This window comes from Sphaerodactylus townsendi, linkage group LG08, assembly GCF_021028975.2.
Source record: "Sphaerodactylus townsendi isolate TG3544 linkage group LG08, MPM_Stown_v2.3, whole genome shotgun sequence".
Taxonomy (NCBI): domain Eukaryota; kingdom Metazoa; phylum Chordata; class Lepidosauria; order Squamata; family Sphaerodactylidae; genus Sphaerodactylus; species Sphaerodactylus townsendi.
The window spans coordinates 72,037,348-72,108,943 of NC_059432.1; the positions used below are offsets into that span (position 1 = coordinate 72,037,348).

A 71,596-nucleotide genomic window follows, 5' to 3' on the forward strand; every position below is an offset into this window, starting at 1 on the left:
CAGCAAAAGGGGAGGCAGTCAGGTCAGGTCCACAGCATGAAGGGAGGAACCAGAGGCTAGCAGAGGGTGAGTTGCAGAATTCCCAGAGATTTGACAGTGGTACCCTATGAGGGCAGAGTTTGGGGAAGGAAGAGAACTCAGCAGGGATGTGATGTTGTGGAGTCTGACCTCCAAAACTGTCATTTCCTCCAGGGGAATGGATCTCTGTAGTCTAGAGACCAGCTGTAATTCCAGACCTCCAGGCACCACCTTGATGTTGGTAATCATTAGGTGGGGGAGGGAGGAACGGATTCCCTGCAAGTCCTAGCAGGTCGTCTCCTCATTTCCTGATATTGTTGCAAACACTCCTCTTCTACTTGTCTCCAGACCTGAGAATCCTGTCTCGAGTTCTTCCACGCCTTTTCTCTACTGTGTCTCCTGCAGGTAGTGAAGAGATAACATTCTCAGAATGTTCTGCCACTGTGTCTCCAGTTCATACAGCAGATGCTGGCATAGGCTTGGCCCAAATTTATTCCTTGTTTGTTTAATTTCTGGGGGAAAAAATTGCTGGAATACTTTGAGTGCTTGAATGTCTGTTGAGCAATCTGCAATGACTGCGTATGTGGCCTCACCTTGTCTGGAAGGAAAATGAGCCTGCTCTTGGGTATTTCCACAGACACTGAGCCTCATCCTGAATAGTATGGTTTAGGAAGTCACACAAAGACAGGCATGCCTTATGAAGATACACAGTCATGACTTAACTACGCTCCTGTATGCAGCCATTGAAAGACTTCCCACCCTCCTGTTACCACCCTGTCTCCTACATGCCAACTCTTAGTCAACTTATGGGGATCCTGTAGGGTTTTCAAGGCAAGAGATTGTTTGTCATTGCCTACCTCAACAAAGCAACTCTGAACTTCTTTGGTGATCTCCCATCCAAACACTAACCAGGGCTGACTCGGCTTAGCTTTGGAGATCTGACTAGATCAGGCTAGCCTGGAATACCCAAGTCAGGGCAGCTTATAACAGGAGTATATGAAACAGCTCTTTGCTTGTGCCTGAGGGAGGAGGGGATGACCCAGAGGCGAGAGCTAGATTTACCGACCCTTTGCCCTTACTCAACTTAGAGCATACCTCTATTAAGAAATCATTGCCCATTAGGGGTGTGACATTACTTACACAGAAGGTCATCAAGTTCAGCAGATTCATTAATTCAATGTGTTTTTTGTTGTGTAACTAAGACACCCCATAAAAAGACTTGGGGAAGATGTCTGAGGTGTTCTTGTGACCTGAGACTAAATCAGTGATGGCGAACCTATGGCACAGGTGCCAGAGGTGGCACTTGGAGCCCTCTCTGTGGGCACGCACACACAGAGTTCGTCATGTGGGGGGTGGAAAATCACCTCCCCCCCCACACACACACACATCTAGGCTGGCCTGGGCCACTGAGCACGACGTGCACACATCGCAGTGAGCAGGGAGGACTTGGCTGGCGGGTCTGGTGCCTGTGTTCCGAGTGGCTGCTGCCCAAGGGGGGGTGGGGCGCAGAGGAGGCAGAGATGCTAGAGAGGCACTGAGCGGTGCGTGCGGGACTTGCTGGAGCAGGCTGGCCCCTGCTCGAGTGGGTGGGGCAGAGGAAGAGGGAGCCAACCGTTTTTTTCTAAACTAAAACCTCAGCATTCAGGTTAAATTGTGGGGTTGGCACTTTGCAATAAATAAGTGGGGTTGGGGTTGCAATTTGGACACTTGGTCTCAAAAAGGTTCGCCATCACTGGACTAGATACTTCGAAGAAGAAGAAGAAGAAGAAGAAGAAGAAGAAGAAGAAGAAGAAGAAGAAGAAGAAGAAGAAGAAGAAGAAGAAGAAGAAGAAGAAGAAGAAGAAGAACCCCTTTCTCTCCTGTAGGAGGTTCAAAGGGGCTTACAATCTCCTCACAACAAATACCCTGTGAGGTAGGTGGGGCTGAGAGAGCTCCGAGAAGCTGTGACTAGCCCAAGGTCACCCAGCTGGCGTGTGTGGGAGTGTACAGCTAATCTGAATTCCCCAGATAAGCCTCCGCAGCTCAGGCAGCAGAACAGAGAATCAAACCTGGTTCCTCCAGATTAGGTACACGAGCTCTTAACCTCCTACGCCACTGCTGGTCCTCATTATGTAATGAGGACCAGCTCAGTAGCAGGTGAATGTAGATCAGAATCACTTGTCTTTTGAGATAGGTCAATGAACTGGAGGGTAATATGACCGGCAGCCCAATCTGGGGTGGGAGGATGACTTACCGCAGGAGCTGGTGCAGCCTTGTGGCAGTGCCTACTCCACTGGCACAAGGGGAAAATGTGCCAGCAAAGGGACCTCTCAACCCCGCCACTGCAAAAGCCAGAAATCCTGGCTGCGGCAGAGCTGCACTAGCATCTGGAATGGATGCTGGGGATGGGCTGGCCAGGGAATTCCCAAGGGAAGAATTAAATACCGCTCTCTGCAGTACCATGGCTCACAGCAAACACAGAGCTGCACAAATGTTTCCGCTAGGGTTACCAACTCTGGCTTTAGAAACTGCTGGAGTTTTGGGGGCAGTGATTAGGGATTGTGGCATTTCAGGAGGAAGCTCAGTGGGGACAGGATCTCTGTGGTGCACCCAACAGGATCCACCATACTGAAGCAGCCTTTTCCTCCATGGGAACGGATCTCTCTTGTCTGGAGATGAGCTATAATTCTGGGACAACTCCAAACCCCAGCTAGTGTTTGGGAAGCCTGAAGTAACCACACAGTCTCTTTGCTCTCCAGCTGTAGTATGATTTCTACAGAACTTTGAGTTCCAGCACATTTAAATTTAGGGGGGAAAACACTGACAATAAGCTGGAAGAGTATTGATGACTGTCTGAGGACAGGGGTATGAATGCCTAAAGCATATAGGTACCAGTGGCGTGAAGGATGTGTGTGTAAATGGAGCCCAGGGCAAAATGGTGATGGGCCCTGGGCCCCATCCCCTGCCCCCCGCAGGCCTCCCACGGGGCGCCACGTCCCCTGCCACCCCCATTTTCCTTAGTTTAGCCAGCTGCAAAGAGCAGCCAGCTAAAAAGGCAGCCTGGCTGGGCCACCACCCAGCCTGGCCCCACAGCTCGGCCCCACCAGGCTGCTTTGGGCCACGGGGCCTGGCTGGTGGGGCAAGGCTGAGGAAGGGTGAGGAGTGGAGGGCAATTTTCCGCCCCCCACATGACCCCAAAGGTGCACGCGTGGGGCACAGCATCATCCCCTTTACCACCCCGTGGTAGCTACACGACTGATAGGTACTCATGTAATATACTTTCAGCTTCAGAAAGTCCATGATATTTACTTTAGCTTTTTCCCCATCAAAAACAAAGGCAGCTACAGTTTCTACTGCAGAAATTCAGATGAATGCACATTTTTAACTGCCATAGGAGCAGGGTGAACTTAAAGGGTTAACTATCCATAGGAGCAGGGTGAACTTGTTTTAAAATTCCATCACAACAGGCATCTCAGATTAAATATCCAACCTGCTTAAAATATGACAAGTTCAAATTTAGGACAAATTTGAAAGAGAGAACCAACAGCATTTGTGAGAAGAGATTTCACAATAAAAGCAAGAAGGGTTGTTTTTAAAGTAAAGTAAGTTTTGTATCCAGACTGCGATTTCCAACAGATCTTGGCTAATTCACTATCCAGTGGTAGATGAAATTATATTTTATAAAGCCTTATGCTAGGCAAAGTTGAAGGCAATAGGAAAAAAGTCCCAACATGAAATGGATCAACCCAATCAAGAGAGCCATAGGCCTCAGTTTGCAAGACCTGAGCAAAGATGTTAATAGGATGCTTTGGAGGGCATTAACTCAGGGTGGTGAAAAGTGCCACCAAGTCACAGCTTACAGGGTCTTCAAGGCAAGAGACATATTGTAGATATTTGCCATTGACTTCTTCCACAACATGACCCTGGTATTCCTTGAGGGTCTCCCATCCAAATACTAGCCAGAATGAGGGCTGAGATTGTGTAACTGGCCGAAGGTCCCTCGGCAAGCTTCCATGGCACGTGGAGGTTTAAACCTGAGTTTCCTAGGTCCTAGTCCAGTGATGGTGAACCTATGGCACAGGTGCCAGAGGTGGCACTCGGAGCCCTCTCTGTGGGCACGTGCACACAGAGTTCGTCGGGGGGGGGGGGCAGAAAATCACCTATGAACAAGAAATCTTGCTATGATGGACATTCGCCTCCTTGTGCCCCAGTGTCAGATTCCCCATTCAGACAATAATTCATTTGATTGGTTTAAGCCTTTTATTGCAGACATGACAGGAACCTAGAAAGAGAGTTCTGGCAGAAAACGCGCCAGACTCTTGATAATATGAGTATAAGATCCCCACGTGAGAAGCAGACAGTTCACATTGTTCAGCCTGCAGAACTCCAAAGCCACAGCTAGAAATGATAACACAGCACCTGCAAAAGCAAAAGCAAATTCACCCCCAACGACCCCATCATGACACCCAGACACCTTGTGCATAATCAACCACAACAATGATCTACCTGCTGCTATTTTCTTAAGTTCTGTGGTGGCTCAGGGGGCTAAAAAGAGCAATGATCCCTGACTCATGGCTCCCCCAGACTTTTATCATATCAGTGTGACAAGCCAGACATGTCCTAAAGGGCTTTCCAAACTCTCACAAGAATAATTCCTCTTGAAAGAATGTGGCCCTCCTTTTGGTGGCTCCAAACGTAAATCCCAACTGAAAGAGCAGGGGGCACATCCATGAGCCAATGCACCCTAAGTTGTTCCAAGCCCTGAATGTCAAGGTCTTTAAAGGTCTGAACGGTAGAAACTGTGCATCACTTGCTGCAATAGCTTCTATTTTGTGTTCGTGTGGCTTCTATTACAATCCCTCTGGGTGTCCTAAAAACTATGAGTGGTGAAAAAGCGTAATAATATCCTGGAGGAGAGCTGGCTGTTAGGGACATAAGTACAAATTTAAGATGCCGACTGTGGAAAGTGACACATCCCGAAGAATATATACCCACCCATGTTTTAATTGCCTCAACACACAATCTTTCCTGTGATTTTGCATAAAATACAGTATGAAGTAATGCTGTGTACTTCGTGGTATGGTTTTGAGGCAGTGTTAATGCCCAGTGCACACCACCCACCTGCGTACATGGAGGCATGGACACCACAACCATTTACCAAGCTGTGTCTTCTTTGATGGAAACTCTAATATTTTTTCCTTGAATAGCTGCTGGATGGCCTGGAGCTCTTGGCATTCCTTAGAGCCCATCCAAAGTTTAGAAGTGCATTACCATGGCAATAGAAATATTATTTTTTCCAGCTGTCAAAAAATGTTGAATCTGGGAAATAAAATAGAAACCAAGAAAGGAAATTCTGATAAAATGAAATAAGCTGGAAAAAACTGCAGGCGGGGTTTTAATTTCAGCTTGCTCTCCTGCCATAGTTCCCTTCCGCCTCCCACCTCAAAAAAGAACCTTCATAAGCCAAGGGAAGTGGGAGCCTTTTAATGGGGTCCACTAAAGACCTGAGTGTCCTATTTCCAATTCTCAATAAGTTTTGGTTATTCCTTGTTATGGTGAAGATCACCTGGCATATCCTCTGTCCCACCTTTCCATTCGACAGTTTTGGGGGCAGTAGGTCTCTCCTCTATACATATATATTTTTCTGCAAAATGAGAACACTCACACTGTCTCTGTAACTTATCTTAATCATAATGAGAGGGTTCTATAAGCAGAAACAGCATCCCAAGGCCTGTGCTTCTAACAACAACTTGTTCAATAGTTCACATGCTACAATCAACAAAGATTAGGACTGCCCTATAATGGCTAACAATCAGAAAGTGAATGGTGGGTTCCCCTCACATTTTGTATGTGTGGTGTTTGATTTGGATCAGGAACATGATGCACAGGGGAGAGGAGGAGGAGTTTGGATTTATACCTCAGCTTTCTCTTCTGTAAGGAAACTCAAGGCGGCTTACAAACCCCTTTCCCTTCCTCTCCGCACAACAGACACCTTGTGAGGTAAGTAGTGCTGAGAGTGTTCCAAAGAACTGTGACTAGCCCAAGGTCACCCAGCAGGAATGTAGGAGTGAGGAAACAAATCTGGTTCGTTCACTGGATAAGAGTTCACCGCTCTTTTAGAGGAGTGGCAAATATTTCCTGTAAGCTGTGTGGCCGCACAGACACTGTATTGGTGCCACGCAAATTGGGAGGACGCCCAGCAGGGGGAGCTCTCACAGGTGGCTGAGTTCCATGCAGAGATAGGGAACTTCTGCACAGAGGTACAAAATGGTTAGGGGAACTATTGGTGGGGAATCAAACCCAGGCCGTTTCCCCACTCACCTTTTGTTGCACGCTACTCACAATAAGTAGCGCAGGGTCCAGCTGCACTCCCCACTACAGCAGCGGCGACAATGCAGCTGCTCCGATTCTGCCGCTCTCCTACCCCCTCAGCGCGTGTCATTTCTGTTCCTGTTCGGAACAGCGCCTTTTGGAAAAACCCGCACGGAGCGCGGAGCAGTGGGGAAGCTCGGGGGGTTTCAATTTTCCTGCCGCTTAGTGACGTGGACCCTCCTGTCCAATCAGGCCATGGTGAGGTGTGTGCAATACACGCGCAGCTGGTTATTATTTTTTTTATTTTTAACACTAGAAATCCACGTCTGCACGTAGTTTTGAGCACACATGGGCATAGACGCATATTGTGTGTGCTTAAATAGATGTGGAGACGTTAATTTGTCCCTTTGAAAAAAATTCCCGCCCCAGCACAATGCAGCAGCCAATCAGGACACCCCCTGAACAGATCGTGGGGAGTCCTGCGTGGCTGCCACGTTCATTGGACCAAGGGGCAGAAGCTGCAGTGGGGAACATGACCCCGCGCTCAAAAGGTCCTGGAACAAACGAAACCGGTGTGTATCGACCGCCATCTTAGAAGTGGGGAAACAACCCCAGATCTCCACATTAAAATCTTAACCACTGTAATTTTCCCTCCTTAAAACGGTCCTGGGGGCCCTATTTGACATGTTAGACCAGCGGTTCTCAACCTTCCTAATGCCGCAACCCTTTAATACAATTCCTTGTGTTGTGGTAGTGACCCCCAACCCTAATATTTATCCATTTTACAGATGGAGAACACTGATGCAGAGTCTTAGGCGACCCCTGTGAAAGGGTCGTCTGATCCCCCAAAGGGGTCCTGACCCCCAGGTTGAGAACCACTGTGCTAGACCAATGTGAACAAATAACAAGAAAAACAGCAAAGAGTGATTATCACCTTACTGGGGTTGCCAGCTCTGGCATGGGAAATTCCTGGAGATATGAGGGTAAAGCCTGGGGATTGTGGGGTTTGGGGAAGGAAGGGACCTTGGCAGGATATGATGCCACAGAGTCCACCCCCAAAGCAGCAAAGACTGCACTGGAGATATGTTTGAGCCATGTTTGAGAAAGGACATACAGGGATGGGAAGTGGGTGATTAGAGGATGACATTGTGCGAATGTCCTAAAAACAAAAAACAACAAAAACAATGTTGCTGCACTTGTGAGAGATCGGACTGAACCTGCCCCTCACAAGAGTGCCATGGCTGTTACGGTGAATAGTAAGCTGATTGGAGAGCAAGGACACAGTTCTGTGTAGAATGGGTGCTTATTTGGGAAGCTGGCATCCATTGTGTGTGCCAAGGAATGTGTGTGTGTTGGGGGAAGAGGCTGGTCATCTGTACTTTTCCAATGGCTCGCGAGGTACGCAAACAGGTTACTCTCCTCTCACTCTGTCTTCAAAGTCTAATTTCCCCAACTAAAAGGGGAGACAGCCAACTTTGGGAAACACACACTTTGGGAAAGCAAAGGCAGAGGAAAACATTCTACGTGGACGTGGTGGCATAAGAGCAGCCCCACAGAGTTCTATCAATTTAATACTAGTTTCACTGTCATGGCTTTTGACCACTGAAACTTGCTGTAGGTGTTGAGAGAGATCTGTACCCACCACCAGTGCTACAGTTCCAAGGCTCTTCAGGGAGAGAATATCTATTAAACCACCTTTTAAGTCTTCAGTTAAGAAATGCCTGCATTGGCCACCCATTCAGGTGTTTTACTGTAAGTTCCTTTTTACTCTGTGTAGCATAAAATTTATTATTTGTTTCCTTTGGTTTGTATACTAAGGACATTAGGATGCCATGTTATATGTTAGTGACTCTTATTCCAGCAGCCAGAACAATAACACAACTATGACAAAACAGCTGCCGTTCTCAGTCAAAAGAGTTAACCTTTGCCTCATAGGGATGATCAGGTGAGAGGAATGAGGAACCTGTGAAAAGTATAGGGTGTGTCATCTGCAGCTGGAGCTGAGCCTGGGAAATGCAGGAATCATCCAAACGATTTGCTGTCTGATTTGCAGGGATCGGCCACACTAATAAGTGTGGGGAATTCCCTTTCTCTGGAGTTAATATTATTTCTGTCTCATGAACTCAGCTCCATGTCATTTACGATAGAAATGGCAAATCACATCAGAAATGTCAGAGAACTGAAATTATGGGGTGGTGGGGAGGGTAAGGAAATATACATTTTAACCAGTCTGTTAAAGACACTGCAATGGTTAGTGGACGGGGGTGCATTCAGAAAAAAAATGGTAATTTGAGTTAGAAAGAGCAAATCTCATGGTTATAAAGAGCTTCTTGTCCCATCGTCTATCCAAAAGCTGAACCAAACCCCTGCTAGTTGCTCTATAGAAGGTACCTGCCTTTTGCAGAAGCCCTTTCCATGCTAGTGGCCACATCATGCAATGCTGGGAATGAGCCATGAAAGAAGTCCAAAGCTAAGGCAGTACAGTTCTACAGTGCATCACAGTACTTATGCAACAAATCTGATGTATTAGCCTACTGAGGTCACAGCACAATATTCGAGAGGTGTTTAGTACAACTTCTGCTCTCTTATGATAGGCAAGTCTGTGGGTCTTTCGGTCCAGAACCTCAACAAACTGTGCTATCTTGGCCACTTCTGGCATCCATGGCATAGGTGTGTCAGCCATAATCATAAGACAGAATTCAAGGAAGATGAGTCCATTAAAGGTTATTTGCCATGTTAACTCAATGGAACCTCAGTGTTTGGGGGAAGTTTGTCTTTGAATACCAGCTGCTAGAAACAAACAACAGAGGGTGGCTTTCTGCTCGGAATCTGCTGCTTGTGAGTTTCTGGCTGGCCGCTGCAGGAAATATAACGCTGGATAGCTATTTAGCAATGTTTATATTTAACAATTGGGAAATTTGCAGTATGTACAAATGTACAGGAAAGAACAGACAACAAGAATGCAAATATGCAGTAAGCAATACCGTGAACCAAAATTGTACCAGATTCAACAGGAATATCCAGCAGTGCAGAAACAGCCCAAGTTGTGGGTCAAAATATTTTCAAATTACATAAATAATACTTGCCTGCTTTCCAAGGGGTGTGTTCAAGGGGTGGAGGAGTTATCTGGCATTTTTACTGGGCTGTGTAATGCTGATAAACCACTACTACAGGAAGTAAATCAATGAAACAGAGATAAGCTCTGGAAGTGGGATTTGAAGATGACCCGAGAAAGCACTTAGTATAAAGTTGAGAGGTAGCTTTCTCCGCCCCTGATGAAATTATTCCATACTTTTCACAGGATGGTTACCCCATATGGCCTAGGCTTGTATTCTGGAATGAAGGTCTGAAACGGAAAGATCTGAACTAAAGCTAAGATCTGCTGCACCAATCTAGTGATTCTGCAGAGTGCTTGTTGGAAGTTCAGAGAGGCATGGAAACACATTGATCCCTAATTCCCATTACTGGACTTATGTTAAAAGAAGTTCCAGTGCCCTCAAGCTTTTCCTCCCAATGTTACATTCCACGTAGTAGTAGCTGCTGTCACAATGGAGATTTTATGCAATGGTGAATAGGCGGAGGAGAGGTGGCTGGGAGACAGTTTCTCAGCATGCATAACCCACACTTGGAAAATGCTTAAGCATTCCAGATGTGGAGGAAGCATTCGGATAGCTGGCAGATAACCAACACTTGTCTGTAGCTGGACAAAAGGAGGGATCTCTGCCTGAAACTCAGAAGTATCCTTTCTGCCTCATCATTCATGCCCACCACTTTTGCAACCTATATTTCCCCTCCTACTTTGCATCTCCCACCATAGTGCAGAGAAGGTGAATGAACTCATGGGCCAGGAGTTTGAAGCGAACACTCTGTCCACATTCTTGAACATGGGACTGGAATGTCAGTGCCTGTCCTGATGCCAGAGGCCACATTCCTGCCAGATGTTGGTCCCAGAAATACTGGCCAAGATCCCCTTTAAGGAGAATGTGGAAATGTTACCTATTCCCCCATTTAAAACTTTCTAGGGGTCTGACAGCATAGATGTAGTATTGTGCTAAGAATGCTAAAGAATAATGGTATTTTTATGATGCTCGGTCAAGAGAGAATTGCTGGAATTCTTGCCTCCACTGTAGTTCGTCCACCCCTCTTTCTTTTACTTCCAAGCTATAAGGACATTTCATTCAAATTCTGGAATTCACCAATCAGTCTATCAGACATAGCCACATACTTCAAAATAAAACCAAGCAGTAAGAATAATTAATGGAAGGAAGATTGGCACATCTGGGTAGGAAAAAAAGAGCTTTCCTATATTAGATTATCAGTCCAGCTGGCAAAGTGTCTTCCTCTGAAAGTGGCTGACATCTTGTATGGATAGGTGGATTAATTCAAAGGGAATGGGAGAGAAAGATTTGCATGGGCTTTTTATAGGTCTTCTTAGTGATGCTTTACAGAAAGGAATATAAGAGATGTGTCAGAAATCCGAGAGTGAACCCTGCACACATTTATGCCAATGCGCCAGAACAACTGTGTGGGATGCTCCTATCCATATTTATTGCTTATTGTGAGTCCCTATAAGTGCCACTTCCGAATGAAAAACTCACAACAACCTGTGTTTTGCTGTGGATTATTAATTGGCATGTCTTTTATCAGTGATGTTGAGCTGTATATTTTTAGTTAGGCCAATGAACTTTCTTCTTCTGGCTCTTCGTTGATCTCTTGCTCTGAACGTTGAAGTAATTTGGCTCCTTAGTGTCAAAAGTTACTGGCCCCTTCTTCTGCATCTGTGTAAGGTATTAGAACTTTGAGGCCTTGCTGTTCACTTTTGTCTCCTGGAGAATTCCAAGGTCACTCACCAGTGACTGGGTGTATATCCTGATCTAGTCCACTTCAGAGACATTGATATATCTTGCCTTCCTTGTACTCTACTGTTGTAAATTGTCTCACCATGAAGATGAATTCTGAACTGTGGGAAAAATTAACTGCCTTAGTTATTTATATAGATAGGGAGAGAGTCTGAGGTGTGCTGTGAAAGGGAGAATTACTGAAAATTGCCCCTTCCTTGCAAACAAGAAAGTGATTGGCAGGATCCAATGGACCATCCTGTCCTTTCTACATGGTACCTGCAGCAACTTGCCAGTATAGTGCAAGCATCATAACCATTAAATACAAATCTGAAATCATTTCTAACAACAACAATAATATATCACTACATGATCAAGGAAGGAAAAGGAGTATTTAAGCAAAATATAGAGTTAGGGAAGAAAAGCAGATTTTGGAGATGTTAACTCTTTTTGTTTGTTGACAGTTTTTGTTGACTCTGTCAACAAAGAGAATTAACTTCCCTGAAATGTCCTTCTCTTCCCTAACTCCATATTCTGCTTTAATGCTCCTTTTCACTCCTTGATCATTATCTTGGACATATAATCTCATCTAAACTTTTATTATTATTATTTGGGTTTTATGTGAGTACATCTGAACAACTGAATCAACTACAGGCGACAAGAGATGAAGTTTTAGTACTAATTGATAAATTAAAGATTAACAAGTCAACAAGCATGGAAGGCATATACCCAAGAATTCTTAAAGAATTGCTGGTCTTGTTTTTTAAAAATGCCATTTTTCACTAAAAGCAGTCTCTTTAACAGAAGATTGGAATGTGGACAACATCACAACCCAGGACTGGAGGCCAAGGGTGGGGTGGGAGGAATAGATGTCGTTTAGCCTAATGCCTATTCTGGATACACATTCTACATTCTCCTTAAAGGGGATCTTGGCCAGTATTTCTACCTTTTTTATTTTATTTATTTATTATTAGTTTTATATACCGCCCTCCCCCTGAGGGCTCAGGGCGGTTCACAACAGGTTAAAACAACATTAAAACATAATTTAATATCAATTATATAAAACAGAACCCATTTTAAAATGTGGATGGTGTCTGACTACTCCCCTCCCTCCCTTGCTGAGAAATAATCAGAATGTTTCTGTAGAAGGAAGTCCTGCCTCACCAACCTTTGGAATTCCTTGAGAATGTTAACAAGCATATGCGGACAGAGATAATCTAGTAGACATGGCTTTTCAAAAGTCTCTTAATAAAGTCCCCTGCAAACACACCCACACATAACAAAGTTGTGACTAAGTTTGTCAGTCTCTATGTGTTCGGTGTTTGGTAACTGAAGACAGTGGATAGAAGTGAGCTGTTACAATGAAAGGAATTAAGCAGTGGGGTCATACAACAATCAATAGGGAACCAGTTCTATTTAACTAATGAATAAACTGTCATTTGGGGCGTGAATACTGATATGGCCAGCCAGGTTAGTCCATGTGAAGAAAAAATCCAAAATGTTGACAACACAAGGTCACCCAAAAATTTCAAAATGGTGAAAACACAAGAACCACCAAAGGATCAGGTTGTGCGAGTACACAGTAGAATGACAAATGTGTGGGGTCTGAACCAAGAGAGAAAGGTTGAATTTGGGGTGGATAGCTCAATGAACACACACAAGGTAACTATGAAAATGGCAAATTACACCTTTGGGGTTATTAGGAAAGTGACTGAAAATATTGCCAGCACCCAAATATGTTGGTTTTTTTTTTTTAAATTTAAAAATAAGCGCACCTGCGTTTTGAATATTTTATTGGAAAGGTTAATTATTGTTAAATATTGTTCATGAATAATTAGATCAAAATCTGTGTCTGTTATACTGAAGAGGCCACACCGTGCAGTAACAATGGCAATGAAAGCATTACCCAAATACCACATTTTCTGAAGTATAAAATGTTTCATCTTAAAAAAGGACAGTCATGAATTTACTATTCCCAAGTCTTATATCCTTTGAAAGATGAGTTTTATCAGAACAGTGTATCTCAGGGAATTTGCGAACCTCTTTCTGTGGAATCATTACATTTCCTGCATTATTTTCTAGGACAGTGGTGACGAACCTTTGGCACTCCAGATGTTATGAACTACAATTCCCATCAGCCCCCACCAGCATGGCCAAATGGCCATAAAATCTGGAGTGCCAAAGGTTCGCCACCACGGTTCTAGGAGGTGGGGTGGTGGTGGAAATTACTGGCAAGTTAATATGGGAAAATTTTAAGCTGCTGTCCATTGATTAAAACAAATAGAAAGGAAACTTCTTCTGCTGACTCCCAAGAAAGTATGTGAGGAGTTCAGTTTTTCAAAGAAAGACCTGAGCCAACACATCCATGTTCTGACTATGGAACGGTCAGTGCAGCTTGAGAAGTTGATGAAATATTATTTCAGAATAGTTAAATTAGGGCCTTAGGGAACACTGACACCTAGTGGCACAAAAGCATGCCTTGATCTTTTCATCATCAACATTTTGCTTCAGAGGCACTTTTCCCATTTTTCTTTTGCAGTCAGGTGACAGATTTTGCCCCACAGTGGCACCTATCATGTGAAGTTTGCACATTTTTGGCAAAGGAATCAGTGGAATTTTATACTTGCTCACCTGTATGTGGGCTCCAGAGACTACGCTGAAAATTGTTTTGAGACAGCTTCCCAAGAAGCCAAAATCTCTGTTAACTGTACACTTTTTATTTCCCAAGGGATTTTAAAGTTGTTAGATGGACTAAAGTTGGGTTCGCATTAATTTTTTAGACACATGTAAAATAATCCAGTGAATGCTGCCCTACATCACAATCCTGGGAGTTTTATGCCAGTCACTGTATATTTTCCAAAGACAAATGGCCATTTTGATTTGGGGAAACAATGCAAGGGAGAAATTTATGGTACAATCCTAAACAGAGTTATTCAGTCGAAGCCCATTGAATCTGATGGAGTTAGAAGGGTGTAATTCTGTTTAGGATGGCACTATTAAATTCTCTGTTCCCTTGTACCGCAATCCCAATCCACGGACATGTAATCTTTAAAAATGTTAAGAACTCTGTGCACACAACTCTAAGCTAATCATCTTATGGGACACTTGGTGGTGCTGAGATGACAAACATGATAAATGCATCTGTCTGTGTGAACTGGTATGAAAAGTTGGATAGTTACTTTTGGATTTTTATCTTAATAGATCACTAGCAATTTTTGTTTCTATCATTAAAAAACAGCAGGTGGCAGTATTGTAAAGCTCTGTATTTTTACATTTAAGCAAAGCTGTGGAAAATTGAAATGATATTTGAGCTGCAAACTTGTCCTGATTTGTTTCCTGCAATTTGAGTTCAACTGCCACCACATTTGTGGCTATCATATAAGTAGCCAGTGTGGTGTAATGGTTAAGAGTAGAGAGACTCCTCTACATGAGAGGCAGACTTTTATCTGGTGAACTGGATTTGTCTCCCCGCTCTTCCATATGAAGCCCGCTGGGTGACCTTGGGCTAGTCACAGTTCTCTCCATACTTTCTCAGCCCCACCCTTTCAGTCAATGGATTCAATACTGACCTTGATAGGCCAATAGCCCAACTCAGTATAAGGCTGCTTAATGTGTTCACAGATCTTCAATTTAACTAATCATAAAAATATTATGGAAGTATGAGAGGGTAGGGCTGCAAACTTAACTGGCTTAATTTATTGTCGAAGGCTTCCACGGCCGGATTCAACTGGTTCTGGTAAGTTTTCTGGGCTGTGTGGCCGTGGTCTGGTGGATCTTGTTCCTAACGTTTCGCCTGCATCTGTGGCTGGCATCTGTTGGTATATTCTTGTCAAGATTTTGCTGGACTCCATTTTTGTGGCTTGGTATAGCTTTATTGATATTGATATCCCATCTACTTCTGGTGATTTGTTTCTCCCAATGGCTCTCAGTGCAGCTCTCACTTCACTTCCAAAACTATAGGTTCTTCAAAAGGTTCTTCTTGGAAGAAATCTGTCAGCCTTTCATCTTTTCTGTACAATTCTTCAGTGTATTGTTCCCATCTTTTCTTTCTTTTGTCCTGTTCAGTTAAAGTATTTCCATGTTGATCTTTCAGCATGTCTAACCATACTTTAAATTTCCTTTTGATTTCTTGGATCTTGTGGAGCAGATCTCTCATTCTTCCTTTTTTAAAATTATCTTTTATTTTGTCAAACAGGTTCTCTTTGGCTCTGTGTGTGAGTTGCTGGAATGCAGCATTTAGACTTTTGACTATGTTTCTCATCTTTTACTTTTGCTTCTTGCCTGCTTTAGCAATTTTGAGAGTTTTATCAGTCATCCATCAAGGTTTTTTTTATTTCTTTCAGCTACAGGAATAGTTTTTGCACATTCTTCCTAGGTTAACATCTCTAGTTTCAACCCATAGATCTTCTGGTTAATATTCACTTGAACTTAGTAAAGCAAACCTGTTCTTTACATGGTATTTAAACTCTTCAGGAATGTTGCTTAGATTGTATTTTAACACTTTTACTGTTCTAGTGTTTTTCTTCAGCTTTAGTCTAATTTTTGATGTAAAGAATTCATGATCTGTGCCACAGATGGCTTCTGCTCTTGATTTAGCAAAGTAGAGCTTCTCTATTTTCTGCATCCAATTACGTAATCTATTTGATTTCTGTACTGGCCATCTAGTGATGTCCATGTATACAACTGTCTATTTGGTTGCGTGGAATACATGTTTGCAATGAACAAATTGTTGTCTTTACAACATTTTATGAGTTGCTTTGCTGCTTCATTTTGTGGTCCTAATCTGCCAACAATATTTGATTCTGTTCCTATTTTTGCATTCTAGGCACTTATGATTATCAGCACATCTTGTGTGATCAATTTCTTCCTGGACACTTGCATAAAAGCTTTCAATTTCTTCCTCGTCAGCATCTGTAGTTGAGGCATAAACTTGAATGATGGTGATGTTGATAGGCTTTCCCTGAAGTCTGATTGATATTATTTGGTCAGACTTTGCATTATAGCTCCTGGTAGCCTGTGCAAATCTCGCCTCACTATTGAAACAACTCTGTTTCTTTTGTGTTTGTACTCCGTAAGTAAAATACTTTGTAATTTTCTGAGTGAAAATGTCTTAATCCAGTCCAATTTAGTTCACTCATTCCCAGGATGGAAATGTTTAATCATTCCATTTCTCATTTTACAATTTTAAACTTACTTCTCGTGTTCCAAGTTCTCATGTTCTCATTTTACAACTTTAAACTTGCTTCTCGTGTTCCAAGTTCCTATTATATGCGTGGAACAGCTTTGGACTTTCCTTTTGCATCCATTCATGTTAACAACTGACTGTCCTTTTGGCTTTAATCCAGTTGTATCATTAAGCATAGTGCTGCTCACACTTGTCCTTCACCCTTCCCTGGTTGCTGAATTAGTGCCTTCCAATCAGGAGGTATCATCTTCAGCACTACATCTTTTATTTTCATTTTGGATTGTATCATCATAGGATTTTCAAGGTAAGGGTTGATCAGAGGTGGTTTACCATAGCCTTCTTTTGTGCAGAACTAACCAGGGTTAGCTGTAGTGGCATTGCTATTTCTATGAAAGATCCTTTGCCAGTGTCACCTTCCACTTCTGCTGCTGCCCACAGTAGCTAGCCTTTCAGGATTTTCCTGCCCTCATCACCATTGGAACTTTCGGTTCTCTTCTACTGATGTGGTCATTGATCCCACATATTAGTCTGGTCTCTCAACTGTAACCATTCAACCTTGAGTGACTCTCCTAGGAGTTTAGCCCCTTGAAAGAGTCTAGACCCCTTCTGGCATTGCTCCCACTGACATACACACATTCCCTCCCCATGTTAAGGTGTGGGTCCAAAAGGGAGTGTTAAATTGTAGTCATTTCTAAGTCCAAACACAGATGATTACTCAAATACATGTCTGACAAAATGAGAAACATTTCTGATTTTTTAAAAACCTTATTTAAGCAGAAATGGACTCATACAAAATTATGTTGGCCTTTCTCTAGAGAGCTGGTCATGCCACAAGATGTTGTGAGGGTGCAATGGAGAAATTTCCTGTGTGTGTCTGGTGGAGGTCAGAACACCAATTCTCCACTCAGAAAACAGCTGAGTCAGCATTCTGACCTCCTGCCAAACAGTTTGATGGACCATAATGGAGCCCTGCTACATCATGGAGTATCCCATCCACTTAGCTTCAGTGAAGATCTGCCATGGCCCACAGAACTGTTTGAATTGGGCATCCATGGTTTAAAGGAACAGAAGCATAAGGGAAAGTACACAGTTTGAATAGCATTTGGGGAGTTTGTTAGATTCTTGTTGCTGTTTTCAATTGGCTTGTCTTATTTAGATGAGATGTCCTGTGACTTTAGCAACAGGCAAAGTTTATCTCATAGCTTCATCCTCTTCATCCTGACAAAGAAATACCATTTGCTGTCGTGGGTACCTACATTAGCCTTATGTTCATCTGATAGCAGTACAGCCTCTATCTGCAGAAGAAATGGATGGTGAAATTCTCAAGAATGCAAGAAAAGCGCTAGCTGTTTTTATTCACAAGACATTTTTAATAGAATTTACAACGTATCTTTTCAGCTCCCAAGTGTGCCTTTTAGCTATCACAGTTGTGCAAACCCATGTGCAATGGTATGACAAATACCACGAAGGGATTGCTTGTATCTAACCCTTCTATGGTCCCTTTCTCACCTCACCCACCTTTGATTAAGCTCCAGCTGTAAACTGAATTGCCACAGATGCAGATATGCTTAGGGATGGGAGAGCGTGGAGAGAACAGAGGTGCATTCCCCTTCCTGTGTGCTTCATTCTCCTTGCCACATTGAGTATGTCCTGTGCTTCTGGATAAACTTGCTGTCTTTCTGGTAGAAGGGCTGCTGTGCCAAGTGACAGCTGAAAATACAGCAGAGGCAGATTTTCCATTTCTCTCTCTCTCTCTCTCTCTCCATGCTAAGAAAAGCTGTCCCTGCTTAATTTCTGCAATTTCTGAAGATGTCAAAACCCAAAGAACCCTGCCAGGGAAAAAGTAGCAATCTTATTGCTAGAATTGTCCCTATAGCTGATTCATACATTATGGATTATGCAGGTTGGGAAATAGTTTTATAACCTGTGTAATAATTAGACACAGGTAGTTGGTTCTCCTTAACCCCCCCCCCCCCACACACACACACACAGTGTACAATTTTGATAGAGGCTTCAGTGTCTCCCCCCACACCCCCATTAATTTCAACTTGCATGTGATGGAAGACCGGAACCCTTTTTCTCCTTATGCTGTGATCCCAATTGGGCATCACACAGGAACTGAGAAATTGTAACTCACATTTACATTAGGGACCCAACCTGTATAATCTGTAACATAACTGAAAGAGAATGAATTAGAGCAAACACAAAGATACACCGGATACAATTATAGTACATTTGCTATCTCTTTGGTAAGGCATAAGCAAGAAGTGCAACTCTATGACAAAAAGGGAGGCAGAATTACACACACACACACACGCTGACTGTATTTTGGGAAAGGAAGAGAAGTATCATCTTCACAGAATTATGCTCTAGTCTGCTAAACACAAAACAGAATCATGGGTAATTGGAAATATAATGCTCTGCTTGCAACCAGGACAAGTCATAGCTTTGTCATATATTTACCATGACAACCTTCCAGAAATGTAGTATAAATTAATATTCAGACTACACTGAAGTCTGGCCAAGATTCCAGACTCCTACAGTAATACAGAGAATGGCCAACTGTAAAATCCTGAAGAAAAATCATTTCATGCTTAACACCGTTGCCCCAAACACCACTCCCCTTATAAGGCAAACAAAAGAATGGTATGTAGGCTCCCAACCACAGGCTATAATAATGTGCAGATGCTCTGCTCTTTTCCAGCCTCAGTCCACATGTGTCTGCTTATTTCATTCAGTCATAGCTATAGTTAATTTCCTAGGCTAATGTTCCTAGAATGCTTTGTCTATGATCTGCTAGATGTTAACCATCCAAAATGTGTTTCAGCTCTTCTGCCCCACATCTTGGCTAAATCTGGGGGAATAAATTAGCTCATTGAACACAAAAGCACCCCTGCCCTGAAGCTCTCTGGCTCCTGAGCATTGGTATCTTCTAAACAAGACCTTCAGAGTTTTGCTCTGATGAGAAGGATCAAAAGAATTCACACAAATAGGAGTTGGACAGCCCAATCCCGCTGGGAGAACGGCCACAGGAGGCAGGGCAGGCTTGCACTGATGCATTAGTCCTCCCAGCCAGCATAAGTGCCATTTACACCAGCTGGGAGAGCAGACAGGGAGGCCAATGCCACCAAGGGCATTCCAGGGATGTTCCTGGAGGCAGAGACAACATTAGTCAGATCTCACTGGGCTTTGGCCCGGGAATGCCGATGGCAGGGAAGACAGATTTACACCACCCTTTTGGGTGGCATAACTCCATTCTCCCCTATGGAATGCTTTTGGATGATGGGGGAAGTTGTTTTTTTTCCTGCCTCTCTGCATTACTGAAAAGCCCTCTAGAGATTGGGGGGGGGGGGGCAGCATCATCATCCTCAGCCACCTCCTGTATTGGACTGTTAGTGCATTAGTCAATCACTTTCCACTGCAACCTGAGCATCAAACAGAATGTATGCAGCCAGTCCTGCAACAGTCTTTGATAACACAGCCACGTTCCAGAAGCTACTTCAGGTGACAAGTCCAGGGAACATTTGTGATGGTTTTCACCAGGCTGTCACAAATGGTAACAGCACAGTGAAATTGTCCGGAAGTACTAACAGCATGCTAAATAAAGGAGAACGTCTCCACAGATTTGATCTTTTAAGTTGCTACTGCAACAGCATTTGCATGTACAATTCACACCCACCATTTCATTCTTTTAAAAAAGCATGTTTGCAACACTACAAACCTTCTTTAGTCCACTGTGCTACATCCTAAACCAAATCATCTGCCCATTCAGGTGCTCTGAAATAAAACAAAATGGAAGACCCTGATCAGGGCTGTCCTCTTTTTTCCCTAAGGAAATTTAATACACACAGAGAGTGTGTTTGGTTAAGAGTGTTGGACTAGTATCTGAGAGACCCAGGTTCATGGAAGCTCACGGCAGACCATGGAAGCTCATGGCAGGGACCTTGGGCCAGTGACCATCACACTCATCCATCATTAATTCAAAGCAAATAGATTATTTTTTCAAATGTCTTCTGGATGCCAAGGTCTATCTAGACTCTGGAGTGGGGATGGATCGAATCCATACACCCTCATTTGAGATCATCTTCACCTTATGCCAGGACACAAAATCAGCTAAATCTGCAACAGGACTCTCAGCCTCGCCACTAGAGTGTTCCTTACCACCCTACATCTGAAGACAGACAAGACAAAGATGATGTTAAAAAGGGATTAAAGTTGGACATATCAAAACATCATAACCAAGAGTTTCATAGAATAGGTTATGAATTACCCACTCTGCTAAAGCTAAGGAAGTAGGGATTGAAGAGCAAGGTTCAAGTCCAGCAGCAGCTTAAAGACCAACAAAATTTCCTGAGTATAAGCTTTTGAGAGTCAAGCTGCCTACATCATGTATTTGATGAAGGAAAAATGGTCAGTCTTTCAGATGTTCCAAACTTGAATCTTGCTCTTCTCCTGTAGCCCAACATGGCTACCCATCTGAAACTAGGTATGCTTGGATACTATACCCCTTGGCAACCTAAGCATTCTGCCAAGTTCTATAATAGAAGAGCAAATGCAGCAGATGAAAACAGAGGTAGTTTGGGAGTAGTGTTTAAGAGTGATGGACTCTAATCCGGAGAACCGGGGTTGATTCCCCACTCCTCCAAATGAAGCCTGCTGCATGACCTTGGCCCACTCACTGTCCTTTCAGAACTTTATCAACCCCACCAATCCCACAGGGTGCCTGTGGGGAAGGGGGGCAAGGTAATTGTATACTGCTTTCACGCGATTGGTGTTTGGAATATGCTGCCTCAGGAGGTGGAGATGGCCGCTAACCTGGATAGCTTTAAAAGGGGCTTGGACAGATTTATGGAGGAGAAATCAATCTATGGCTACCAATCTTGATCCTCCTTGATCTGAGATTGCAAATCCCTTAGCAGACCAGGTGCTTGGAAGCAGCAGCAGCAGGAGGCCATTGCTTTCACATTCTGCATGTGAGCTCCCAATTAGGCATCTGGTGGGCCACTGTGAGTAGCAGAGTGCTGGCCTAGATGGACTCTGGTCTGATCCAGCAGGCTCTTTCTTATGTTCTTATGCTTTGAGACTCCTTGTGGTAGGGAAAAACAGGGTATAAAATCCAGCTCTTCTTGCTACTGCAAAATTTGCTACTGCAAAATTTGCAAAGAATGCCATTTGAGACTGAAGCTGTAATCCTAAATGCATCTTGCTAGGTATAAGCCCAACTGAATAAAACAGGATTTACTTCTGAGTAACTTGGTTGGGCTAGCTGACAGCTCCACCCCACACAGCATTACACCCCTTCTAATCCCAATGGGTTTAGAAAGGCACAGCTGCTTACATGTCACTGCATATTGTAGAGCAAACTTCAATGGTGTGCAACTCTTACTACAGCTGAAGATTTTGATTCTCTTCAGGCATTCCCCCAAAATTGCTATCTCGATGCACCCATACGTAACACATTGGTTCCTACAATCATTACCTTTTAACAAAATTTAACAAAAACAAACATTTTAACAAAATTATTAACTCTGTCCAATAGGCTGACTCTTGTATTCAGATACATCTCACTGACATCTTATACAGCAACAATTCTACTTGTTTTGCTTGAGATTTTAGCTTGGATCACATGGAGCAGAAACAAAGTCCCATTCTTTTGCAAACATTTCACACACGTTTTGTGGTCCCTGGAGGGGCATTATCAGTCAGGTTTCCTGTGTACCATGCCTTGCAAATCTGCAATGTTTGTTACAGAAATTTTTGTCATGCCTTCAAACAGACACAGCTAGCAATCCCCCAGAAGAAAATAATCTTTCAAAAGTAATTCCCAGCATCTGCCAGTGTCTTTCCATTATTTTGTAAGGCCCCTTTTAGCTTTTTTATTTACTTCTTAATTCACAGTCCTTGATTCATAAAAGCAGATTTTCAGAATTAGAAAATGAAATAAAAACAGAATAGTACATAATAACAACTACAATGTAAAAAACTGCTTCAGATTTTCAGAATGGCCGGCTGCAAAATGGGGTTGCCACATTACGAGCCACCCAAAATTAGAGAGAAAAGGCCACAGCCAAGGCCGGTTTAAGAAACGGTCGGGCCAACATGACCTCTCACAGCACCGAGGGAATCTGTCTGGCTTAGTAATACCAAGTTGCTGCTCGTTTCATCTGCGCAAGTGCAGGACAGGGAGAACGGATGCGCACGCGCGTTGGACGCGAAGGAGGCGGGGATTAGTTCCGACGGCGCGATTCGGCCTCACTCGCTTCTTGGCTGGAGGGGCGGGGGGGAGGAGTGCGCGTGCGCGCGCGGGGCCCGCTCCCTGATCCCGGCCCGAGTGGCGCGAGTGCGCGCGGCCGGAGCATGAGCAGCTGCTGAGGGCGAGGGAGGGCCGCGTCCCCTCCCCAGTGGGGGAGCCGGGGGCGAGCGATGGTGCCGGGCGACCGGGGGAGCGGAAGCCGCGATGCTGCTGCTGAGCCGCGGCTGTCCTGGCACGGTCGTCGCCGCCGCCGCCGCCTGCTCCTCGCGCTGCTCTCCGTACTGTGGCTGCCGCCTGCGGGCGCTGAAAGCCTGCGGGGTCCGAGCTCGGGTCCCTCCGGGGCACTTTTTCCCGCCGCCGGGCCGGGCCTGAGCGTCTACATCAGCCAGGAGGAGTTGCGGCGGCTCATCGGTGAGTGTTGGTGTTGCAGGGGGAGACGGGGACTGAATCTGCTACTCGCCGGAGACGGGCGATCGCGGGACGCCTTGCGGAGGGGGGGCTGCATCCTTGGGTCGGGGAGGGTGCTGGAGCTAATGTGCTCCAGCTGGGGGATCCCAGGCTCGGCCCTAGATTCAAAGTCCGGGGAGGGGGGTACTTGACCCCCAGGCCCCGCGGGCGCTGCACGGCCTGTTTTTGTTGTCCTCCTGCACAGTCCTCCTGCCTGGAGCACTTTGGATTGGATTTCAGATGGGAAACCATGCAGCTCCTGCGGGGGGGGTGCCTTTGCCTTTGTAGTCGTATTCCTTTCTTTAAATGGGCAAGTGGCTTGAGGGTCCGCTTTCCAGATCTGCCCTCTTAACGGCCTGGGGGAGGTTGTGACTCTAAGTGGGAAACCGAGACCCACAGAGTCATTTGCCCACCCAGCATGTTCATGGCGAAGGGGGCACAGAAGCCTGCCAGAGGCAAGGCCGACCGGCTGCACAAACACACTGGCTTTAGTGCTCAGTAAGATGGTTTTGTTTTGTCAACGGTTATTTTCTTGGTTGATGTAAAGCCAGCTTTCTTAACTGAATGTTGTTTAAAACTAATCTAATATGTATAATAGCTTCAAATTGCATTTTGTAAAACCAAGTCTTACTCGTTCATACTGCAGCAGAGGGATTTTTACAGTTGGATAACTTATTAGTTTGCGGCCCCAGGTGAATCAAAATATAGCTGCTTTTGCCTGTATGTTTAAGTGTTTGCAACATCAAAATTATTGTGTTACAATGAAGGGTACAATGTTATTCATTTTTCATTTGGAAATGTTCTGATGTGAGCAATACAGTTATGAAATGCACATTTCAAAACTCAGTTCTTATTTGCTTCAACACAAATTAATGCTTATTTTTGCAGAGTTGTAGCAGAAAAGAATAGTGCCATGTGGTTAGTCAACACCTATTTTTTAAAATTGCTGGTTATAAATTATTATGCATTCCATTATTACTACTTATTTGCATAGATAATTTAGGTATCAGCACATGTTTTGTTCAAGATCAAACACTTTTGTACATTGAGACAAATTACTAGCTTTCCAAAAATGTTTACTAGCCCCTCTGTATTTATATGATCTATCCATGTGTGGTATGTAGGTTTCTTAAACAAATCAGTCCCATCTTTGTTCAATTACTGAACACTTTATCTGATGAGCAGGTAAGTGCTATTTATTGGTCTGTGCCAAAATATGTCTGGGACACAGCAAACAAGAATTATAATTTAAGGGTTTGTAATTTACTAGAAGGAACTTGTGTGTTAGACCATTGTAAATGTCTGTTTGTAAAATTTTACAATGAAACATTGCTGCTTTCAGAAATATTTAGTTAAATGCCATGATTGTCTTGGGCATGGTAAAACATGGTCTGATGTTACCTTAAACTTAGTAAGCGTATTAGGTCACAGTGTATTTTCATTTCAGTATAGTTGCCATTCCACAGAAGAAGTTAGTGGTAAACCACTTACCAACTCTTACCTCAAAAATCCTATGGTGGGCCGTGGTGGCGAACCTATGGCACTCCAGATGTTCATGGACTACAATTGGCCATGCTGACAGGGGCTAATGGGAATTGTAGTTCATGAGCATCTGGAGTGCCATAGGTTCACCACCACTGTCATAGGGTCTGGAAGCAAGTTATTGGTATTTACTGCATGCCTGTACTTGACTAGATATATACGTTGAAAGTAGATCGGAACTGTAATGACTTGGAAATAGAAGTCTGAGGGCCAGTTGAAGAAGAGTTGGTTTTTATACCTTGCTTTCCTCTATTGTAAGGAATCTCAACACAGCTTACAATTTCCTTCCCTCCCCCCTCACAACAGGCAGCTTGTGGGGTAGTGGGGACTAAGAGAGTTTTGAGATAATTGTGACTATCTCAAAACTCTCTTAGTCCCCACCAACAGGCTTCATGTGGAGGTGTGGGGAATCAAACCCAGTTGTCCCAGATAGAGTCTACAACTCTTAACCATTACACATACTGACTCTCCACCAGAAGGAGAGATGAATATGTCAGAATGCAGAATCCATGTGATTTTTTTTCAGGTCATTAGGAGAAGGTAAATTGTGTCCTTACTCTTGCAGGACTTGAACATTAATCTGTTTAATAGGTTTGTGTGTAACTGATCCTCTTCAGATTAAGAATAGTGTGTATCTCAGTGGACTGCTTTGTGGGAAAATGTTCATAGGTGTGAATGCAGAAAGTAATCATAGAGTTGTTGTTATTATGTTCAGTGCCATTGTGGTTACAAGTGGCTACAATTGTTGATTGGTACATTGAGTTGTTGATGTTGTTCCTGCTGTGGGTAAGCATGGGAAGACACCTCACATTTGCTGCCCTAGCACTGTCCATTCGGACTGTATTAGGCATTTCCTTGGCATGCCCTGACTTGCTGCTGTCTTCCAGATCCCCTGGAGACTTCCCTCCTTTTTCGGGTGAGGGCTCGCTTTCCTGGTCCATGGCCTCTTCTTTCCTTTGCCTTCCATCTCCTGTCTTCCTTGCTCTCCAGGTCCTCCTTTTCTTTTTCCCTTTCTTGTTTTCTTTTCTCCCTCTTGGCTCTGCCTTTTCTCCTCCCCCTTTGACTTCTTTTCCTCTTTTATAGAAGAAGAGTTGGTTTTTATACCCCACTTTTTCTCTGCCATAAAGGAGTCTCAAAGCAGCTCACAATTGCCTTTCATTCCCCTCCACAGAACAAACACTTTATGAGGTAGGTGAGAGAGCTCAAAGAACCCAAGATGGTAGAGAGTTGTGACTAGCCCAAGGTCACCCAGCGGACTTCATGTTTAGCAGTTTTCCAGATTAGAGACCGCCACTCTTAACCACTACACTACACTGGCTTTGTAGTTCCTTCCTGAGATGTTTCCCAGCTGGGCTGAACCCACCTCCTCCCTTTCATTGCTTCCCTCACTCTGGCCCATCCTGTAAGACCTCTGGTCAGTTCTCTGTTGGTTCTGCCGGACACACAATTGGCTGCCTTCCTTCTCAGGCTGCCGCTTCCATGCCTTGCTGACCGAGCTTCTATCAGCTCCCTCCTGGGTTCCAGGGTCGACACCAGGCCTGTCATCATCAATGGGGTCAGCATCCATAGGGTCATTGCTGACAGTGATGTTTCAGGCTCTGGAGCTGGGAGGAGATCCAGGCCTGTTGGCTAAGGCATCCCCCATTGTCCTGTTGCCTGCAGGCTGGCCCTCTTCCTGGGTGAGTGCCTGGCTGAAGGTTGGGGTCATCCAGGTGTTACCGCGCTGCTCAGGGTAACACTTTCCTTGCTCTAGAGTATCCCGCTCTCGGCAGCGCCCAGGAACCCAAGCAAGACCCGACACGGCTTGGATAAAATAAAAGTGATTTATTGAGATGCTGACCTAAGTGTCAGCACCTCCGCTCCGCACAACAACTGCGCTGCCTAGCAGCCTTACAACACCTTAAGTACACTTTCTCCCGTCGGGAGCCCGGGAGCATCAAAGACAGCCCACCACCATTCATTAACAGAATTCAAAACAACCAATCATTCATTTGCAACATGCAGGAACCAATCAGAGTTCGATAAGCATTCCCTTCTTGAGTTTCGCGCCAGAGTAGGGCGAGGCGATGACGTGTCCACTGGCGGGAAAACACAAAAGGTTTCCCCAGGTGTCCGGGGTCAGGAAGCAGAGGGTGATGACGAGAGCTTCCTTATCTGCCTGCTGACGGGATTAGGCAGGGCGAGGCGCTCCGACTGAGGTCTTCCTTTGTCCGCGTGCATCAGGAACCTTTACACGTGAATAGGATGTGCCCAGGTGGAGCGGAGATGGCTCTCTGCCTTGGGCTAAGGAGGTTCCATACAGTCACAAATACAAAGAAACTTACAAATCTTATTTCACTATCTAATACAGGTAATTTCTAGCTAGCTAGCACAGAGGACAGGACAGGTTTTTAAACCTTAATTCAAACACAGTCCAGAAGTGGAGGAATTTCACTTCTGGCTCCGCTATCACAGGGAGTCCGGGTTAACTGATACTGGACAGAAGGGATCAATCATATGACTAGAACATGACCACTACAACAGCATGGAAATAAGTTGTTAATATACTGAGATGGAATATCTGCTTCTTCGATAATCATTTAAAGTCTGTAACATTCTCCTTTCACTTTTTCAACCAGATTCTTGTCAGGTTATCAAAACTTTTTACATAAGAAAACTAGTCCTTTCTAGATCCTTAAAAAGGGTTATGAGGACAAGCATGTTCACAGCGTCTCAGGAAATGTTTTTATAACAGCTACTGTCTCTTATTCCATATTTGTATTATTTGCATAAGCTGTTAATTGCCGTTTACTTTGGGGCTTGTTTTTGTTTAATGCTCTTTGTTCACCTAGCACTGAATGGCACAGTAGCTACATGGTAGTTTACACCTAAAACTGTGTAGTGTTGATTAGTCCAGTTCTTTCCTTCAGCTTAGTTCATTGAGTCTCCAGCTTTTGAATGCTTTAACTATTAAAATCATTTGGGGTGACAGCTGGAAGAGAATAAATTTTTTTAATGTACATCCTTCTCTAATATTGACTGCACTTACTTACAAAACAATATATCTGATAATTTACTCCATAATAACTTTCTTAGACTTTACTACTTTGGTCCTTAGAAGATGGTAAAGGAAAAGTTTATAATAATATTTCATTGAAAAAATGTTAATGTACACGTTTTCTTGGCAAGCTTGCTTCACTCCATGTTACAAAAAATGTTGAGAAGTAATTTTATTTCCTTAGTGTAGTCTTGGAAAGTCGATACAATTATGGTGGTGTCTGGTAGAGATGACACATCGCAGCAAAATAAATGCACTGGAAGCTGGCCACCAGCTTGCCCAGGAAAAAGAAACAAACAGCACAAGTCTCTTTTGCAAAAAAAAGGCTTTATCTTTTGGTACAGAAAAAAATATTTACAGTTCTGTATAGGAGGGAGGCTTACCTCTGTTAACAACTTGAAGGCACAGCATATTTAAGGAGTTCTATATTTGGCTCAGGACTATTAAAATACCTTTTGTGTTTGCTTGTAAGGTTTATTAATTTAAAACCATTTGTCCTCCTTGACTGAAGGCAGCTGGAAAGTTCAAATTTAAAGCATATAAGATAATAAAAACCTGCCACATTTTGAACCAGTTGCAGTTTTATGTTACCATGAAATACATTTCACACACTTAACTTGCTCAAATGAATCCCAATTTCAAGTTCGGTTCTGTCATACTAAGTCAAGGCCTCCTCTCATTGTGGTGGTGATGCCACATGTTTGTGAATTCAGTGATCAAGCTCAATAAACATATTACTTTGATATTTTGAAGATTTTCTCAGGTGCAGTGAATTAATGTATTGGACTAACTATAGTTGGTACATTAAACTTCCAGTGGGCAGCCAGATTAGTGGTGTTTGGAACTGACTGGTTGCTTTGACTTCTAGTGGCTAAAACTCTATAGGCACTGACTGCACAATCTTTGCAGTACATCAGCAGAGTTTTTAATGTACTCTACTAAATGCACAAAAGTGGCAAAGTCAGTATTTGTGACTCACCTAGATCATTTGAAATCCTATTTCCCGTATTTTGTTGTCTTGAATATGTTGCTTGTTGAGAACTGATACCAGGCTTTGTTCCATAAAATAAGACCGGGGGGGGGGGGGGGGGACCCCCATGCCTTGGTTCATGTTGACTACTTTGTGAGAAGGAAAGCGTGTAATCTCTCATTTACTACATCGCTGAAGGCAAAAGTTATAATTACAACAGGCCTTTTGCCCTAAACATATTCAGTCACTGACCTGTTTAGTTGGCGAGAGGTACCTTCTTCAGATGGTCCTAAGGGTGTCACATACATGGCTTCGCTCTGTTTGCTTGTGTGCGTGGTGGTGGAAAGTGCCATCATGTCATAGCTGACTTATAGCAACCCCGTAGGTTTTCAAGGCAAGATGGGCTCAGTGGTAGCTTGCCATTGTCTATCTCAGGGGTAGGGAACCTGCGGCTCTCCAGATGTTCAGGAACTACAATTCCCATCAGCCCCTACCAGCATGGCCAATTGGCCATGCTGACAGAGGCTGATGGGAATTGTAGTTCCTGAACATCTGGAGAGCCGCAGGTTCCCTACCCCTGGTCTATCTCCACATAGACTGAGAGAAGTGTGACTGACCCAAGGTCACCTAACAGGTTTCATGTGGAGGAGGAGTGGGGAATCGAATCCACTTCTCCAGATTAGAGTCTGATAACTCTTAACCACTACACCTCACTGGTTCTCACTTGTATGCATAGTAAAAAGTAAAATCATAGGAACAGTTTTAAATGTGTTATGTAAAATCAAGTTAACTTCAAGTATTCAGTATCTGGGTTTAAGCTGTTTTAATTCGCAATAAGCCACGGTATAGTTAAAGGCCTTATTTTGTTATGAGTCATCATATTTGAATGGCAATGACTGGTTGAGAACTATACAATTTGTTGTTGGCTTTGCTACAGAAACTCAGCAACAGCATGTTTATTTGTCTGTTAGAGGCTTGCATCTATAGTAGTCCAAGGCTTACAACATTTTTAAAACATGGTTTTCTTTTGAGTTGAATTTGTAGATGTTTTTGTGTCATGCCCTGTACACTTTGCAAATGAACATATCGTAGTTTTCTGTATTAAAGCTTAATTGGGATCTTCCGGCTGTAATATAGCCACCCCTCCTTCCTTCGCCATCAAGTCAAAGCCAACTTAGGCCACCTTGTAGAGCATTCAAGGTTTAAAGGTTGTTTGCCATCGCCTGCCTCTGGTGGTTTGCTGTTGCCTGTCTTCATATCAACCGTGGCTTTCCTTGGTGGTCTCTCATCCAAATACTTAGCAGGGCTGACTACTTTACATCCAAGATTTGAACAGATTGGGCTACCACTGCCTAAGTTAGGGTAGCAATTCCTACCCATTCAGTTTCCTTTCATGCAAAACAAGGTGACCTTGATTGGTTCATTCTGCAGTACGGTTTTGAAAGATTGAGCAGAAAGTATGGCTGAATAAAAGTGTAGAGACCTAATAGTCATTCTGCCATGTGGTCTGAGTTGGACCCATCATCCTTTGCCATTTTGTGACTTGTTTCAGCGGGCGTCATGATCATAATTTGAAAATATATTGCGGCATCCCATCACCCTTCTATATCTGTAGATGCAAGTTTTCTTGAGACTGAGCTCCCTTTCAGGTAATATGTGAGGGTTTGTAGATTTTCTGCTAAGCTCCAGGAATTCTAGAAAGGTGAAGAGAGTTTTTTTATCTAAAACAACCTCCACCTTCCTTTAAGGCTCTAGTGAATTGAGGCAAGTTTATCATGCAAAAGTAAAATTAATTGAACAAACAAGATGGAATTAGGAGGATAATTCAGTGACAGATCAGTGACAGGAATAAACTATAGATAATCTTTGGTTTCTGTCACAGGCATAGGATTTTATCAAGCGTTCTAAATTTCTTAGTTTCCTGGATATTATTACAAAGTTGCAGTTTTGTCTTGAGTTACTCTTAAATATTACTGACTTGTGGATTCAAAAAACTCGGGTTCTAACTGGCTGGCACCCTTTTGGTCAGTACACACAGCCTCCACTGTTAGACCCCCCCACTCTACTGAAAACTCCCTTGTGAGGTAACTTAAGCAGAACACTAATACAGCAGGCAGGGAATCCTCCTCCTGAGCCTTCTAATAGAAGCTTGGAAAAATCTTCTCCTTTCTACCCAGAAGACCTGTTCCTTTCTTTACCCTTTTATTTATGGTCACTTCATGGAAAGTCTCTCCCGCTGCTTCAGCCTTGAGCCCAAAAAAAAAATCTTCCAGTTCCGCAATCAACTTTACCGGCGCGCTCTCACCAGATACTTGTTATTACACAATATATGTCAAATCAGATTAACTCCTTGGCCCCTTCCACACATGCAGAATAATGCACTTTCAGTTCACTTTCACAACTGTTTTGCAAGTGGATTTTGCTATTCTGCACAGCTGCAAAGTGCATGGCAACTGGATTGAAAATGCATTGTTCAGCTTGTGCGGAAGCGGCCTCTGACTGAAATCCTCTCTGGGTAGATGTTCCACACACATGGTTAAGGGACTTGATGTTAACACACAGGAATCTAAATCCAAAAGCCCTCGTGCTTTTTTTTCCTCTCAGAGATGATTTCTTGCATTACTGCTGTTTGTCAACTGGTTTGCTCCGCCAATCAGAGGGCAGGTCAGTTTACCCAATCAGAGTGCTGTTAAGTTCCTGTGAAGTTTTTTCCCCCTTATACTCTGTGACTACATTTTGTTCCTCTGACTGCACTTCCAAGCCTTATTCATCGGTCTTTCACATATGTCCCAATAGCTTTCACAGACAAAAGAAAATTCAACTTTTTAAGGAGCTGTATTTCATTCTGTACTTGGCAAAGTCAAACTAGTGAACCAAAAATAATCATTTGTTCTTGTCCATTAGAACTTTCACATTTGATGGTAATTAGCTACGCTGGGATTTTAGGTTTGTGTTTTTTGTGTTAATTAGCTTCCATGAGATTTTACAACTGTTGTGTTTCTAAGCCTATGCCAGAAGTTTTCAACCTTTCTGCTGCTGAACAATCCCAAAGGTGTCTTTTTCACATGTCAGATCTTGTACACTTTAATGGTATATACCAGTCTGGGTAAACTGAAGTAGAAGCTAGTCTTTGTAGAAGCTTTGTAATGGAGTTGTTCCAGAATATTAATATTGATGTCTAGTGGTCATTCTTTAAGAGGGGGAAAACCTGACCTTGGTGTTCCTTAACTGACCTTCATGGGACTCAGACAAAATCAAAGGTAGGCCGCTCAAGTAGTTGTAGTCACTGAGTACAGGTGGAAGAAAAAGCAAAGGTGTAGCATTAATTTACACAGTGTGCTAAATTCCAAGAAAGAAAGAAAACCCTGGAAATTATTCCCCTGAGCCAGAATAGTGCCATGTAGGAGAGAGGAGGAAGGATACTGTTAATGTAGTTTCCTGCCTTGTCATAATAGGTCTGTACCTATTGCGACAAGAAGGCCAAGCTTTGGCTACTAACAATAGGAGTGAATTCAGGGTGAAAACTTGAAGCAAGAAAAGATCAGTTATCCTTGTGGAGTATGTCAGGCATCAGTTGAAGTCCAGTATGTATAGTGGTCAGAAGTGATCTGTAACCCAGTACACCATTGAGAGAAAATTAGACTTGGTGGCTTGTGGAAATTGGATAGCATGACTTTTTGGGTCCTATTCAAGCAAAGGTATGTTTGACAGTAAACCTGATGTTGATAGATAAGAAGAGATGTATCCACTTTGCTTCCCATCTCAATATCATAGGCCATAAATAGAAGTTGCCTCACAAGGGTCCCTTCAGAAATATTAAGCGACATTTTACTGGAATAATATTCCTAACTTCAAAAATTTATTTAGTTACTAATACAATTATGAGAGCCAAATACATACACAAAAGTGGTCTTAATTTGTACAAAACTCTTAAGAGCAAACTTAAAATATAAAGATAAAAATAATACTGCAGTTGCCTACAACTTTTTGCAATCTATTGAATTCTTGGAAAATATAGCTTTTCATTTTGTTGTGCTTCTCAAAGAGAAGTTCTGAATTCAAAGTTCCTGTTAAATAAACAAAAATCACTTTCCCATGCTAATTGAGAACTTTTCCCCTGTTTTGTAAAACTCTTTATAGCGTTAAAGCTAGGCTTCTTTTGTTCAAGGAGCTCTTGAAAAAGCACCATTTTGTTGGACTGCTGGAGTGACATGATCATTTTGTAATGAACACAAGGGTTCCCCAGCATCCTTCATGATGAACAATAAATTCCTGCTTCTCCCGCTTTTCTGTGCTTCAGAATATGTTATCTTTAAAGAATGACCTTGTCTTTTTATGGTATGGTGCATGTCTACCTTTTATTCTACGCTTGATTTAATTTATTCTCTCTGGTTTATACCCAGCTGCAGAGCACAAAGATATATGTTAATGTGATTTAGGGCTTGCTTGGGCAAAACAGTGTTCCCTCTTAAAATATAAAGCAAAAACAGCAAGGCTTGTCATGTGGCCCGCTTTAGGTTAAGTAAGATTCAGCAATGAGAAACTAGATCTCCAAGCCATACATTTTCTGCATATGAGTTTGTTTAATGGCGACTGCAAGTCAAAAGAATTTTAAGAAGATTTGTTCAGTACATTTGCAGTGCAAGTTATTTAAACCAATTGCACAAATGGCTTCTGCGTCATCTGCAGTAGATTATTTGAAGATTCTAAATCCACTTTGTTTTTTTGTATGTTCATAACATTTATTTTAATGTGTTCTCTTTCGCTACAGTTACTGTTTCTTCAAATAGTGCCTTCCTGATAATGGGGACAGATTTGAGGCATTTACAGCACAATTGAGGGGAGGAGCACTGAATCTGGAAGCAGTGGGGCTTATGCTGGCTGATTTGCCCTCCCTGGGGCACTTACCCTGACAGAGGGGTAAATCTGTGGGCCCGGCCCCTGTGCAGCCCTGGGACGCCCAGCTGCAGCATACTGCTCCCCATCAGCACTTACTCACTGCCCCAAACTACACTTGTGTGGCAGGAGTGTGGCAAAGATTTCTTGGAGGTGGAGCCAACCTTAGTTGGCTTCCACTGCCCTGTTAACCCCCTTGCGCCAGTGGGTTCTGCCTCTGAGATTTGCCGTGTTTTCTGTGGCGTAGCTCCACTTTCCCCATGGGGGATTTTCAGGAAAGTTTTGTTTTATTTACTTTTGGGGCTTCCTGTGCTGTGGGAAAGCCCTTTGGACGGGGTGAGATGATGCTGAAGCGGTGCCGTCCCTGCCCGCCAGCCCAGTCTGGATTGGGCTGTTAGATTGTAATCCATGAATGTGATTTATGTTCTGAAGTGTGTGCTTTCATTTACTTACCAAAAAAGGGCAGAATGTTTAGAAATCCTCTGCCTGTCATTACTTGTTCAGTAGTTTTTCCTCTTTGAGGAATGAATATACTTTAAAGAATCTAGTATATCAATTTTATCACTTTGTTATAATTTGGTTCTCTGTTATCCTGTCCAGGGCTCAAAATATTTCTGAAGTCTTGGAACAGGTATTATATTTTTAGGGTATGTACTGGCTGAAACTGTTATCTGGTATTTATAGATTCCAGCGTAAAATTCCCTAGTACCTAGCAAGCAAACCACTAGACATCTTCTCTTGATATTATATACAGGTCTGAATTTGAAACTAGTGTTTAGAAAGTGAAAGATAAGTCTCAGTAACTAATCGATTTTAATGTTTTCTTCAGTGAAAATAGTCATAACATAGAATTATGGCAACATTTTAATGAATGGAAAAATCTGAAACTTGGATTAGTGTTTTGGTTCTGTTCCTATCAGTTTATTATTCTATGATGGTACGGTTGATTTCAGAGAATTTCCCTTGGTTCTGCATCATTATGTACAATCCTGCATATTTATGTACAATCCTGCATATTTTTAAAAAAACCTGTACTGAAAATATAACGAGATCTTTAAGTATGAACTGTGATTCATTTCAAAGAATCATAGAATTGGAAGAGACCACAGGGGCCATCAAATCCAACACCCTGCCATGCAAGAATACACAATCAAAGCACACCTGACAAATGACCATCCAGCCTCTGTTTAAAAACCTCCAAAGAAGGAGACTCCACCACACTCCAAGGCAGTGTATTCCACTGTCAAACAGCCCTTACTGTCAGGAAATTCTTTCTAATATTTAGGTCGAATATTATTTCCTGTAACTTGAATCCATTACTCCTTGTCCTAGTCTCTGGAGCAGCAGAAAACAAGCTTTCTCCCTCTTCAACATGGCATCTCTTCAAATATTTAAACATGGCTATCATGTCATACCTTAACATTCTCTTCTCCATACTTAACATACTCACTTAACATACTCAGGTCCCTAAGTGTCTCCTTGTAGGGCATGGATTCCAGATCTTTTACCATTCTGGTTTCTCTCCTCGGACTTGTTCCAGCTTGTCAGTATCAACCCGAGATTGCAGTGCAAACGGTGAACTGCACACAGTATTCCAGGTAAGGTCTGACCAATGCGGAATAGAGAGGTACTATTACATCCCTCAATCTGGACACTTTACTCCTATTGATGCACCCCAGAATTGCATTGGCTTTCTTGGCTGTTGCATTGCACTGGTGAGCACCTTTTGGGTTTGGTCAGTCAGCCAATTACAAATTCATCTAACAGTACCCTCGTCTAACCCACTAATTGATTATGCAACTTCATTGTTACTTATATATGCTATAATGGGTGGATTCCACTCAACACATGCAAATCACACTTCCCAGCACTGTACACACTTACACTTGTTAACCAATGCAAATGGTTCTTTCTCCCACCCTGGACATTCCACATGTATATATACTCCACTTGCTTTACTACCATCAGATCCTCTGAAGATGCCAGCCACAGATGCAGGTGAAACATCTGGAGAAAATGATACTAGAACACAGCCACAAAAAGAGATAAATCCAAATCAATTTATTTACGGTCAATGACCAGAACACCAGTAGCAAAAATGCACAATTCGAAAATGATATTATTAATGAAAACACAGAGTCAAAAGATAATGCATGAGTCTATCTTGCTGACAGAGAGGATGTTCACGGGAATGAAATAATTTATATAAAAAATTTTCAGTAACTTACGTTTGAGATCCCGTTACACCCAAATTGCAGTACAGTAGATAAAAATACAATGATTGGAGCAGTGAAAAAAAAATTGAATTATAAGCAATATTGCTAAGAAGAAGGCCTATAAGGGCTAACTAAAAGGCAGGACTTCCGGCCAAGTCATCTAAAATTTGAACTGATCTAATCTTCCCTTAACTATTCAGCCACAGGATATTTCTTTTTATATTTACAGATAAGTGCACAGATAAGATTAGTCTGGCATGACTTATTTTTATTTTATTTATAATTCAATTTATATACCGCCCCTCCCCCGAAGGGTTTGAGAAATCCATGTTGACTTTTAGTGGTCACAGTATTCCTTTCTATGTGTATAATTTACCAGCACATGCAGCTGAAGAGTTGGGATGTGGAATGCAGATTGATGGAGGGAGGTCTGTGGAGGTGTTGGGAATATTTAGAGTGGTGGGATAGGTGCTGTTTTGGCATGTGAAAAGATGGTAGGGCACAAGCAGCAGCATATAGGAAGGGGGATGAAGAGAAGAAGAAAAGTTTTGATTTATATCTTTTCTTTCTCTCCTTAACAATGTCTCAAAGCGCCTTACAAACTCCTTCCCTTCCTCTCCCCATAACAGACACCATGTGAGGTAGGTGGGGCTGAAAGAGTCCTGAGGAACTGACTAGCCCAGGGGTAGGGAACCTGCGGCTCTCCAGATGTTCAGGAACTACAATCCCCATCAGCCTCATCAGCATGGCCAATTGTGGCCCGTAGTGAGACTGATGGGAATTGTAGTTCCTGAACATCTGGAGAGCCGCAGGTTCCCTACCCCTGGACTAGCCCAAGTCACCCAGCAGGTTTCATGTGCAGGAGCAGGGAAACAAATCCAATTCACAACTCCTGTGGAAGAATAGGAAATCAAACCTGGTTCTCCAGATTAGAATCCACCACTCTTAACCACTACACCACACTGGCTCTCAAGATGAGATGGGATGGAGGTGTTGTAGAAGGGATTTTGAGTCGAGGGAGGGGGTTCTGGTGTGAGAAAGCAGTGGCACATGGGAAGGCTGTAGGAGAAGTGGCACCTTGGGTTCTGATCATCAGGAATATTTCTACAAATTAACTCCCCATCAGTGATGCTTTCAATGGAAGAATGTGGATATGGTTCCTGAGCAAATGCTGGGTGACAGTTTTCCGACACAGAGATACAAATTATCTCCCTTACTTTTGGTCTTGTCTTGTATCAAAAGGCGTTTTTAGGATTTGGGGCATTATGATGTCTCGGCGCTTATATATGCGGGCGTTGGAGGCCTGTGTGACAGTAATTCTGGATAAAATAGTGGCACTGGCCTCAGCACTCTCATGACTGAGCCAGTTTCCACATTAGATTAGTTTAGTTATTTAAAACAATTTTTTCCCTTCGCCCCCACTTTCCTCACACTTTCCCTCAAACTTCAATCAAGTTTTGAGCTTCAAGCATATGTCAAGTTGATTGTCAGTGTGGTGCACAGGCTAATGAGCCCCCTTTTGGTTCTTGTTCTTCTGGGCTTGCATGTAAACACACTGAAGCTTTAAATCACCTGCAGAAAGGGAGTGACAAATGCTTAGCGGTGCAATTATTCAGCTGGCTAAGATATTAGCAATTCCCTTCCTCCTTCCCGGGTTTCAATGGGGCAAAATATAGATACAATAAAACTGTATGTCATTACTCAAGTATTTGGGCTCTGAAAAAAACCTGTCTCCTCTGGAAAATAAAATTGTGCTAAATGATGTGGCTCATGATTAGTAGCAAGAAATCTGTCTGCAGCTTATGGTCATTTTTTGACTTTTTCTATTCTATTAACTTAACATGGCATTCAAATGTACTCAGTTTGATCCAGCCCATTCATCGAATTATAATCATAAAACAGATTCATTGTTGCCACTTACTGTCAGAAGTACTTTAAAAAAATCACTGCAACTGAAATTTATCTGCGGGTTTGGGCGTCATGTTACACATGCCACTTCGTGCAGCTGAAGGGAAACATTTTAGTTCAGTGCAATTCTCCTTCGCTGTTGCCAGATTCTTTCTTTTCTTTCCTTTTTGTGCTAGCAGACCTTGTGTTTGTAAGAATGACCAAAGTGCCACCTTGATTAATACATGTGATTTTACTGGCACTAAATTAAGGATGTTCCTACTTTGTAAGTAAAGTTTCTGGGCTGCTCAGCTTTGTACTCAGGAATCAAAATTCAGAGGAATCTTTTCTGTAGCTGTAGTGATTCATGCTCTGATTACATCTGGATTGGATTAAATACTGTAATGAACTTAATATGCAGGTGCTTTTGAAAATGGCCCCAAAACTTCAGTTGGTCAAAAATGTGGCTAAGCTATTGTTGAAGGCTGTATACAAGGATTGTTTCACGCATGTGCTGGAAGGTGTGTGGTTGGCTGCCTGTCTGTGCCAAGCACAAGTCAAAGTTCTTACAGCTGTAAATGGCTTGGAGTACTTAGACAGCAATGTCTTTCCATACAGTCCAGAGTTGAGACTGCCAGTTAAGATTTTCTGAAGCCTTGTTCTCTGTAGTTCCATCTACAGAGAAGAGGTAGCTGATAATCAGAGAGTGGCCTTTCAGTGGTGGCACTTTGTTTCTGACATGACCCCCTCCCTGAGGCTCTTCTGGCACCTTCCCTTACTCTTGAGATACCATTTCTTTTTTACCCAGGACTTTTAAATCGGTTTCATCTTTTTAAAAGAATTTTTAAAATTGTATTGTCGAAGGCTTTCACGGCCGGATTCAACTGGTTGGTGTGGGTTTTCCAGGCTGTGTGGCCGTGGTCTGGTAGATCTTTTTCCAACGTTTCACCTGCATCTGTGGTCAGCATCTTCAGAGGTGTATCACAGAGAGAAATGTGTTACAGATACACCTCTGAAGATGCCGGCCACAGATGCAGGCGAAACGTTAGGAACAAGATCTACCAGACTACAGCCCGGAAAATCCACAACAACCAATTTTTTTTTTCTTTTAGCCTGTTTTATTAAAATCATTTTAGGCTGTTGAATGTTGTTTTTAGGCACCTGGCATATCTTTGTGACTTGTTTTATTACTGATGTTATGTTGCTGTTCTTATGATTTTGTTGCACTGTTTTAGTTTTACTCAAGTGAGACTCCGAGGTGGCAGATACTTTTTATAAATAAATAATGCTGTGGCTGTAGCTGAGTGTTTTATCTGTTGTTGTTTTTTCTTTTATCCCACTTTAAAACACCTTAGGTATTGATGCAGAACTCTACTATGTGAGGAATGGTCTTATCAATCACTATGCCTTGTCATTCAGTCTCTTAGTACCCAGTGAGACAAACAGCCTCCATTTCAGTTGGCATGCTAAGTCAAAGGTAAGCATCAAAACTGTTTTTTTAAATAAATATGGAAAAACTAACTCACAAGCTTGTGCATTAGAATTTGTATTGTATAGAAAAGCTGTAGATAGAAATGGGCCCATGGACCAACAGTGGTTTTGTTCAGTTACCAACCTGGAACTTTGATTGAAACTATTGCCTGCTTTGCCCCAGATCTGCTATTTTTCCCCTATGGTGAGGTAATAGCGTCTCATGAATAGGGAAGAATTTTCTGTTCTCAGTTGTCCAGCTCTTTAAGATGCTTATCAGTTTATTCATTCTGAAGATGTGAGCAGGTTCCTTGGAAATTTGACGTTTACCATATGCTTGCTTGATGCTTGTCCTCCTGCCCTTTCTGGTCCTGCCTTGGGGACCCTATTTGAGTGGGAAGGTAGAATGGAAATTATTTGAAGAAACAAAGAATAAAATCTGCAGGGGAGCCTGGCAGAGGTAGTAAATACATCCTTACAAAAGGGAGTGTTCACTCCAGCCAGCCTTGCACCAGGCTGTTGTACATCTAGTTACTATAGCATAACTTTTCTACCAACTAAGGGGATCCATACAGCCTCTTGTGTGAATTCGGGGAACCATGTTAGTTTCAAACTGTAAACCTTCCCCACAGTCACAAGATGTTCTGAGGGCAGCAAGTGTAAAGGCTTTGGGTTCCCTGCCGTGAAATAAGTTTTGTGGCGAGCAAGTAGAACATAAGACATTTCTGAGGCAGGTAATTGTATGTAAATAACAAAGATTTATTTATTTACATGTTGGTTTTAAAGAACAGAGCATGGGCACCAGTCTCCAGGTAGTCAGAACCCTGACTGAGGCACATAAATTTAAGCCAGTTATGGCATCATAGTGTGGTCTGAGTTCTCTCCAATGCTTTCAGGTGCAAGTAGACTTTCACTGGCTAGCCACTAGGTTGGCTCCTGTCACTCACACCTGCCTACCCTTTCCCAGAAGTCCTATGCAAGGTCTGCTCATCACCAGAGACTGGCCACACAACTAGATAGTCTGTTCTCTCTCAGAGAAGAGGTCTAAACCACTCTGCCATGCTACAAAGCACAGCTACCCTTCAGACTGAGGCAGGCCCAAAATAATAGCTGCCTTCTCCAAGAGGCAGATCAGAACTCCTGCTGTGCTTCCCTCCAAATTTCATCCTTCCTCTAGGAGGTGACTGTTATTGGAGCATCACTCCCTTAGGCTTAGCTCAGTGGCTGTTTTTCACTTCAGGGGCAAGACAATTTCCTGTCTGTCACAGTTAGCAGGAGATGTTAGGCACGAAGTAGGTGGAGCATGTTCAATGCATAGAAGTACAAGTTATTCTAATACTGAAGATACAGAAGGGAATTCATATCCTTGGGCAAGCTGAACCTGGTCTACATTAAATAAAAGTAAGTTTGCAGTACAAGAGTACAGTCTATGGCAGGGGTCTGCAACCTGCAGCTCTCCAGATGTTCAGAGACTACAAATCCCATCAGCCCCTGCCAGCATGGCCAACTGGCCATGAACATCTGGAGAACCGCAGGTTGCAGACCCCTGGTCTATGGAAATGTGTATTATGAAATAGTTGTTGGACATTTTAAAAGGATAGCTGTGGTTAGCATGTACACTTTGTACAGCCACATTTTGGGTTTCATCTAGATTTTTTTCCCCATTCCAACACTGGAAAGTACATAAATACCTTTATCAATGTAAATGTGAAAGTTGTTTGATAAGGTCCTCTGAATTTACACCATGATAACTTTAGATGGGCACATAGCTGTATCTTGATCATATTTTGGATCTTAATTTATTTAAATTAGGAAACATAAATATGCACCACCATTACTAAGCATATTTCTTTTTGTTTTATTGTCCCTTTTTTTACAGATTGAATATAAACTGGGGTTTCAGGTTGATAACCTGCTGGCTATGGATATGCCGCAGACAAATATTTCTCTACAAGGAGAAGTTCCTCGTACTTTATCAGGTAAGTAGTGTTTCATTAACAATTGTATTTTCTCACACTTGGAAACACTTAAGTTAACTCTGCTTCTATGAGGATAAGTACTGATATGGGGAGGGTTTGTAAGATGGGCTGCTCCCAGGGCTTTGACATTACTTTCCTGGTACTGGAAGAAGCTGAACTCAAGGTGGTCCCACCCATCAGAGATACCTTGAAGAATGGCTCACAATTCCTGCTCTTAGAAAGGAAACAACTTTGTTCTGTACACTATAAAACATAACATATTGCTAGAAGTATTAACTAAATTCTATAGTTTTTTCTTTTTCCCCAATTTCATTCTGAGCTTTTCAGTCCAGTCCTAACACTGGAAGTCACTTTTTATTCTCTCCACACTTATCCTAAAAGCTGTTTCCTGTATTCATCACTTTTTCTGTGATTCATGGAAATGCAGTGTGCATATGGCTTTTCTATTTACAGTGTTCCGCGTGGAACTCTCTTGCACTGGCAAGCTGGATTCTGAAGTTACGGTACTTATGCAGCTTAACATGACAGTAAACGCTTCCAAAAACATCACAGTTTTAAACTTCAAAAGGAGGAAAATGTGTTACAAAAGTAAGTAATGTTATTTTATCTTATGCTCCTTCTTAAGCCTAACTCATGCTTGCAAATTGTTCAGGGCACCCACCCCTCTGCTGGGATTCTCTGTCGCCTCATACCTCTAAGGGCCAGATAAAGTACTGCATTTCCCTAGTGAGAAATGGAAATATTGTGGCCCTTATTTGTGGTGAGTGCAGAAAGTGGGGACTTGGGGACCAAATAAACAGTCTTTCGATATGTAGGTACATGTGGAGTCAGGAAGGTCTGAAATTAGGAAAATGTTTTTGCATGAAATATGGAAAATATGATATAAATGCCTACAAGGATTCAGCCTTTCATTCCTTGTTTGAGGCTTTGTAAATTTTAAACTGGTTTTTTTCTCTTCCTTAAGTTCCATGCTTGGATTGTTAGCACAGAACTAAGTTTGAAAGCATCTTTTAAGTCTGGAATCACTATGGTTTTGTTGCTGGAGTTAGCAGTGTCACGTTGGTTATTTTTTTCTTTGTAGACCACCATTGGACTGACTGTTTCACAATTTAATTTAATTTAACCTTTAATGGCATATACTGTTTCACAGTTGTAACCCTATGATGAAAAGTGTTTTATTGAATAAAATAGTCATGTAGCAGATAACTGTCTTTCAGTGGAACCTTAATAACCCGAACTGCTTTTTAATTTTTTTAAAGTTTACTTCCTATTTTTACAGGAAGAGTAATTTTTAAAAGCCTGTTTTCTCTTGTTTTTAGAGCTAGAACTAGAAGTAAAACTGCCAATATCCGACAAAAATAGCAGCAAACCTATTTGTAAGTAAATGTGCTTTTCATGTAAATATGTAATAGTAGATTTTTTCCTGAATTTTGTACAATGGGGATATTTCTTGAAAGCATCAGTCACATGTTACATTGGTGGATGTTTGTATGTGAATAGAAATCATGTAAAGGGGTAAACTGGGAGGGGAAGAAGTAGAGAACTTGCTCGTTGTTGGAGACCACAGCAAAATAAATTGTGGACCTTTCTGGCTCTAGGTTGTAGATTTGATTGTAATAATTTTCTGCTGTTTCTTTTATACTGGTCATATTTCTAAGGGAAAATTGTTGTTTGGCAGCAAAGGTCAGGAACCTGTCTTCAACAACATTTGTGTATGCCAAATCCAAAAGTGTTGGTGTTTATGCTGCATTTTAAAGTTTTGACCTACTCATTCAAGGATAAAAATTGCTGATATCGGGCTTTAAAGTTTTGACTGGGGGCATTGGCATTTCCCCTTTCCTGTGACAGTTGGCAAGCCAGTGGTCACTTGGTCAGTAAGCCGTTCTCCATCCTACCTGTCAGCTGTAAGGTGGGCAGGGTTTCCCATAGCAGGATTTTAAAGTTTAGAGGGGGTATGCTGTTGCCTCGCCCCACCCCAACCCCAGCCATCTTTCTTCAGGAAAGCTGGGTAAAATGTGCAAAATTGCATTCAGCTCCCTCTACACCCCATCTCTCAGCTGTGTTTAAATGCGTGTTTAAATGATAATTGGGTGTGAAATGAGTGTTTTAATGTCAGAGGGGCCAAGACAGTTCTTGCCACTTCAGCTTGTGTGCCACCAGCTGCCTGAGCATCATGGCAAGTCACCAATGGGCTGCCAGTCCAGACAGATCCCAGTTTCCCTCATCTAGAAGAGGGAGGCTGAATCTGCTAGTGAAAGCAGTTCAGGCTTACACTGGCAGAAATGCCCTCCCTGGAGGGGAAAAACTGCCAGCATGTGGTTGCCACCAGCCTTCCCTAGCACTGGGTCACAAGGCAGGACACTGCGCCAGTGTCCCAGCATCCCTGCTGCGCCAGTGCAGCAGGGGCGGGCCAGGGGCATGGCCGGGGGAGGAGCTGGCATTAGTCGTCTTCCTCGTGACCACTCACTAGTTTATGGCAGTGGTGGGTAATTCAGACTTATGTGAGCCTTTGGGGTCACTTACGTTCATTCAGCCTCACAGTGGCTTCTCAGTGGCAGGGAGGCTGTTCTGTTTTCCAAGCCTTCCCACACCACTGGGAAGCTTTTTTGGGAGCAGTAGGGCGGTGCTATTACAGCACTGCTGCCACCTGCCTCACTGCTTGGATGGAGCTGCCTGTCTTCATGGGAGGTGGGATGGGCCAGCCAAATGCCTAGACATCTCATTGGCCTCTGGAAGCATTCAGGGCTTTGCTCCCTCCCCAAAGTACCTGCCAGTTGAGGGGATTGCTGTGAGTGTTCCCTGACACATTTAGTAATCATATTTAATAATATCCCATGTTAACTGTATGCCCCAGTAGCAACAAATGTTTGAAATAATATACTTGAATAAGGAGAAGAGCCAAGTCTAAACAAATTGGAAATTTTGGTAATTTTTATTGAAATAATAGTTATAAAAATATAGATTCAACATAGCATATAGCTGTGTGAACTTGAACTAAAAACAGAAGTGTTGAAAACACACTAACCAAGAAACAAATTTTAGCACACCCAAAAGAACTGTGCATGGTATGCAATACACATGGTTTCCCACTCCACTCAGGTGGGGACCTCAGCAGAAAAGGCACATGTACCAGCAATTGTTGATTTTGCCCATTTGTAGCATTGGTGTTTGGAAGTTTTACAATTACATTCTGGGTGTATGTATTTTTAATTTCAGGTTTTCTTCACTAAATCCAGTTGCTGTGCCCTTATAACAGTGATTACTTTTCAAGTGTGTGTAGGACAGTGATGGCGAACCTTTTCGAGACCAAGAGCCCAAATTGCAACCCAAAACCCACTTATTTATCACAAAGTGCCAACACGGCAATTTAACCTGAATACTGATGTTTTAGTTTAGAAAAAATGGTTGGCTCCGAGGCGTGCGCTACTCAGGAGTAAGCTTGGGTGGTAGTCAGTGGCTTTGCTTTGAAGCAACCGTGCAACTCTTCAAACGGGTGAATCACGACCCTAGGAGGGTTTACTCAGAAGCAAGCCCCATTGCCAGTAACTGAGCTTACTCTCAGGTAAAGGTAAAATGCGCTGCCGCGCGATCACGCTTTAGTTGTTCCCATGAAAATCTGTGCTTCCCCCCCACATGACGCGACTGTCTAAACACGTGCCCACAGAGAGGGCTCTGAGTGCCACCTCTGGCACCCGTGCCATAGGTTTGCCACCACTGGTGTAGGACATGCAGGAAAATCAAAATATATTTTAGTCTCTATGTTTTTCAAATGAAAAGATTAAAACCTCAGATTTTAGCTTAGCAGCCAACATTTTCAGAATCGGCATACCCCCAAATATATGTTACTCTTGTTCTAAACTTTTACCCCCAGGCCCCTTGAGGCATTTCCAGTACTTCTTTCCCCTAGATGTACTTCTAGACATTTCTTTCAATCCTTGGTTCTCTTTTTATGCCAGAAAAATTGGGGGGCGGGGGAGGACTTGTGGGTTTAATTTGTGTCTAGATATTATGGTATATTTTGTCTCTAGATTTACCCCTATTAGTAATTGGGTTCATAATAGCCGGGGGGGAGGGGGGAAGTACCACTGGGTTTTTCCTTTGCCATGGTTTTAAAATATGAGTTAAAGTATAACACTAGCATAAGAAGAAGGGGGGGGATCCCTACCTTCCACAGCTGTATATGAAATTAATTGAAACTGGCAAATGTTGTTTACATTTTGTTGCAGTAATACTTTACACTTCAATTTCAGTTGATCCTGTAAATGCAGCTCCCACCACTTCTACTCGTGTGTTTTATATCAGTGTAGGAGTTTGCTGTGCAGTCATATTCCTGGTAGCAATAATACTAGCTGTTTTGCATCTTCACAGTATGAAGAGAATAGAGTTGGAAGACAGGTAAAGAACAAAGCGCGGATCTTTATTTTCTTACGTTAGATTTATTGGCTTTTCTATATGCCTCAAAAGACAGTTGTGGAAACATGGACATGGAGAATTTAAATTGTTGCCTTTGCCTAGCCTGTTTTTATTAAAGCTGTTAGATCATGGCATGCAATGCTTCGTTACCTACATTGACTGATTATTTTGACTCAGACTGATGAAGCAGTCACAACAGGCTTCAGCTAACATTCCTTCATAAGGCGAGCTGTTACTTCTTGGTATCCTCCCCAGAATTGCCACTTCTCTGAATATTTTTTTAATTTCCTTTCTAACAATCCTGTTAGGAGCCAGCATAGTCCAATGGTTTCCTTGATGTTGGAACTATACTGAGCAAGAGATGTATGCTAAGTAGAAACTGTTCTTGTTTCATAAATGGGTACTTATAAAAATTAATTTTTGGGCATGTGATTCTTTCTTTAACGATCCAAGCATTCCTTTACTGTGTTCCATCATGTCAGGTGAGGGCTGGTGTTTGATGGAATTCCCCATCGAAAGTTTGTATCTATCACTTCATTGAAATTCTGCCATAATTAAACTGTGTTCATTGTTTAATAACACTCTTTAAAAATTTTGGCGATGGCAGAGTCAAATAAAAATAAACGGTTGAATTTATTTGGACATTTCTGTTGGTTAAGAATTTTGAGGCATCGCTAAAAGTGAAGCATGCATTCAGGCAATCCTGTTGGAAGTTAACGACAACCTGTGCAAGATCACGTATTCCCCCAAACAGTTCTGGGATCTCTATAGAATTCAATGAGTTTTAATGGGGAAAGATCAAAGAGTCTGTGGTTCTTTGGCTTCAAATTACCTCTTTCACTTAAGTAAACCCAGGGATAGGTTTTCACCTGTGCAACTCCGAATAAACTGCCTTAAAATGCATACATATGAATTAGATGTTTATCTCTCTGTGTAGCCTGTGAAATTTGTTTGCTTCTCTGTAGTGTATAGTGAGATTCTTCTGAGATGCATGTTAAATTTCCAAAATTTAAAACACATGGAGGCTTAAAAGATTTCAAAGCTTGGTTTTGCAGACCTAATTGAAGGTTAACTTTGCAAGAAACCGGTAATGTTTGGTCCCTAGTTTCATATATACCTTCAGTCAAGTTCAGTGTTGATAGTTATAGTGTTAATAGTTAATAATCGTCATAATAAGACATATTCTCAGGAGCACCTCTATCTCTGAAGATTTGAAAACCATAACGATCCAGTGCCTGTTCTGTACTGATAACTCTGGCAGTGAAAAGTACCACCAAGATGCAGCCAACTTATTGTGAATAGGATTTTCAAGGCAAAAGGCATTCAGAGGTAATTGGCCATTGCTTGCCTCTGTGTAGCAACCCTGGACTTCCTTGGTTGACTCCCATCCAAGTACTAACCTGGTCCAAGATCTGATGAGATCAGACTAGCCTGGGTCCTCCCAATCAGGGCACTGGATACGCTACAAAAATAATTAAAGGTATCCAGACCACCCAAAACGTCACAATCCAATATGTTTGTGTTATAAATATCTCTTCATCAGGGTGATTGTTTACAATGCACATCCAAAAGGGGGCTTCTTCCATCATCCAGCCTAATTAAAAGTTTTGGAGAACTCAAAAACTCACACACCATTGTGTGATTTTGTTTGGCCTTAATTGTCATTTGTGTTTTGAATTTTCATTGGATTAAAAACTGCTTCCATAGCAGAAAATTATGCAAGGTTATATGTATCACCAGCTGAATTCAGATCTACTTTCTGAAACATGTTTTCCTTTTTATTTACTCTGCTTTGAAATACAAAACAAAGATGTTAAGAGCCTATAGACTGAGCTTCAGGATTTTAGTGAAGATTTCTTCCTCCTTCTTGCAACTTTAAATCTTGGGTAAAATTGAATAGTTTCAATTGCAGATTGTTTGAAAAACTTGACTGCGCAAAAGTGCTGTTGGATGGCTTTACTGTATGCTGGCATTTTTAAAGGATACTACTTGAAGTCTTTCATTACATTTTTGAGGCAGTGTAGTTCTGCTGATTTGCTATAGCTGCAGTGTACAGCTTTATACACAGTATGCCACTTTGTACCACTAAAGCTGAAGTGTCCTATTTGCAGCACAGGTTAAATATTGGCTTTTTGAACAAGAAATTAAAAGTCGTTACAGAAACAACTACAAAAACTGTCTTCTTGTCTTCTAAAACAGCGTTAGTGACAGCAGCAGTTCTCAAGGCTTATCTCAGCCTTCCACTCAAACAACGCAGTACCTGAGGGCTGATACACCCAACAATGCAACTCCAATTACTAGTAAGTATTAATCTAATAACAGGGCTGAGTGGGGTCTGTAATCAAGGAGTCATCAAGGAGTTAATCAAGAAATCAAACTGAAACCGGCCAGCTGGTTCCAGTGTGAAAAATTTAGGTTTCTCTGGGCTGCAAGAACAAGGAATTGCATATTAGAGAAACATGAGATTCCCAATTCATTTCTCATTCTTAATGTTAAGGCAGGGATGTGCACATAGAGGGGGAGAATTGATGGGGAGAGAGCGTTCTCCCCTTTACCATTTCCAGTATGTGAGAGTACAGCTAGCCATTCTCACGTCAGCAAGAGATGGCTCAAGATGGTTGCCTCTAATTGGAACTCTCTTTAAAGATCTTAACCTTTTTTTAATTACTAGAAACTGAAATTGTTGCAAAAAATGTTTGGCCTATCATTTTAGAATATTCATTGAACAGAGGAGCCGTTTTCTATATAGCAGTATCATTTAGAGCCCAGAAGAGGGCAATAATGTGTTAGTTTGCTTGTCAAAATATTGCAGAGTGTTACTTTATTGCCTGTAGGGTCTTGGGTTTTTTAGCCATTTTGCAATGCCTCCGGCATTAGTTTTGTAAATATGACCAAAACAATAAATATTTGTTTTGTGCTATCCAGTGACATGGGATTTTCTCTACATTATATATCCTTTTATTTTAATTGTTGTGTGTTACCTGTACAAAATAATTTAACTGAATTATTGTGGCTAGGGTATTTACATTTGGTATTTATATTGGTATTGTTTGGGTCTGCTGGCTCCTCAGGTTATCCTACTTTACGGATAGAGAAGAATGACCTTAAAAGTGTAACCTTGATGGAGGCAAAAGCTAAAGTAAAGGACATAGCCATCTCCAGAGAGAGAATAACACTAAAAGATGTTCTTCAAGAAGGTATTGGCAAAAAAAAGTTTCTCACATGATTTGACGTGCATGCAAGGTGCTTTCCATGCTTCTTGACCGCTTTCTTGGAATTCTCCATAATATTTCAGATGGCTAGTGATAGTACTAGGGGCCGTGCTATGCATGTTCCCTAAAAACATGTTTTCAAGACCAGCTCTTGCTGGTATGATCAATCTTTAGCATTTTTTTTAAAAAAAGATCAGTCCCTCAACACAGCTATTGGGTAAATAATTTGAGTTGAATCTGTTGGAAGTATAACTGATATTCCATGTTATGTTTGGCAAAAAAGAGTTCACTAAAACTCAATCGCCTTAAGTTTATCTTGGAAGACTGCTTTTGAACATCTCCAAATTAGACATTGTCAAAGGCCGCTTCTGCAAGTCAGAATAATGCACTTTCAATCCATTTTCAATTCTCCTTGCAGCTGGATTTTACTGTGTGGTATAGCAAAATCCACTTGCAAACAGTTGTGAAAGTGGATTGAAAGTGCATTATTCTGCGTGTGCGGAAGGGTCAGAGAGATTGTAACATCAACAACAGGGGTGTCCAACTCTGGTGCTTCAGATGTTCATGGACTACAAATCCCATCAGCCCCTGCTGGCATGGCCAATTGGCCCTGCCAGCAGGGGCTGGTGGGAATTGTAGTCCATGAATGTCTGAAGCACCAGAGTTGGACACCTCTGAGCTACAGTATGATTGAAATGCTCAACAAAAAGCCATGGATGTGAAGGTTCATAACAGAAATTACAGTTGCTACCTTCGTTTCTTCTTCATCACTGTGTTATTAAAAATGTGTAGGACTATATGTCAACTTCATTTTCTTTCTTTATCCTGCTTAGGCACATTTGGGAGGATTTTCCATGGGACTCTAATAGAAGAAAAAGACCCTAATAAAGAGAAACAAGTTTTTGTCAAAACAGTAAAAGGTAGGCTTTTGTTGTGAGGTTGATTTATTGTCATTGTTTAGCCAAACTGTGCCCTGATCAAACCATGTAGCTGTCAGTCCTTTTCTGATAGAAAAATAACATTGGTAAAAGCTACCTTGCAGTCTATGACCTGGAAGACTGAAAAGATTATGTTTTTCTGTTAGTTCACTTTTGGAAGACAGCTGATTTCCAGTAAGCCATAAGTGCCATGCAGCCATCAGTGGTCAGTGTACAGCCACATAATTCTGATAGGAGGGCAGCGGCACAGCACAGGTGAAGGAGGGAAAAGGAACATGTCTGAATGGTAAAGGAAGGTGGGACTGACAGTGGCAAAAGCTGATTAATGGATTATTTGTTTCCTTTATGTTAAATATAATTGCCTCTCTGCAATGTCATTTTTTCAGTACAAGGTGTTCTATTGTTTCCCTTATTTTAAACTGCCTCGAGCAGTCATCAACATAAAACAATCAATGCAGAACAAAGTTCAGAACAGTCAGCCGATTGCTTGACAAAATAGAAGCTTTTAGCTGTTGCCAGAAAGTGGTCTTGGTTGGGGGTTATGTGGGCTTCCGGTGGGTGGCCGATTGTGGAAGTGGGAAGCAGTTGTAGAAGTGGTTTGCCTTCCATGGCAATTCTGCTCACTTTGCTCACAAGAGGGGCACAGTGCAGTGCAGGTCCTCTAAGTTACCTGTTCTCAGAGCATATGTGAACACATACATTTTAAAAGGCAATATTATAAGCCCCCACATCTTAAAAGGGCAGGCTATGTTTTGCCACTCAGTTAATGGTTTGGATTTGTGTTTTTCTTTAAACTTGACGCTTCCATAGACCCCTCCTTTAGTGCCAGCCAGCTCACTATTACTGAACAGTTTCAGATATGTGTCCGGGGCCACTTCCCAGCACTTTGGAAGGGGTTTGGCAGTTTTTCCTTGGGTCCTCCTGCACTGTATGCAATTTTTGTGGCTTTTAATTTACAGATGCATTCCAATCATTATAAAGGAGTTTTTCTTTTGAATCTTCTTGTTTATAATGCTTTTGCAATGTTTAACTAATTCTCACTGTCTGTTGTGCCTTAGTTGACACTCAAGAATTGTTGTAGTGTAATTCATTACAGATTGTGTAACTCAATGTACCCTTCTGAGTATGGGTTAAACTTACATAATGTGTTTTGCTGAAGGACTGGGTTGACTTATAAGAAACAAGGAAATAATATTGATAAGAAAACACAATGCAAGTGCTGGAACTGTTTTATGAGATAAGATTTGGATTTCCTTATATACTTGAATACAGGTCAATCATTTTTTTTTAATGTTCAACGGCTCATTGCTGAGAACTCTGTTATACAGGGAGCAGGCTTACCAAAACAAACCCAGATCATTCAAATAACCAAGAATTTTAGAGCCCTATTGGCAATTTAAAGTCCAATTAAATAATCTCGTGAGGACTGAGAAATTGCCATGCACATTCTTTGAGAACCAGTATGGCACAGGGGGTTAGACTGTCAGGCTACCACTGAGAGGACTTGGGTTTGGTCCTGCTCTGCCGTCACTGTCCTTGGACCGGTCATATACTCTCAGCCTATTCTATGTCACAGTGTGGTTGTGAGGATTAAAAAAAAATAGGGGGATGTGGGAGGGAGAGGGAGGGCTTGGTGTAGTTTTGTTAGGCTTTTGCAGACCTTGGGTAGTACTTTTATAGTAGACTCAAGGCCCAAAGAATTTCCCTGTGAGATTGCCCTTAGGAGGTGAAGTTGCACAGTAGTTTAGAGCTGACTTTAGGTTAAGCTAGTGGCTAAATCACTGGCAGGAATAGTCACTGTACAAACAACCCATTTTTATATTCTCTGTATTGAGAACCCCCAGTAAACAGTGCTGTACTAGAGACTTAAGGTTTTGTCTAGGAGTTACTTTGCCTGTTTATCAGTTTACTCATTTGCTTTTCTATAGTTGTGGCAAAATTGCTTTTAAAAACATCTGACTTTTCAGATCAAGGCTCAGAAGTTCAAGTGACTATGATGTTGACAGAAAGCTGTAAACTCAGAGGCCTTCATCACAGGTTAGCACAATTACTTTCTTAATTTATTTATTTATTTATTTATTTATACTTTGGGCTTCTAGACCGCCCCATCCCCGAGGGGCTCTTAAGATGAAAACAAAGTCCTTTTGATTTATTTTGGAAATGGAGGGGGGGTGCAGCAGTTGTTAATGAAAGCAGGTTTTGTTTTTTTCTATAAAACTGCTTCTCTGAACTAGTACTTTGCTGCAAGGTAAATGTAAAAGGAGGTTACCTGTTCTTTCTTGTGTGGGATTGTACCAAGCAAAGCAACCAAGCAGAACTATTATTTCTTTCAGAAATCTGCTTCCTATCACTCATGTTTGTATAGAAGAAGGAGAAAAACCCATGGTACTGCTACCTTACATGAATTGGGGAAACCTCAAGCTGTTTTTGCGGCAGTGCAAACTGGTAGAAGCTAATAATCCTCAGGTAAGAGGTGGCAAATTTAAAATAGTTTGCCACTGCCCTTGCTATTTAAACCATTAAGCATACAGTGACTGAGCAAGGATTGAATCATTATGAAGAAATTATGCTGTAAAGCCTTTTGCAAAGGAAATATGCTTCTTGTTTTTTGGAATGTTGTTAGCATTAGTAATTAAGTGTAAGCATACTGGTAGTATGTTTTGAAGAATTAGACTTGGGTCCTGTGTAGCATGAGCACACATGTGCTGTGTTAAATGGACCCCCCCCCCTCCCACCACCAAAGTTCTGCCTCAGTGGGTAAGTGGAGCCCCAGTAAACATCATGGGATCATATTGTGGCAAGAAATAGGCCCAAACCAGTTTGTCCCTCTTACATAAATGAAAAAGACTAGCCTAGACTATCCAGGTCAGGGCACTTAAAACATTAGTCAGTTAAATATGCTGGGGTTTAGATTCTTGTTAGGTAAAAGTTGCGCAGCAGAGGCCGCTGCAATAAGAATGAGGAAGTGGGCGACAGTCACCCCCTCCCCCAGACACCGGCATCTAGCCTTATGGAGTCAGCACTGGTAAAAAAACCTGAAAGACAATTCAATCTTCTGGCAGTCCCCTACCTCTTCTTTGTCCAAGTGTCCCCAACTTGCAGCATCTTTATAGCCCAGGAAGGGGATGCAGTCTTTGGTGAGTTCCTTGCACTCATTTCTCATAGTGTGCTCTTGTGCATAGTCTGTATCACAGATAACCACTTTAAGCCTTTGTGTGTTCTAGTAACTTCTGCCTTAAAACATGACTATGTTGAGGAAAGCTTCATGCGTTTGGTACTTGGGATACTATTCTCTGAAGTGCATTATATAAATAACTTACTCCTGCATACTGTTCCTTCCAGAAGATGATTCTTCAGCATTAAGTTATTTTGTCTTCCATGTGAAGCATTTTCTAACCACAAAGTGATAGTTAAAAACCCATAGCAAGTATTTTATTTATTTTTTACTTAACTTTATACCCTGCCCTTTCCCAACTCAGGGCCCGACTTAGGGCGGCTAACAGCATTCAAAATTAACATACAGTATATATAATACAAGATCAACACTAAAACATCAATTCAATACATTAATATAAAACCAATACTAATCAACAAAAGTACTTTAATTTACTATGGCAGCAGCTCACACTTAATTTAAAATTTCCATTGTCAAATTCCTAGTTATGAATTTCATGTATTATCTGAAAGTCCATCCCCCCTATAGGTGGGTGGGTTGTGAGACCAGCTGGATAGAAAATCGTTGCTGCCCCAGCCATAGGCCCGATGGAACACCTCTGTCTTCTAGCCCCTGCAGAACTGAACTAGGTGCCGCAGGGCCCAGGTTAGAGCCAGAGCAGAAAATGATTTACTGTGTCATATTAAAGGGGACTTTCTGTCTCAGTGTGTTTAAAGATTCTTTAGAGTCGGTATTCTTTTCTGTTTCAGAGCCGATGCAGGGTTTTTTTTACATAGATCCACTAAACTCAGCAAAGAATATTCAGCACCAGATAACTTGATATTAATGTATTTCAGTATCGATCATTAATGTGCCTCTGAACTGGAATGCTGCCTCTGTCTAGAGAAGCTGATGTAGGCCTGAGACCAGGTCTGCATCAAAAACAGCTAAAATCTGAATTTTGTAAAATTTTACAATTGTGCATTTTTAATAATTTCTTCCTCTTAGTTATGTTGAAGGGCAAAGAACTATGCAGGGTCACAAAAACCAAACCCGTTGAATTGGCATTTGAGGTTACCAGATATTTTTCCATATATTTTCAAGCCTCTGTGCCCACCACAGCAGCTAGAAATTTGGCTTGGTAATTGACATGTTGTTTGTGCATGTTGTCTGTGCCTTGCCAACAGTTGGAACAGCAAATCTTTCATTCATTTGTCCTCTCCCACTGAAAGATGGCAGGGAAGTAGACCGATTTTGTTTTTCCACATTCAGCACTAAAATAGCAAATACAAACTGAGATTTGGAGTTCCAGCGTTCATAGAACTTTGTGTTTTGGGGCAAGCACCAAAAATTTTTCAGCATACTGGAAAAAAACACTAACTTTGAATAGATCGATAGTATTGACCAGATGATGGGAGGTTTTTTTATTCCAAACACATTTTTAATTGTCATCTTTTTATAGGCAATTTCACAACAAGATCTTGTACATATGGCTATTCAGATTGCCTGCGGAATGAGCTACTTGGCTAGAAGGGAGGTCATTCACAAAGACCTGGCTGCTAGAAACTGTGTGTAAGTACTGCAGTACAGCTGGGGACACTCTGTGTCCATTCCGTGGATGTACTGCAAAGCATCCTGCTGTTTGGTCTGTGTCCAAAGCACCCTCTTACATCACAAGCTTGTAGCTGCACCTTCACAGTAACTTACGGCCACCCATTAAGGTTTTCAAAGGCAAGAGACTAACAGAGGTGGTTTACCATTGCCTTTCTCTGCACGGCTACCTCGGAATTCCTCTGAGGTCTCCCATGCAAATACTGACCAGAACCCACCCTGCTTAGCTTCAGAGATCTGAGGTGGTCAGACTATCCTGGGCCACCCAGATCAAGGCACACTCATTTTACACAGGTGTAAATGTAGCCTGGCAAAGGGATGCTTGCAGAGAGTACTAAAACTTGTGTTATCAGTGCTGCGGTCATTAAGGTGGCTCAGAGAATCAATTTGTGAGGCAGATGTGGGCCATCATCAATAACCTGCAATTCACCAAGTGGTAACAAGATAAAATGTACATTTCTTTTATATCTTATCATAAAATTGCAGATATTGTCTTTGCTTTTCTGCAGATATTGTCTTTGCTTTTCTGCAAGCAACCTGATGATGGCAGTAAGAAATAAATCCCACCCCCTGGTGGTAACCCAATACTATTGCACTCTGGGGCTATGGTGGGCATCTTCCTACTTACCTAGGACTGAACTTTAGCTCTCAAGTACTGTTACTCGGTTGCACTGACCATGCAGGCTTGGAACTTGTCCATCTAGTGCAGGGGTAGGGAACCTGCGGCTCTCCAGATGTTCAGGAACTACAATTCCCATCAGCCCCTACCAGCATGGCCAATTGGCCATGCTGACAGAGGCTGATGGGAATTGTAGTTCCTGAACATCTGGAGAGCCGCAGGTTCCCTACCCCTGATCTAGTGTAATGCCAGGATGTGTGAGTCTACATAGGGAAGGAGAGATAAATACTGTGTGAGAGAATGTAGGAAGTGAAATTGAAGCTGGGGAACGCAAATCTCATGGCAAACAACCACTAGCTCTAATTCCATTCCTCATTCAGTGCTGTCCCTGGTCCTAATAAATGGCGTGCATGTGAGGTTAGGAGCTATATCCTCTCTGCAGCTTACAGAATTCCTGGATTTCTACCTGCATACTGTTAATTAGGATGGGAGATGGCATTCTTGTAGTTCTAATTAACTCTCTGCTAAGGAATGTTTTGAAACTCCATGTTTATAGCATCTTAGGGGGAAAGAATAGAGTGGAACCAATCCTTCAGGATGCAGGAAGCTTTAAAGGTCAGCACCAGCCCCTTAAATTATGCCTGGAATAAATTGGGAACCAGTGTGAATGGGCCAAGACTGGAGTGATATGGTCTTTGTGACTTATTCCAGCTCCAGCCAGCAATCTAGCTGCAGCATTCTGCAATTTTCTGACCACTTCCCAAAAGCAGCTTTCTGTGGAGTGCATTGCAGTAATAGATGTAACCAGGGCATGCACCACAGTTGCCAGTTCTTCTCTGTCCAGGACAGGCGGCAGTGGGCTACCTGGCTTGCATCACCAAGGGCAGAGAGCAGGCTTATCCACTGTCCCATTAGTGAACCACCTGGAAAAACTTTTTAAGCATAGAGCTGGAGTATATGTTCTTTAGTGGTTACCTGTTTGTCATTGAGAGCTGCGCCACCTTGCAGTCTTTCTTGGTGGTTTGCTATCCAAGTACCGACCCTGCTTAGTTTCCGACTTCTGATGAGACCGGGCTATGCCGTGCCACCTGCCCTCCATATGATTCAGTACCTGTATGTAAATAGTTTATTTGGCCTAAGTTCTTGTCTGTATTTATTTTAATATGCAGCATTGATGATGCACTTCAGGTGAAGATTACAGACAATGCCCTGTCCAGAGATCTGTTTCCCATGGATTACCATTGCCTCGGAGACAACGAAAACAGACCAGTGCGGTGGATGGCTCTTGAAAGCTTGGTTAACAATGAGTTTTCGGGTGCTAGTGACGTGGTAAGCTATCGGCAAAAGCTGCAAAATATATACTGTACAAATATCACCTCTCTGTGGGCATTCACTTCAAATTAACAAAGAGCATGTGTATTGGTTGCTTGGAAGATCTGCATTGTTTGAAAGGAACTCTAATGGTAATTAGGTTAATTATAATAGTAGGGGACTAACAGTCCTGTTTGTATCACAGCAGTTGTATAGAATTATATATTTGTGTGTTCAGTATTCGTATGAACAATTTATGCAAAGAGGGGCTGTGCCTGTAAAAACGAAATGTTCCACCGAGTCTACAGCGGAGGCCACTATGGGTTGTATTATGTCACACGAGCCCCCAAGATTGTACCCCCTCCTCTCCCACCCAAATGGGTATTATAAAACTAGGGCGAGTGTGAGATCTGCAATATGGGCAATGAGTTTTTGCTTTTGAAATTATGTATGTTAGCCACCCTGAGCCTGACTTAGGCCAGGGAGTGTGGGGCATTAAATTGCATAAAATAAAGTAAAAATAAATAATTGACACTTCTGGGACAGAGTGGAAACAGCACTTCTTAATACAACCAGTTGTTTTTTTGTATGTTCTTTCCAGTGGTCCTTTGGAGTGACTCTGTGGGAACTGATGACATTAGGACAAACTCCATATGTTGATATCGATCCCTTTGAGATGGCTGCCTATCTAAAAGATGGATACAGAATAGCTCAGCCGATCAACTGTCCTGATGAACTGTAAGTGGTGACTAATAAGACTGTGTGAAGTCTCAAGACTGCTACTGTTTCTCATTACACTGAGGGAGCATAAAGATAATCAACAAGAAGTACTTTAGTTTGTGTTTTGAAAGAACACTACAACATTCCTGTAACCTAAATTTGTTCTCTGAGTCAGAATGTGAGATGAAATAACTTTAGCTGAACTGGGATGTAGTGAGTCTGAGAGCAGAGGTTTACAACTAAATATTGTTAAATTTCCCTTTGATTAATACACACCACTTTTAGAAATGGTGCCTCAGTTCAACTATTTTTCCCCGAAGGTTCATAGAATCCACATACCCCAGAGTGTATTCCTCTTCTCACACATAGTGGTTTCTTCAACCTGTATCTCCTCACAGATCTTTAGGAGAAGGATAAATAGAACAGTGATATATATGGTCAGCAGAAGTTTAGAGTGGATCTGATGTCTGCCTTTATGATTTGCTTGCTTTCCCCACAATGGCCTATTGATACCGCAAGGGTTCATGGGATTTGATATGTGAGGCCTTTCTGTAGGCAGGTGCATCGTGTTTCCTTGTCTTATGGCAAGGGGTGGATACAGAGGCAAAGGAAACAAATGAATTCAGTGCTGCTTTGTTACTGATGGCTGTGATCACTAAGGATGAGATGTAGAGGTTGTACTATCCATGACACTTAGGTATGTTTAATGGCTTGACTTTTATTCCATTCTTCTCTTAATACTGAGGAATACGAAAGAAACCCTTAAGAACAATTGCAACCAAGGAAAGATCATGTTACACGTATGCACTCAGTGTAATTGAATCAGTTGTTGCTCTTAGCTAGTAAAGGAAGAGCCAAGTACAACAATGGTGCGTGTAATTTGAGAAGCAGTGGATTTGTATCCGAAGGGAAGGAGCTCTAGACCCTTCAGGAATGAAGTAGTCACAAATATTGACCTTGGAACTGTCACTGAAGGAAAGAAGCAAAGGATGATGACCTTGTAATGAGCTTCCTGACCATTGCTTGCTTTATCTTGTAGATTTGCTGTAATGGCTTGTTGCTGGGCACTTGATCCAGAAGAGAGACCCAAATTTCAGCAGCTGGTGCAGTGCCTCACAGAATTCCACGCAGCATTGGGAGCTTACGTCTGACACCAACGACACACCATCTCTGCACTATGTCCAGAGGGGACAGTGGGTTTACTTAACAGCAAAATGAATCATTGGATGGATCTATTTATGCACACTGAAACCTCCATCCCAAACCCATTATGTGGAAGTAAGTTCCACAGATTTCAGTGGAAGGTCCACATCATATGGTTAAGAATCAGGATGCCAGGATGGGAAGCAGCAATGCTAGAAGAGGAATTTCTTCCAAAATCACTGTGCCTTAAAATAATCTGGCGTTTTTGTAAGACTAAATTTTGTTCTACATATCACTTGTGTTGAAAGCAGGACATTTTAATTCCCACTGGAATTCCTGAAATGTAGTAACCACAGACTGAAATTTGATGAAATTTGGCACTCTTAAAGATGATGCAAACTTAATTTCAGAGGTGTTTGAATTGGCAAGTATCGGGGGTGCGTGTGTGTAAAACTGAACCAACAAGTTGTTTTTCCCTTACCTCACCCCCAAAGTTTTTTGTTGCCGTTATCAAAATATTTAAATTGATTTAACTGGTTTTGGTGTTCAGATTTGTAGTGTATCTGGAGTAGCCTTTTTTTTAAAGTATCAATTGCCTTTCTTTAGAGACAACAGCACAATATGGTTGGAATCACAAGTGGCCTTTTATTATGTTTTCATCCCATATTTCAGTAGCAAATCTTAAAGAAAAAGCTTGGGCATGTTATCCTGCTTTAAGACAACAATCATGTAAAACTGGTTCAAGTTTACCTCATTCACAGCATTAATAATACAGAGCCTCGTATTGTGATGTTCCAAGTGGTAGAAATGCCACAGCAGCCCTTATATTAGAAGTCTTTCACTTTGGACTGTAGAATTCAGTTTTTCTTGTTTAAAAGGTACTGGTTTGTGTTTAGGATTTTTTATTGATATGAAAAGGAATAAAATATATAAATATATATTTGTAAAGACATATTTGAAGAGTAAAACAAATCTGTACATTAAGAGGCAACGTGAGAAATTTCATCCCTCGTATGGATTGTGATGTGTTGTGTTAGTTTATAGATGTGCACTAGTTGGCCCTTGACTCAGATTCCAGGGTTGGTTGTGAAGTCGCTCCTGCTCACTGAAGAAAGCTTATCATCTTGCAGAGAAAGGTTATCTCTCTTGCCTCATGGTGATTTGGCCATTCCTGTGGAGTTACGTTTATGATTACTGATTCGTGCAGCTTTGAATCTTCTTTCGCTTCCCCTTCGTTAAGGTTTAACAGCCTCAAAGCCATACACCCAGAAAATACAGCAAAGAAGGCTTTCACGGCCAAATTCAACTGGTTCTGGTGGTTTTTTTGGGCTGTGTGGCCGTGGTCTGGTGGATCTTGTTCCTAACATTTCACATACATCTGTGGCTGGCATCTTCAGAGGTGTTTCACAGAGGGAAGTCTGTTACACACTGTTAACAGACTTCCCTCTGTGATACACCTCTGAAGATGCCACCACAGACAATGGCCACACAGCCTGGAAAACCCCCAGAACCAACAGCAAAGAAATTTTTTGCCACATCAACCATGAATGCTTTTACAAATCTTAATTTATGAGAATCAGAAGTGACTGAATATTTTAACAGCTATTACGCAAGAAATTTCTCCATTGCCAACAGAACAATAAAAGAAAGCACGCAGCAACAAATCAAGGAGCAATCTCAAGGAATCCCAGCAAAACGCCCCTTCATGTGTGCTGTAGGTAGCGCACTACTGCATGCAAGCCATATATGACAGCTTCATTTAGGTAGCAGCCTATAAAGATGAGGTGGGAATTCACATTTAGCTCAGTATTTAAGTGATTTTACTTCCCCTTGTTTGAAAAGGCAGTTGACCTCAGAGGGCAGCGTAACTGTAAATAATATGAACAAACTATATTTGTGTCCTACTCAATTTGTGTCATGTTCTTACTAGATAGGGATGTCTACAAGTCATTCATACAGTTGTTTTGTGCATGCTAAAGAAGCAAGGCACCCTTAGTGTGCTGTTCTGTCCTTATCTAATACACATTTGCTTTTTATTCCCCTTTTCTCCTCCGGCCACGCATGCATGGTTTTATTTTCTCACTCTATATCAACCTGAATCCTGTGTCTGTTCTATGGGTATAATATTGAAGCAAGCACAGGCAGAAACAAAATGGTTGGGGTTGGAGAAGGGGAAACAGCCATGAACCATGTGGAAGATACAAACTTGTTCATTTTGCACATCACCTGTTGACCAAGGAGACGGAAAATAAAATAGGCACAATGACATCATTATGCGTACTTATGAGCCATGTTGTCAGGATGTGGGGGTTAGAATATAATACCATATGTGTTCCACTTATAAAGTAAAGCAACATCATTTCAGTTGGTGTTTGGGTGTTGCATCTGTTCATCACATCTTTAATACCACTGTTTTTACTTATCCTGTTTTACACTCAGCTCCCCTGAGTTAAGTTAGAGTGAATTTGAGTGAACTTGGTGGCTAATTTATTTTGTAAAATTCATACCCAACCTTTCTGCCTTCATAAGAGTCACAAAGTCAGCTAACTAATTAAAAATACATAATAAAATCCCATCTTGGAAACCATTAAAAGCAACAAAAAACATACCATTGGAACAATTAAATCCAGAGCTAAAATAAATATACAAAAACACAGGTCAGTAACAGCATTGGGCAGGATCATTCAGTGAACACCAAATGAAACAAACAAAAAATCTTCACTTACTGGCAGAAGAGGGTAGCTGATCCACTATAGGAATTTGAACCCAGATTCCACAAATCCTAATTCAACACCAAAACATTAGTTCCTAACTCAAACATGTGCAGTGGTATGGGTAAGATGCCATGTTCCTAGCCACCTATAATCTACAGTGATAATGAGATGACCATAGATGTTGAAGTGCATGAGAAGGGTCCTGGTCCCCTCATACATTCTGCCACTGACACCTCAAAAAGGTGCATTCCCACTGTGACATATTGTGCAACATTTGCCAAGGAACTGCAGTAGTATGAAGCAAAGTTAAAACTAAGTAAGCAAAGGGTATGGCATATGTAAATCTTCAGCAGTGCACTGAATGACATCAACAAGGATTGTCATTAGTGCTGTGATCAGTGAGTTTGTGATCAGGTCCTTAACAATATCTGAAAAGGTAAATGGCATTTCATGAGCCATATTTCTTTAAATCTACTCACTAAAGTAGTTTACTACATTGTTCTGCTGACTATAAGAACAGATCCAGGCAAGAAATTGTTTTGTTCTTGCTCCAGGACAGCAATGCTTTCAAATGAATTTCGTGCACATGAAAATTGTACAATGTTTGTCTGGCAATCCTCACAGTGGCATCCAGTCAACTTTAATCAGAAATCCAATCTGTAATAGGTAAACTCCTCTCATTGTTGATTTTTCCCCCTGTGATTTTGATATCAAGAGCCAATTGGCTGATACACCTTAAATATGATAGAGGTACTTACTTAGTTTTAATGAAACATCTGTAGAGGTGCTGAAAGGCAAATGAGATCCAAGAAATACCAGTTGGGGTCAAGTCAGAGTAACCTCAAGTCAATGTTAAAGTTAGTTAAATAGCCAAAATTCTTCAGCTTCAGGATTGTGAAATAGGTCTAAGCTGTTGGGAGCAGGCTTGATGTATCAATCTTAGTAACCTGAGAGTAAATGGAAGGTGGTTGTAAAGTATTTTCATAGGTAGGGATGCTGCCAACGTATGAGCTAATCAACCTATAATAAGAGGAGGTTGTTCGCCTGTGAAAACTAGGCTTAAAATCCCAACTAGTGTTACTTCATTGTCTCATATGGATTGACACTCCTAGCCAACAACAACTGTATCAGAATTTTACTCTTCAGAGAAAAACACAAATGAACTCTTACATATATCATCTAATGTTGAAAATTTTTGATAACTTCGAAGAATGCAAAACGCATTCTGATGAATTGTACTGGTGCTACATATAACCCAACATCCTTTAATATGCAGTGCAACCAGTTGCCAACCAACCAACCGGTCATAACAGGTCATAAAGGCCAAAGTCTTCTCCTGCTGCATATATTTTATGAATACAATTTTGCACAGCAAGAAATTAAAATGTGAAGAGTACAACTGTGCCGTTTCCTCTTTGAGTTGCATGTTTCTTCCTAGGGAATGGAGCACAACATTGCTTTCCGAAGTGCAACGAACTGGCTCTTGTGCTTTCAGAATGTCAAACTCTTAAGATACACCTCGAGAAATTATTGGAGCAATGAGATTGGAGAATGGTGCAATGCAGATGTTTGGCTGTGTCCTAATCCTCAGGGACTTGTTTTTTAGCTGCCAGTTTCTTCAGGTCATTCCATTGCTGGTGTAAAAGTGGCAGTCCTCAAACAAAGAAACATTAAAAGACCCGAGACTTCTGGAGCTGGTGTAAATTCACAAGTTCAGAACAGTGGACGTTCCAGGGCTGAGTAGGGTCCTTGGATTTTTATCTTACTACAGATGCTAATTTTCTGCCCTCAGGCATTTCCCTTCTGCTCTAATCAATCTGATTATGATACACACTGCCTTTACATCATTTATAAGCATTCTTTAAAACAGCCCTCATACCTTCTGACTAGGATAAAAGGACTCAGACCTCCATTTCTACTCTACTGTATCTTAACAGAAGGAGCTTTGACTCTAGCAAGACAACTCTGCTCTTTTCCACCAAAAAATGACAGTAGAATTGTATATTAATCTTCCATTTCCTGGACCACATTTGTTCTAGAATGCTCCACTTGGATACTAGTGCTTACCTACTTCTGTCCTTAAGATACTAGGACCCAAGCAGAGCATTCTAGAACAAAGAAGGTCCAGGAAAAGGTGGATTAATATACATTCTTTCAGTGGAAAAGAGTGTACACTCAGGAACTATCGATCTAAAGCAAACACCCTTCAAGGGCTTCCTCCTATCTTGAAAAGATAGGAGTTAAAAGCAGAAAGATGATGATGGAAACTCAATTTACCCTGTGACTTAGCAGACTGCGTGGCCACAAAGCAAAGGTAAGAATGATATAGCCGTTTCATACGCAGAAGCAACATCACAACTGTTTCAGCAACAGAGCATGCTTAGTTGTAAACTATAGCTGCTACTAGCCATGGGTTTATTGACAGTGTAATCGCAAGCTTGTCCTAGGGTCACATTGTACTGAACTTTTAATCTTGAAGAAATATAGAAAATGGAAGTCACAAGGATAGACCAGTTATATAGGCAGCCTCCTTAGTTACATCTCTTGCTTCATAGGCATGTGTTGGAAGCCTTATCGGGACCCCTGGGCCACAGTACAATGCAGATATTAACATGCATTACATGGGACAGAAGTGTTTTTTCTTAAACTTGTGGAAGGGACAGAATCCCTAGTGTTAGCTAGTGTGTTATTAAAGTATGAAAGCACAGCATTCTAGCATTCAGTTTGAGTTCTCATGCATTTGCCAATTTCTACAGGATTTGCAAAAGAACAGAATACTCAATGTTTGTTTCTTTTCTCTGAAGCAAGCAATCTGCTCAAGTGTCAACAGAGGCTCTCATTTTCTTCTTGAGGCTTCGTTATCTGCAGGTGATGGCATGCTGACTTCCCAGCAACTTTGCCAACAATAATGATTATCGTTCTTGCTTCCATGACTTGTCCTAGTTATAGTCCGTTTCAGAGTTCACCATGGTGTGGCTTGGCCTTTGTGTGATGAGGATATGTGCGTTGTGCCCCCTATGCATTGAGAGTTGGCACAGTCAAGACAACTGTAGCTTTGGATGAATACGAAAAATATTGGACTTTTCTGTACTGAGGTGCACTCACAAGAAATATTCAAATATGACGGTTACTGCCCAAATCACTCAGTGGTGATTTTACATCCTCAGAGTTCTGAAGATGGGGTAATCATGTAGCAGATTTGGAATCTGAAGAACATGGCTATGTGTCAACACTAAGATGGTTTGGTATTCTTTGTGTTGGTTTAAACAGTTACTTCATATTTGCAATCATTCCTTAGGATTCCTGAGTGAATGCTGTTCATATTTTTAGTATGCCAGTTGGCAACAAAACAGTCTCCTTGGTCACCCCTGGTTAGCGTAGTTCTTCAGAACAATGTTTTAACTTCAGCTTCCCTAAAATCTCTCCTTCAGTACTACCCAGAGACCTAAGAAAGCCTTAAAGCATGAGAAAGAGGCGTGAGTTTCCAAAAAGTGTCAAAAAGAAAAAACATGCCAGAAAACACACTGATGGGTGCCAAGACTCTCCTAACTATGACACTGGGGATTACTGCTGCATAAAATAATCCTGACATAAGTAAACCTAGCACCAAAATGTCTGTAGATAAGGAAATATGTCTTTCAACAAGCATGAAGAATGATGAAAATTCTGGGAAGTAAAGTGTTTTGAAGAAATTACTTGGGGCCTTCAGAAGCATTGTTTTCATGAGAAAATCAGGAGCAGCCTCACCCTTGGATATTTCTCTCACTTTTTAAAGAAGTAAATCTTACCTTCCTGAAGGAATCTAACTTTTATCTGTACTTTCATCTTGCTTTTTGAAAAATATTTCTGAAATTTAATGACTGATGGATTTTTTTTTTGAGGAAGGAACCTAACCCCACAGTGTTGTTATCTGTTTTCCCAGTTTGTGCCAGATCCTCCTCATTCCTTAGTAAATTAATTCTCCTTTTGATGGTTCCCAAGGTACATTCATTTACTGATGAATTAAACTTTTTATTCAAGAGCCAAAATACCGTTTCTCATCTCAATCTGAAGCTAGCGAAAGTCACCTGCCCTTACTGTATTTTCTAGATTCACTGTTCCTCTGAATTTCTTTTTACTCCTAGGAATTGCGAGGGGGGGGGGGGGTGAGGTCAAAAGGTTCCAAAATCAGCCCATGGCACCTCTAGTTTAACTAACTGACTGAGCAGGCCTGAGCAAAACCTTTGCTTGAAACCTTAGCCAGATGGTCCCATAGATGGTCCAATGGGTTTTATTAGTATAAGGTTGCTTCCATTTTCTCCAATAAATAGAACAGCTCATGCTACGGTTACTCTCTAAATTCTAAAACATCATGCCATTCTGGCTATGGATACAAAAATCAAATCCCATTCTTAATGTAATCAGCAACAATTTAGACTTTGTAGAGTTCTGCTTGCCCACAGGTGCATCAAGTTATGTATCTGAAACAGCTGGACCTCTGTAGCATTCAAGGACAGAGGTAAGGGGGGTTCTCGGGTTCAGACTCCCAGAGAGGGTGCCCCATCCCCCATTGTTTCCAATGGGAGCTAATAGAAGATGGGGGCTACACCTTTGAGGGTCCATAACTTTGGACCCCCTGCACCAAATTTCACAAAACCTGGGTAGTATCATCAGGAGAGTCTCCTAAAGATACTCAGAAAGTTTGGTGCTGCTAACTTAATTGCACCCCTGACAGCAGGCACCCCCCAAAAAAAATTTTCCCAGATTCTCCTTTTAAATCCACCCCCTTCGGCATGAGGAGGAGAATCCACACCAAAACAGCATCACTTTCAATGTTGTTTTAACTGTGGACCCCAGATTCTCCCTTTAAGGTGGATTTAAAAGGAGAATCTGGGCTCCCTAGTTTAAACACCATTGAAAGTGATGCTGTTTGGGGGTGGATTACAGCATCACAGTGGCCGCCCATGGGGGGGGGGTGCAAAATTCAGATTTTGCATCGGGCTCCAGAGGGGAGAGAGAAGGGACTGCCGGGTGCTGGCTGGGAGCCTAGCCGGTGGGTAGGGCGGGGCAGGGGAGTCTGCTGTCCCTGGCCTCGGAGAGCTGCTTTTATAAGCACTGAGGCTGGGGGCAGGGTTTGTGGAGGTGTGGCCATGCCCCCAGGGGCGGGTGGGGGTGTGGCCATGCCCCCCCCTGAGCCCCCCGCATAAAAAATCTGGTAGCATTACATCACTGGTAGCATTAACTGAGAATGGTAATAGTGAAAGCAATGGCAAATGCTTTCAGGCAGGTAAAGAAGAAGCAGGGACAGCAAGAAATAAAGAATGTGGGAAACATCAGCCAGCTGGGATGAGCAAAGAGGAGAGGCAAGGAAAGATGATAAAGCTATTACAATATCAGAACATTGAACAGTTCCAAAATATTTTCGTATAGCAGGACTAATATAGTAAATTTAGTATACTGTGTCATGAATATGACTATTTTTAGAACTGGTTATTGGCTAGAGACGACTTATTGATAAATATAGTTGAACCTCTCTGGCTTCCAAAGGGTGATAGCTATGGCTATATGTCAACTGTATGTTGAAACATGGTAAGTAGATTGGTTCAGCATCATTTCAGCATGGTAAGGTAGCAACAGTAATTTGGTTTGATTTAATCTATGAGCTTCATGTGCATAAAAAAGAAATATGATCACAGAAGGATGAACTAGGTAAAAGGATTGCTTATAACAGGCAAAGAACAAAGATCAGATTTGGTGCACAGGGAAGTTTTCACTTCTTGATACATGAAGGGCAAAGGCACAATTTGGCAGTAGCAAAAGCATAACTTGGATATGTTGTCAGCAACAAATTCTGAGGCCAAAATGGATTTAGTCATCCTTGGTTTCTTTACATAATCTCTGTTCCTTCTGGAATGTGCACACACCAAATGAACAAGTTTCACTATTGTGTGTTCATCAAGGAACAGCCGTAACTCCTGAAAAAAAAATACTATGCAATTTAATTGTTTTTTTGAATATTCCTTTGTTTGCCCATCAAGATAACAGAATCACTTGTCATTTTGGAAACAGCAGTACTGAACACGCCATATGGGCTGAATGCACCATCCCCAGGGAAAGGGAAAGAAAGCCCTTTCTCCCTCCCATGCTTAGCTCTTTTCAGTGACATTTGGGAAAGTAGGAAGCAAAACAGGGTTTTTTGGCCCTGTGTGCCACTGTGGGCCCACGCTTATCTGGATGATCTTTTCTATGGCTGGGCTGGAATGTCTGGTCCAGCTCTGGGAAGGACATGTCTGACAGCTGTGATGTGGTAGCCTTTCCAGAAGATCAATGTTTCCGAGAATGCTGAAAACTGATTTCTATTAATTTTACTCATCAGATGATGGTGGGAGGAAAATGTGGCCCCCGACCACAAATCTTGCAGCTGAGCTGTCACTTCAGCAAGGTTATATTCAGCTTTCACAAACTACCATTTGTGACATGAATGAGGATGGGGGGCTCACATCCTCCTCCTCTTGTGCACAGAGTACAAAAAACTTTCAAGTACAGGTGATCTTTTATTTAAACACTGTTATGAAGTCTGAATTTAGATACTTTAATAAATGTTTCATTGCAAAGAAGAGACTGCTGCTCACTGCAAGGCTGTTTGCAGTAATTTATAAGCTATTTGTTGTGGTGTAGAGAAACAGAGATGTGACTGGGCAACTTTTACTATTCCCTTATGTAAAGAAAAACAACGAATGAAAGGGGGTCCAATAGATTAGGGCTAGTTCACTGGACACTAATCCGATGGTTGTGAGGTTGCTCTGCAGAAGGGATGTGCAGAGTGTCAGGAACTGCGCCTGATGATTGAGGGGCATTCCTAGCTTAATACTTTTGTAACAATTTATATTGACAGGGTTGACATCTGGGCAATCTTTCACTTCAGTGAAAAGATATATGTAACCAGATTGTTATATGTAATGGAACTTTCCTTTCTCTTAATCTTTATGACTTCACATGTTTGTAGATAAGTAGTCTGACTTTGACAATTTACTCCCAGGAGAAAATGGGATAATATTTACTGCCCTACAGGAATAGACAAGCCAAATGACTATATCTTTCCCATCACCGATCTTGGGGCACCTAATCTCCAAAATAACTCTTTTCACGTATTCTTTGGGAACACGGAAGGGGGGAATGTCTGGGGATAAAGAGGTTAACAAAAACCAAGTCTGACAAAACTGACTTTCTCAAGCTGGGTACTTCACTACCTTTCAATAAACACTGCCAATCAAAAATTTAAAGTCTATTTATTGACTAAAAGTCCAAAATTTAACAAGAGACAACTTGGGAATTTGATCTCACTTGCCAAATAATACCCTCAAGTGAAATCTGTAGCTCTCCTGGATTCTCTGATTTTGGGGGGTGGATATATTTAATGTAAATTTTAATGCTTTAAAAAAATGTCACCCTTTAAAGATAGGATTTGCATGCCTGCTTCTAGTTTTCCATCTGCCCCAACAAAGTTAGAGGAATTTCTACACCATTACACCCATGGGAACACCTTATAATAGAATAGGTATAAAATGATTGAATAACAAGTTTATGCTTACAACGATTATTACATTGAAACACATTAAGGAGTCTCAGTAGGCAAGTTTTAAAAAATATCCCTCAAAGTTGAATTTCAAGACCAAAATCTGAAAAAAAAATGTTGAAAATGAAACGTTCAAATACTCAAATGTTGCCAGATTTTGAATTTGTACAAAATTACGTTTAAAAAAATTGACTTGAGGATGGTTACTGATCTACTTCCACAGGGGTGGTGCATCATTGGCTAAAAGTTAAAAGAGAACCAAGAAAATGCTGTCGAAGTTGAACCGAATCTCTGCATATTCATAAGGGATAGCCTGCACAGTTTAAAGATAGGTCATGAAATCACTTGCCTGATTTCAGAGTCCAGTAGTGAGTAGCCCATGTGCAGCTATACCAGGGGTGGAGCAAGGGGGAACTCCACGTCGGATGTGCACGCCCCCTGCGGCCCAGTTCACCCCCACCCCTGGAATGCCACACCACACCCCCACCACTCTCTGCCACGCCACGCGCCCAGGGCATTGTGCTTTACCCGGCTCCATTGGTGCTACTCCTCTGAACTATACTTCTGAGCCTCCACTTTCTGAAAACAATGCCTCTGCCACCTGACAAGTCAGAGAAATACAATTTTAATCTCCACAGACAATAGATGGGGCAGCTTGAGAGACTGCCATCTTTTTATGATCTGAATGGACACATGACGTACTTATACTTTCAAACATTTTATTTTTGATGTGGAATTTTCCTCAAAAAAGAAAAATCCCATAACTCTTAACAACAACAACAACAACAACAACAACAAGCTGGGCTGTGACTCTCATCCTAACAGGCAAATGTTGAATATACTATCTTAGCCTTACAATTCAAGAGGAGGAGCCATATTAGTTCATTATAATGAACTCCCACAGAAGCCCAGAAGCCCCTTAAAGACTAACATTTTATTTTAACATGAACAGCTAGACTCCTATGCATTTTAGCCTAATTTATTCTATCTCAGATTATGACTATATGATTTTATAGGTCCGATACCCCTCTCTGTCTCAAAGCTGATTTATTCTCAGATATGAAGACTCATAAAAATTGCATTGTCTCCAAACTGCAACAACTATGCTAATCCTTTCTGCCGTACATACTCCATTTCCTGCTTTAAACTGGTACAGGAGTTAATTAGTTTTTTGGGCGGGGAGAGAGAAGGGAGAGAAGAAGCTCATCACCTGCTTTGAGCAATGGCATGAGGAAAAAAATACCCTCCAGGTTACAGCTGTTTAAATAAATATTACACCAATTTGTCAGCTGCATCAGTGAAGACCATTTGCCGTGGGTGAGGTGGAGCACCAAAAAGGCAAGTTGAGATGACCTTCCTTTTATGATCCAATCAGTACAAGAAGCATAAGCTACCACCTTCATAACCCCCAACCTTACTTCTGAAAGAAGTACCAAAGCAAGACCTAAAATGCTGAGTGCAGGCCCAGACAAGATTTCATTTAAAATGTGACAGATAGACCCTACCTGGAGTGGTACAGTCTCACTCTAAATTCTGCTGCCAATATATTCGATAGACCAGACCTAGTCGCTGTGCCTGACCACCCTATCAGGTACTGATGTTTGAGCTAGTCTAGCCTGATCTGGCAGAAGTAGGTGTTTGCCTTTTCATGCTGTTTGAAAGGCACATGGAAGAAATCCATGAATTCAATTGTTGTTGTCTTGATTTGGGAACAGAAGGGTATCAGATCCATGACCTGAAGTTGAAATTTCACAGCCCCTTTCTGCTATATATCCTGTCAATGCTGGTATAACATGATGCCCTAATTATACAGTACTCTTGTGAATCCAATTCCTCATCTCAAAATTGCTGGCATAGCATAGACTGAACTGGTATATATGATGCGAGTTGTCAATGGTCTGCCTGAAAGACTGTTTGCAATCTACACACTGGATGAAGTGTGGCTTGGAAGAGTTCCTATGCCACTTGTTCCCTGAACCATAACCTGAGGTCACCCATTTAGGAAACATTCCTCCCACCCCTCTCCACCCTGTATATGAGCTTTGCTTCCATTGTGTAATTTATATGCATGTGCGCACATAGATGAGAGCACATACAAGTGTACACGCAGATTGAAGATTTATGAGGGGGCTTGAATTGGTAGATTGTACTGACCAGAGGAAATATAATTGTCTGAGATCAAACGATAAACTGGTGGGGGCCGTGGGATCAGAAAATAGTCTCTTAGCACTAAAACAGCAGGAAGCAGGGTGAGGAGAGTGTTTTCTGTGCTAACAGTAACTCAAAATGAGCCTTGAGGAATCCAAATTTGCAAACAAAGTGGGCCCAACTTGGTAGTTTTCTGGGTCTGCAGGAGCAACAGCAGAGGTGGTATCACTTGCTGACTTGAGAGTACAAATATGCATTGAAGACCCATAGTATGTTCTCCCTGCCCCACTCTGCATCTGACCATCCATGGTGTGAGTGCCATTCCCCATACTGAGGGGGACTATGATTCAACTACTGCTGGTACACAGAGTTGTCCTGCCATCTGGAAAGTATTTTAGGTGTATGTGACTTGTTATGGTTTTAAGATTTTTATCTGAGATATTAGGTTGTACACTGTCCAGAGCCCTTTGGGGGTGGGCAGTATAGTAAATTTGAAATATAAATAAAAAATTAATAAATGAGGTCTGGATCCCCATCTTCCTGACATATAATGATGCAGGACTTCCTACCATGTGCTTGTAGTCTGGTGGGTGGATCCCATGCTCAGGGAGTGCAGGTGTCTTCGTTCAGGAAAGGTTGGAAACCATTGATCTAGTTGTTTAAGAGAAACGATCCTTTCAGTATTAAAACAAATCTTGGCTCTGTAGCTCAAGAGGTGATATCTTTTAACTCCATTTTTAACCTCAGCTCATCCCCACCGCATTGTGTTATTTTACTAGAATCTTTGATGTTAGATTCTAATGGTGTGATAATATTTTGTAATCAGCTTGCTGATTTATACTGAGTATCTTTGTTTTACTTGGAATCTTTGCTGCCCAGAGGAAATGAGTCACACAAATTATGAATGAAAACAAATACACTAATAAATAAATTTTTTAGATAAGCTTGCCAGATTCAGCGCCTGACAGCATTTTTGAGCCTTTAATCCTCAAGCAGAACAGAGAATTTCATTAAGTGCAGCTTCTTCTG

At 41.9% G+C, this 71,596-nt stretch overlaps 1 protein-coding gene across 2 annotated transcripts; it reads left to right on the top strand.

Annotated features, from left to right (window-relative positions):
* Positions 1 to 22,595: 22,595 nt before the first annotated feature.
* On the top strand, positions 22,596 to 59,134 carry RYK (receptor like tyrosine kinase). Of its 2 annotated transcripts, none has more exons than XM_048505707.1 (15): positions 22,596 to 22,996; positions 38,936 to 39,057; positions 40,930 to 41,029; positions 41,483 to 41,617; positions 42,349 to 42,405; positions 45,280 to 45,424; positions 47,642 to 47,742; positions 48,505 to 48,639; positions 49,488 to 49,574; positions 51,560 to 51,629; positions 51,926 to 52,058; positions 54,209 to 54,318; positions 56,146 to 56,305; positions 56,889 to 57,025; positions 58,047 to 59,134. In XM_048505707.1, the coding sequence occupies exons 1-15, from the start codon at positions 22,756 to 22,758 to the stop codon at positions 58,156 to 58,158; spliced, it is 1,845 nt and encodes a 614-aa protein (XP_048361664.1). In that variant the 5' UTR covers positions 22,596 to 22,755; the 3' UTR covers positions 58,159 to 59,134. The 2 variants fall into 2 exon arrangements, with proteins under 2 accessions (XP_048361664.1, XP_048361665.1); XM_048505708.1 differs by having other exon boundaries at positions 48,514 to 48,639.
* Positions 59,135 to 71,596: the final 12,462 nt, after the last annotated feature.

What these genes read in the sequence shown, in the direction of transcription:
- RYK (XM_048505707.1), top strand. Translation starts at nt 22,756, where the DNA reads ATGGTGCCGGGCGACCGGGGGAGCGGAAGCCGCGATGCTGCTGCTGAG. An exon ending in GGAGTTGCGGCGGCTCATCG is followed by an intron (nt 22,997 to 38,935) that starts GTGAGTGTTGGT and finishes AAAACACCTTAG; the next exon opens with GTATTGATGCAGAACTCTAC. An exon ending in CAATGCAACTCCAATTACTA is followed by an intron (nt 47,743 to 48,504) that starts GTAAGTATTAAT and finishes TTGGGTCTGCTG; the next exon opens with GCTCCTCAGGTTATCCTACT.